The 70,144-nt window shown below is 44.5% G+C and overlaps 2 protein-coding genes across 5 annotated transcripts; both read left to right on the top strand.

The window, feature by feature from the left end:
- The first annotated feature begins 30,458 nt into the window (after positions 1-30,458).
- On the top strand, positions 30,459-37,852 carry LOC110509175 (protein THEM6). 3 transcript variants are annotated; one of them, XM_036965944.2, is made up of 6 exons: positions 30,459-30,570; positions 30,740-30,824; positions 34,169-34,390; positions 35,011-35,199; positions 35,520-35,610; positions 36,951-37,852. In XM_036965944.2, the coding sequence occupies exons 3-6, from the start codon at positions 34,173-34,175 to the stop codon at positions 37,077-37,079; spliced, it is 627 nt and encodes a 208-aa protein (XP_036821839.1). In that variant the 5' UTR covers positions 30,459-30,570; positions 30,740-30,824; positions 34,169-34,172; the 3' UTR covers positions 37,080-37,852. The 3 variants fall into 3 exon arrangements, with proteins under 3 accessions (XP_036821839.1, XP_021445829.1, XP_090082178.1); XM_021590154.3 differs by having other exon boundaries at positions 30,473-30,579; XM_090226052.1 differs by having other exon boundaries at positions 30,473-30,579; positions 34,169-34,421.
- Positions 37,853-43,865: 6,013 nt separating this feature from the next.
- Positions 43,866-67,833, top strand: LOC110509174 (protein THEM6). Of its 2 annotated transcripts, XM_036965943.2 has the most exons (4): positions 43,875-44,346; positions 52,228-52,452; positions 62,071-62,350; positions 62,807-67,833. In XM_036965943.2, the coding sequence occupies exons 2-4, from the start codon at positions 52,232-52,234 to the stop codon at positions 62,933-62,935; spliced, it is 630 nt and encodes a 209-aa protein (XP_036821838.1). In that variant the 5' UTR covers positions 43,875-44,346; positions 52,228-52,231; the 3' UTR covers positions 62,936-67,833. The 2 variants fall into 2 exon arrangements, with proteins under 2 accessions (XP_090082177.1, XP_036821838.1); XM_090226051.1 differs by lacking the exon at positions 52,228-52,452 and having other exon boundaries at positions 43,866-44,346.
- The last annotated feature ends 2,311 nt before the right edge of the window (positions 67,834-70,144 follow it).

The raw sequence follows: 70,144 nt of genomic DNA, 5'->3' as shown, positions 1-70,144 counted from the left end.
CTCTGTGTATGTCTCTCTCTGTCTCTGTCTCTCTCTCTGTCGCTCTCTGTCTCTGTCTCTCTCTCTGTCTCTGTCTCTCTCTCTGTCTTTGTCTCTCTCTCTGTCTCTCTCTGTCTCTCTCTGTCTCTGTCTCTCTCTGTCTCTGTCTCTGTCTCTGTCTCTGTCTCTGTCTCTCTCTCTGTCTCTCTCTCTGTCTCTGTCTCTCTCTCTGTCTCTGTCTCTCGCTCTCTCTCTCTCTGTCTCTGTCTCTCTCTGTGTGAGTTTCAGATATGAGCTGTATTGAGGATGGACTGTTTCAGAACCATGGAGAGAAACACATTTTTACTTCCTAAAACAAGACCAGTCCAGAATCATCTACAGCGAAGAAGACAAGCTGACACATTTATACAGAGTAGACCCAGGATTAACTTAGAGAAGACAAGCTGACACATTTATACAGTGTGTGTGTGTGTGTGTGTGTGTGTGTGTGTGTGTGTGTGTGTGTGTGTGTGTGTGTGTGTGTGTGTGTGTGTGTGTGTGTGTGTGTGTGTGTGTGTGTGTGTGTGTGTGTGTGTGTGTTCATGCGTGTCATATCCTCTCATCATATCCTCTCATCATGTATAATACAGTATAATACAGTACAGCATAATGCAGTACAGTATAGTACAGTATAGTACAGTCAGTACAGTATAGTATAGTACAGTCAGTATAGTACAGTCAGTACAGTCAGTACAGTATAGTACAGTCAGTACAGGCAGTACAGTATAGTACAGTCAGTACAGTCAGAACAGTCAGTACAGTCAGTATAGTATAGTACAGTCAGTATCGTCAGTACAGTCAGTACAGTATAGTACAGTCAGTACAGTCAGTACAGTCAGTACAGTCAGTACAGTATAGTACAGTCAGAACAGTCAGTACAGTCAGTACAGTCAGTACAGTATAGTAAAGTCAGTATAGTCAGTATAGTCAGTACAGTCAGTACAGTCAGTACAGTATAGTACAGTCAGTACAGTCAGTACAGTATAGTACAGTCAGTACAGTCAGTACAGTAAGTACAGTCAGTACAGTATAGTACAGTCAGTACAGTCAGTACAGTCAGTACAGTCAGTACAGTATAGTACAGTCAGTACAGTCATTAGAGTATAGTACAGTCATCACAGTATAGTACAGTCAGTATAGTACAGTCAGTATAGTACAGTCAGTACTGTATAGTACAGGCAGTACAGTCAGTACAGTCAGTATAGTACAGTCAGTACAGTCAGTACAGTACAGTACAGTCAGTACAGTCAGTATAGTACAGTATAGTACAGTCAGTGCAGTACAGTCAGTATAGTACAGCCAGTACAGTCAGGACATTATAGTACAGTCAGTACAGTCAGTACAGTCAGTACAGTATAGTACAGTCAGTACAGTCAGTACAGTCAGTACAGTATAGTACAGTCAGTACAGTCAGTACAGTATAGTACAGTCAGAACAGTCTATACAGTCAGAACAGTCAGAACAGTCAGTACAGTCAGTACAGTATAGTACAGTCAGTACAGTATAGTACAGTCAGAACAGTCAGTACAGTCAGTACAGTCAGTACAGTATAGTACAGTCAGTATAGTCAGTACAGTCAGTACAGTCAGTATAGTATAGTACAGTCAGTACAGTCAGAACAGTCAGTACAGTCAGTACAGTATAATACAGTCAGTACAGTCAGTACAGTCAGTACAGTCAGTACAGTCAGTACAGTATAGTAAAGTCAGTATAGTCAGTACAGTCAGTACAGTCAGTACAGTATAGTACAGTCAGTACAGTCAGTACAGTCAGTATAGTACAGTCAGTATAGTCAGTATAATCAGTACAGTCAGTACAGTCAGTACAGTCAGTACAGTATAGTACAGTCAGTACAGTCAGTACAGTATAGTACAGTCAGTACAGTCAGTACAGTATAGTACAGTCAGTACATTCAGTACAGTATAGTACAGTCAGTACAGTCATTACAGTATAGTACAGTCATCACAGTATAGTACAGTCAGTATAGTACAGTCAGTATAGTACAGTCAGTACTGTATAGTACAGTCAGTACACTCAGTACAGTCAGTATAGTACAGTCAGTACAGTCAGTACAGTCAGTACAGTACAGTACAGTCAGTACAGTCAGTATAGTACAGTATAGTACAGTCAGTGCAGTACAGTCAGTATAGTACAGCCAGTACAGTCAGTACATTATAGTACAGTCAGTACAGTCAGTACAGTCAGTACAATATAGTACAGTCAGTACAGTCAGTACAGTCAGTACAGTATAGTACAGTCAGTACAGTCAGTACAGTATAGTACAGTCAGAACAGTCTATACAGTCAGAACAGTCAGAACAGTCAGTACAGTCAGTACAGTATAGTACAGTCAGTACAGTCAGTACAGTCAGTACAGTCAGTACAGTATAGTAAAGTCAGTATAGTCAGTATAGTCAGTACAGTCAGTACAGTATCGTACAGTCAGAACAGTCAGTACAATATAGTATAGTCAGTATAGTCAGTACAGTCAGTACAGTCAGTACAGTCAGTATAGTCAGTATAGTATAGTACAGTCAGTACAGTCAGAACAGTCAGTACAGTCAGTACAGTCAGTACGGTATAGTACAGTCAGTATAGTCAGTACAGTCAGTACAGTCAGTATAGTATAGTACAGTCAGTACAGTCAGAACAGTCAGTACAGTCAGTACAGTATAGTACAGTCAGTACAGGCAGTACAGTCAGTACAGTATAGTACAGTCAGTACAGTCAGTACAGTATAGTAAAGTCAGTATAGTCAGTATAGTCAGTACAGTCAGTACAGTATAGTACAGTCAGTACAGTCATTACAGTATAGTACAGTCAGTACAGTATTGTACAGTCAGTACAGTCAGTACAGTATAGTACAGTCATCACAGTATAGTACAGTCAGTATAGAACAGTCAGTATAGTACAGTCAGTACAGTATAGTACAGTCAGTATAGTACAGTCAGTACAGTATAGTACAGTCAGTACAGTATAGTACAGTCAGTATAGTACAGTCAGTACAGTATAGTACAGTCAGTGCAGTACAGTCAGTATAGTACAGTCAGTACAGTCAGCACATTATAGTACAGTCAGTACAGTCAGTACAGTCAGTACAGTATAGTACAGCCAGTACAGTCAGTACAGTCAGTATAGTACAGTCAGTACAGTCAGTACAGTATAGTACAGTCAGAACAGTCAGTACAGTCAGTACAGTCAGTACAGTATAGTACAGTCAGTATAGTCAGTACAGTCAGTACAGTCAGTATAGTATAGTACAGTCAGTACAGCATAGTACAGTCAGTACAGTATAGTACAGTCAGTACAGGACAGTATAGTACAGACAGTACAGTCATTACAGTATAGTACAGTCAGTACAGTATAGTACCGTCAGTACAGTCAGTATAGTATAGTACAGTATAGTACAGTCAGTATAGTACAGTCAGTATAGTACAGTCGGTACAGTATAGTACAGTCGGAACAGTATAGTACAGTCAGTATAGTGCAGTCAGTACAGTACAGTACAGTCAGTACTGTATAGAACTGTCAGTACTGTATAGTACAGTCAGTATAGTACAGTCAGTATAGTACAGTCAGTACAGTTAGTACAGTACAGTACAGTCAGTATAGTACAGTATAGTACAGTCACTGCATTACAGTCAGTATAGTACAGTCAGTACAGTCAGTACATTATAGTACAGTCAGTACAGTCAGTACAGTATAGTACAGTCAGTACAGTCTGTACAGTCAGTACAGTACAGTCAGTACAGTCAGTATAGTATAGTACAGTCAGTACAGTCAGTACTGTATAGTACAGTCAGAATAGTCAGTACAGTCAGTACAGTCAGTACAGTATAGTACAGTCAGTATAGTCAGTACAGTCAGTACAGTATAGTACAGTCAGTATAGTACAGTATAGTACAGTCAGTGCAGTACAGTCAGTATAGTACAGTCAGTACAGTCAGTACATTATAGTACAGTCAGTACAGTCAGTACAGTCAGTACAGTATAGTACAGTCAGTACAGTCAGTACAGTCAGTACAGTATAGTACAGTCAGTACAGTCAGTACAGTCAGTATAGTACAGTCAGTACAGTCAGTACAGTATAGTACAGTCAGAACAGTCAGTACAGTCAGTACAGTCAGTACAGTATAGTACAGTCAATATAGTCAGTACAGTCAGTACAGTCAGTATAGTATAGTACAGTCAGTACAGTCAGTACAGTATAGTACAGTCAGTACAGTATAGTACAGTCAGTACAGGACAGTATAGTACAGACAGTACAGTCATTACAGTATTGTACAGTCAGTACAGTATAGTACCGTCAGTACAGTCAGTATAGTATAGTACAGTATAGTACAGTCAGTATAGTAAAGTCAGTATAGTACAGTCATTATAGTATAGTACAGTCAGTACAGTATAGTACAGTCAGTACGGTATAGTACAGTCAGTGCAGTCAGTAGAGCCAGTACAGTATAGTACAGTACAGTATAGTACAGTCAGTACAGTATAGTAAAGTCAGTACAGTATATTACAGTCAGTACAGTCAGTACAGTCAGTATAGTACAGTACAGCCAGTATAGTACAGCCAGTACAGTCAGTATAGTATAGTACAGTATAGTACAGTCAGTATAGTACAGTCAGTACAGTATAGTACAGTCAGTACAGTCAGTATTGTACAGCCAGTATAGTACAGTCAGTACAGCCAGTATAGTACAGTCAGTATAGTACAGTCAGTACAGTATAGTACAGTATAGTACAGTCAGTACAGCCAGTATAGTACAGTCAGTATAGTACAGTCAGTACAGTATAGTACAGTATAGTACAGTCAGTACAGTACAGTATAGTCAGTACAGCCAGTACAGTATAGTACAGTACAGCTAGTAAACATGCTTTCCTCACCATCTTAAATAAGCATGCCACATTCAAAAATGTAGAACCAGGAATAGATATAGCCCTTGGTTCTCTCCAGACCTGACTTCCCTTGACCAGCACAAAAACATCCTGTGGGGTACTGCATTATCATCGAATAGCCCCTGTGATATGCAACTTTTCAGGGAAGTTAGGAACCAATTTACACAGGCAGTTATGAAAGCAAAGGCTAGCTTTTCAAGCAGAAATGTGCTTCCTGTAGCACTAATTCCAAAAAGTTCTGGGACACTAAAGTCCATGGAGAATAAGAGCACCTCCTCCCAGCTGCCCACTGCACTGGGACTAGGAAACACTGTTACCACAGATAAATCTACGATAATTGAGAATTTCAATAAGCATTTTTCTACGGCTGGCCATGCTTTCCACCTGGCTACCCCTACCCCGGCCAACAGCCCTGCATCCCCACAGCAACTTACCCAAACCTCCCCCATTTCTCCTTCACCCAAATCCAGATAGCCAATGTTCTTAAAGAGCTGCAAAATATGAACCACTACAAGTCAGCTGGGCTAGACAATCTGGACCCTCTCTTTCTAAAAATTACCTGCCAAAATTGTTGCCACCCCTATTTATTAGCCTGTTCAACGTCTCTTTCACATCGTCTGAGATCCCCAAAGATTGGAAAGCTGCCACAGTCATCCCTCTCTTCAAAGGGGGAGACACTCTAGACCCAAACTGTTACAGACCTATATCCATCCTACCCTGCCTTTCTAAGGTCTTCGAAAGCCAAGTTAACAAACAGATCACCGACCATTTTGAATCCCACCGTACCTTCTCCGCTATGCAATCTGGTTTCCGAGCTGGTCATGGGTGCACCTCAGCCACGCTCAAGGTCCTAAACTATATCATAACTGTCATCGATAAGAGACATTCCTATGCAGTACTGTGCAGCTGTATTCATTGACCTGGCCAAGGCTTTCGACTCTGTCAATCACCGCATTCTTAGCGGCAGACTCAACAGCCTTGGTATCTCAAATGACTGCCTCGCCTGGTTCACCAACTACTTCTCTGATAGAGTTCAGTGTCAAATCGCAGGGCCTGTTGTCCGGACCTCTGGCAGTCTGTATGGGGGTGCCACAGGGTTCAATCCTCGGGCCGACTCTCTTCTCTGTATACATCAATGATGTCACTCTTGCTGCTGGTGATTCTCTGATCCACCTCTACGCAGACGACACCATTCTGTATACATCTGGCCCTTGGACACTGTGGACACCTTTGGACACTGTGTTAACTAACCTCCAGACAAGCTTCAATGCCATACAACTCTCCTTCCGTGGCCGCAAACTGCTCTTAAATGCAAGTAACACATGACTCCAGTTCTCCAGTTCTCTGCTGCCAATGACTGGAACGAACTGCAAAAATCACTGAAGCTAGAGACCCATATCTCCATCACTAACTTTAAGCACCAGCTGTCAGAGCAGCTCACAGATCATTGCACCTGTACATAGCCCATCTGTAAACAGCCCATCTATCTACCTACCTCATCCCCATACTGTATTTATTTCTTTATTCTGCTCCTTTGCTCCCCAGTATCTCTACTTGCACATTCATCTTCTGCACATCTATCACTCCAGTGTTTAATTGCTAAATTATAATTATTTCGCCACTATGGCCTATTTATTGCCTTACCTCCCTTATCTTACCTCATTTGCACACACTGTAAACAGACTTTTCTATTGTGTTATTGACTATACGTTTGTTTATGTGTATCTCTGTGTTGTTTGTGTCTCACTGCTTTGCTTTATCTTGGTCAGGTCACAGTTGTAAATGAGAACTTGTTCTCAACTGGTTAAATAAAGGAGAAATAAAATAGTACATCCATTACAGATGAAACCAAAACAACATAATAATGGTACAGATGTTTTATATCCTAATCCAAGAATCGAGGCTAAGAGAGTATTACCACCCTCTTCCTCAACACACGCCAACATACCACACACACACACAAACACCAAAATACCACACACACACCACACACACACACCAACATACCACACACACACACACACACACACACACACACACACACCAACATACCACACACACACATACACCAACATACCACACACACACGCACACACACACACACACCAACACACACCAACACACACCACACACGCACACACACGCACACACACCACACACACCGCACTCACATACATACATACACACACACACTCACACACACACACCAACACAAGCACACACACACACACACACCACACATACATACACACACACCGCACTCACGCACATCTTGTGCGTTGTGTACCATCCTCTGGGCTTCACACACTGACAGCTGTCTATTCTGAGCGAATAGAGATTAGATTGATCTGTAGTGCACACACGCCCACACACACCACATGCTCACACACACACCACACACGCGCACATACACACACACACACCGCATGCACACACACACACCACACACGCGCACATACACACACCGCATGCACACACACACACCGCACACACGCACACACTCACACACCGCATGCACACACTCAACCTCTGCATCAGATATCCCCAGAAGCTTCTCATCAGTGTTTCCTTCCACAGTATGTCACACTCTAAGTCTTTCCTTCCTTCACAGTCTCTGTCTCTCCTTCCTTCACTGTCTCGGTCTCTCCTTCCTTCACTGTCTCTCCTTCCTTCCTTCACTGTCTCTCCTTCCTTCCTTCACTGTCTCTGTCTCTCCTTCCTTGACTGTCTCGGTCTCTCCTTCCTTCACTGTCTCTCCTTCCTTCCTTCACTGTCTCTCCTACTCTACTCCACTCCACTACACAATCAATACTCTTCCATTGTAGCTGATGAGTGGCTGGCCTCCTGCTGGTCCCAGAGAACACTAAAACCGATTCTCACCAGGCTCTAGTTTAATGGAAACATGGGAGATCAATAAAGGTTATATGTAGTTTCAGTCGTCCTCATCAGACACTGTGCAGCACAGGGCTATACCAGAGGACATATTGAGAAAACCCATTTACAGCCCACACTGTTCAAATGAAATACAACACCAAACTAGTGGCGACTGAGCTGCCACACATGATGTTTTGAAACATTACTTAATCAAGCGTTGTACAGGGACTGGGAGTACTACCGAGTACTACCGAGTACTACCGAGTACTACCGGGTACTACCGAGTACTACCGGATACTACCGAGTACTACCGAGAGTACTACCGAGTACTACCGGGTACTACCGAGTACTACCGAGTACTACCGGGTACTACCGAGTACTACCGAGTACTACCGAGTACTACCGGATACTACCGAGTACTACCGAGAGTATTACCGAGTACTACCGAGTACTACCGGGTACTACCGAGTACTACCGAAAAAGATTGAGAGTTGGTGGTGTTTCCTCTCCATAGCCTCTAAACACTGAGGGTGTTTCCTCCATAGCCTCTAAACACTGAGGGTGTTTCCTCCATAGCCTCTAAACACTGAGAGTGTTTCCTCCATAGCCTCTAAACACTGAGGGTGTTTCCTCTCTCTATAGCCTCTAAACACTGAGGGTGTTTCCTCATTTTCTATAGCCTCTAAACACTAAGGGTGTTCCTGTCTAGTGGAGAATTAGATCCCTCCTTCTGGAGTATATAGTTTAACGTAGTTTCTGATCATTTCACAGTTTAACCCATTTTGTCCGGCATTGCTGATCACTTTGCTCTGACCACCAGTCGTGACTAGAGGTTTTACAGTAAGCACTGCAGGATACTGTATTTGCCTCTACAATTAAATATTGGAAATATGGGAATGGGTCGTCTCATCATTACACCTAATTCTGCCTGCTGGTTCTGATATCCGTTCATCACGCTGGTTCTGATATCCATTCATCTTGCTGGTTCTGATATCCATTCATCTGGCTGGTTCTGATATCCATTCATCACGCTGGTTCTGATATCCATTCATCTGGCTGGTTCTGATATCCATTCATCTGGCTGGTTCTGATATCCATTAATCTGGCTGGTTCTGATATCCCTTCATCACGCTGGTTCTGATATCCATTCATCATGCTGGTTCTGATATCCATTAATCTGGCTGGTTCTGATATCCCTTCATCACACTGGTTCTGATATCCATTCATCACGCTGGTTCTGATATCCATTCATCATGCTGGTTCTGATATCCGTTCATCTGGCTGGTTCTGATATCCATTTATCTGGCTGGTTCTGATATCCATTCATCACGCTGGTTCTGATATCCATTGATCATGCTGGTTCTGATGTCCATTCATCATGCTGGTTCTGATGTCCATTCATCTGGCTGGTTCTGATATCCATTCATCATGCTGGTTCTGATATACATTCATCATGCTGGTTCTGATATCCATTCATCTGGCTGGTTCTGATATCCATTCATAATGCTGGTTCTGATATCCATTCATCATGCTGGTTCTGATATCCATTCATCATGCTGGTTCTGATATCCATTCATCATGCTGGTTCTGATATCCATTCATCACGCTGGTTCTGATATCCATTCATCATGCTGGTTCTGATATCCATTAATCTGGCTGGTTCTGATATCCCTTCATCTGGCTGGTTCTGATATCCATTCATCACGCTGGTTCTGATATCCATTCATCATGCTGGTTCTGATATCCGTTCATCTGGCTGGTTCTGATATCCATTCATCTGGCTGGTTCTGATATACATTCATCACGCTGGTTCTGATATCCATTGATCATGCTGGTTCTGATGTCCATTCATCATGCTGGTTCTGATGTCCATTCATCTGGCTGGTTCTGATATCCATTCATCATGCTGGTTCTGATATACATTCATCATGCTGGTTCTGATATCCATTCATCTGGCTGGTTCTGATATCCATTCATAATGCTGGTTCTGATATCCATTCATCATGCTGGTTCTGATATCCATTCATCTGGCTGGTTCTGATATCCATTCATCATGCTGGTTCTGATATCCATTCATCTGGCTGGTTCTGATATCCATTCATGTGGCTGGTTCTGATATCCATTCATCATGCTGGTTCTGATATCCATTCATCTGGCTGGTTCTGATATCCATTCATCATGCTGGTTCTGATATCCATTCATCATGCTGGTTCTGATATCCATTAATCTGGCTGGTTCTGATATCCATTCATCTGGCTGGTTCTGATATCCATTCATCTGGCTGGTTCTGATATCCATTCATCTGGCTGGTTCTGATATCCATTCATCATGCTGGTTCTGATATCCATTCATCTGGCTGGTTCTGATATCCATTCATCTGGCTGGTTCTGATATCCATTCATCATGCTGGTTCTGATATCCATTCATCTGGCTGGTTCTGATATCCATTCATCTGGCTGGTTCTGATATCCATTAATCTGGCTGGTTCTGATATCCCTTCATCTGGCTGGTTCTGATATCCATTCATCTGGCTGGTTCTGATATCCCTTCATCTGGCTGGTTCTGATATCCATTCATCTGGCTGGTTCTGATATCCATTCATCTGGCTGGTTCTGATATCCATTAATCTGGCTGGTTCTGATATCCATTCATCTGGCTGGTTCTGATATCCATTCATCTGGCTGGTTCTGATATCCCTTCATCTGGCTGGTTCTGATATCCATTAATCTGGCTGGTTCTGATATCCCTTCATCTGGCTGGTTCTGATATCCATTCATCTGGCTGGTTCTGATATCCATTCATCTGGCTGGTTCTGATATCCATTCATCTGGCTGGTTCTGATATCCATTCATCTGGCTGGTTCTGATATCCCTTCATCACACTGGTTCTGATATCCATTCATCATGCTGGTTCTGATGTCCATTCATCTGGCTGGTTCTGATGTCCATTCATCATGCTGGTTCTGATATCCATTCATCTGGCTGGTTCTGATATCCATTCATCTGGCTGGTTCTGATATCCATTCATCTGGCTGGTTCTGATATCCCTCACAAGCTGCTTAATACTTATTTAGATTAAACGTTTATTTCTTCAAACATGCAACATTGTGTAACATAATCATTACTTAAAAATAAAAAAACATTGAATTACCCACAATCCTTTGAAAACAGAGCCTCTTGGCAAGACAGGAAATGCAAGGAGATTAAAACTAGACTTCCAATGTGTTCAATCCCTTAATTATCTCTGTCTTTGGGTTGTCATCATAAAAGATACTTACATTTTGAGCAGAAAAATTAAGTTGGATATATTCTGATTGTTGGTGTGCTTTTATTTAGAATTCAAGGCACACTTAACCAGCATGGATACCACAGCATTCTGCAGCGATACGCCATCCCATCTGGATTGGGCTTAGTGGGACTATCCTTTATTTTTCAACAGGACAATGACCCAACACACCTCCAGGCTGTGTAAGCGCTATTTGACCAAGAAGGAGAGTGATGGAGTTCTGCATCAGATGACCTGGCCTCCACAATCACCCGACCTCAACCCAGTTGAGATGGATTTGGATTAGTTGGACCGCAGAGTGAAAGAAAAGCAGCCAACAAGTGCTCAGCATATGTGGGAACTCCTTCAAGACTGTTGGAAAAGCATTCCTCATGAAGCTGGTTGAGAGTGCGCAAAGCTTTCATCAAGGCAAACGGTGGCTACTTTGAAGAATCTAAAATCTAAAATATATTTTGATTTGTTTAACTTCTTCTATATATGGGGCGCTCTTTTAATTTTTGGATAAAAAAACGTTCCTGTTTTAAACAAGATATTTTGTCACGAAAAGATGCTCGACTATGCATATAATTGACAGCTTTGGAAAGAAAACACTCTGACGCTTCCAAAACTGCAAAGATATTGTCTGTGAGTGCCACAGAACTAATGCTACAGGCGAAACCAAGATTACATTTCATACAGGAAGTGCCCCAGATTTTGAATGCGCTGTGTTCCAATGTCTCCTTATATGGCTGTGAATTTTTCCATTTGGTTCAGAGGAGAAATCTAACTGCCACGAATGATTTATCATCGAATAGATATGTGAAAAACACCTTGAGTAATGATTCTAAACAACGTTTGCCATGTTTCTGTCGATATTATGGAGTTAATTTGGAAAAAAGTTTGGCGTTGTAATGACTGAATTTTCAGGTTTTTTTCTTAGCCAAACGTGATGAACAAAATGGAGCGATTTCTCCTACACAAATAATCTTTTTGGAAAAACTGAACATTTGCTATCTAACTGAGAATCTCCTCATTGAAAACATCCGAAGTTCTTCAAAGGTAAATTATATTATTTGAATGCTTTTCTTGTTTTTGTGAAAATGTTGCCTGCTGAATGCTAGGCTTAATGCTATGCTAGCTATCAATACTCTTACACAAATGCTTGTGTAGCTATGGTTGAAAATCATATTTTGAAAATCTGAGATGACAGTGTTGTTAACAAAAGGCTAAGCTTGTGAGCCAATATATTTATTTCATTTCATTTGCGATTTTCATGAATAGTTAACGTTGCGTTATGCTAATGAGCTTGAGGCTATGATTACGCTCCCGGATACGGGATTGCTCGACGCTAGAGGTTAACACTTTTTTGGTTACTACATGATTCCATATGTGTTATTTAATAATCTTGATGTTTTCACTATTATTCTACAATGTAGAAAATAATAAAAAGTAAAAGAACACCCTTGAATGAGTAGATGTGTCCCAACCTTTGACTGGTACTGTAAATATTTCCTGAGTTTCTTTTATATCTCCTAGATTTAGGACAGACTCTTCAAAACCTTGTTTCTTATGATTTATGTTTTGACTGTCCCTTTGCCATGTGTTATTCAATGCTTTTCTATGGGCTTTAGAAGTGAAGTCCAAAATCAATATTTTATCAAATAATATTTTTCTATATTTGTTTTTACCTAAAAGGGTCCTAAGAATCTACATCAAATAGCTATATGATCCATAGTATAACCATCTTAAAACAATTCCATATGCCTTAGACTCTAAAGAATTAAAAGAGAAACATATTCATGAAAACATGTCACAGCAAGAGAGGAGTTGACACATTTAGCCAATAAACCCTTTTTTCCCCATAACGTTTTTGAGTGAATTAAGAAGGAATCTCAGATTTAACTTCTAACGATCTAAAAAGCTAAATTCAGTTTTCCATCAAAATAAGAATTATTGTGAGCTAATGTGACTAATATGTCACAAGAGAAAAGACCATTTGCCCTTATGAAAATTTAAAAAGGAATGTTAGACTATTTTCTGGTAATTGTGCTGTTAATATGTGCCTGATGTTAAGACTACTGACTGTTTATAAAGGGCCTGTTTGCGAGATTGACTTGTTATTTTAACAGACATAGGCTAGGTCTACTGACTAAAATCAGGGTTTTTGATTGTAATTCAACTTGCCATGGTTTAGTTAGCTAGATGCAGGTAGCCTATAGCACCTGATAACCTAATTTGACTGTTACCTTCAATCTAATGCAGTTGTTCCCCAGGGGTACGCCCAATGCCGTCGGGGTACGCGCAATGCCGTCGGGGTACGCGCAAAAAAAATAAAATGTAACCATCTAGAGTTCAGCCAAATAACAACACAATGTCAAATACAGGTAGTCAAATAATTAACATCCAATCACATTAACCGTCTATCTCTAATCTTACCTCATTTGCACACACTGTATGTAGATTTTTCTACTGTATTATTGACTGTATGTTTGTTTTACTCCATGTGTAACTCTGTGTTGTTGTTTATTTCGCACTGCTTTGCTTTATCTTGGCCAGGTCGCAGTTGTTAATGAGACCTTGTTCTCAACTAGCCTACCTGGTTAAGTTAAGTAAAGGTGAAAATAAAAACTCTCTCGCGGGAATTCACATTCCGTATGTAGCCAAACGTAGCTGCTGCTGATGTTTGTATCTGTACTGATGGAGAAAAAGCCATGACAGGGAGACATAGCGGAGAGGTAACGCGTGTAGAAGCAGTTGCTCCTGACGCCACTTGGGTACACTGCAGCATCATTATTATTATTATATTATTATTATATTTATCACTATTATATTATTATATTTATCATTATTATATTATTATTATATTATTATATTTATCATTATTATTATATTATATTATTATATTTATCATTATTATATTATTATATTATTTATCATTATTATATTATTATTATATTATTATTATATTATTATTATATTTATCATTATTATATTATTATATTATTATATTTATCATTATTATATTATTATATTATTATATTTATCATTATTATATTATTATATTATTATATTTATCATTATTATATTATTATTATATTATTATTATTATATTATTATTATATTATTATATTTATCATTATTATATTATTATTATATTATTATATTATTATTATATTTATCATTATTATATTATTATTATATTATTATTATTATTATTATATTATTATTATATTTATCACTATTATATTATTCTTATATTTATCATTATTATATTATTATTATATTATTATATTTATCACTATTATATTATTATTATATTTATCATTATTATATTATTCTTATATTTATCATTATTATATTATTATTATATTATTATATTTATCACTATTATATTATTATTATATTTATCATTATTATTTGTGCTCTGGTCCTTTAGAAGCTCTTTGTCACTTCCCACGAGCCGGTTTGTGACAGAAACTCACATTCATTCTTACATTTATTAAACATATCGTATAGTGTGTGTGGCAGGCTTACAATGATGGCAAAACAACATTTGAGAGTGCGCTGCCCCTGGTGTTAGAGGGGGTACAGCTGGAGGTTGAATGTTTGAAGGGGTACGGGACTATAAAACGTTTGTGAACCACTGCTCTAATGCATTCTAACAACAGCTGATCACCTGGAGCCTAATCTGACTGACTGTTACATTCAATGCAATGTATTCTTGGACTAGGTATCCACTTTACCCTTTCTAATAGCTGATCGGCAGTTGTGATAGGACTGTGACCATGATCACAATTGATAACTTCCAATTTAATTAATTAAAAATGTCCATTAATAATTCATTTATAACAAGGCTACGACGACAAAAATAAAACTGAAGTTATAGGCTATTTATTAAATCTGTTTGTCAGCTCCAGGTAGCCTACGCAAGTGGCACAAATTGTCTGCAATGACTCCAGTGATATCGTCATTTCAACATATTTATTGTATAAAATGGTAGGCTACAGTAGCCTACATAGGCATGGAAATGAACAGGCTAATTGATGGCCAACAGATGTTTCATTCTCCAGATGTAATGTCAGTTTCATTGTGAACTTTTCCCCATAACAGAAGCAGGAGAGGGAGTTCCACAACTTCCATTTGGAATGTCCACTCGAGGCCCGAGAACTGAGCATGCGTAAAACCCCTCGCTTGATATTGTTTTCTAGAAGCAACGCTGATATTAGATGGAGTTTAAACCCCTTCCGAACGAATTTATCTAATGCGCCTAAATTCGTTTTCCGGTGCTTTGCCACCGTTATTTCTTGATCAGCTCTTTTTACTTAATCTTTATTTAACTAGGCAAGCCAGTTAAGAACAAATTCTTATTTACAATAACGGACAACGCTGGGCCAATTGTCGCCGCACTATGGGTCTCCCAATCACGGCCGGTTGTGATACAGCCTGGAATTGAACCAGGCTTTGTAATGACGCCTCTAGCACTGAGATGCAGTGCCTTAGGCCCGTGTCTTGATGGCTTGGGAGCTTCCCTGAAGGAATATTGTATTTCGGTTTGCAGCGTTTCACAGCGGTGTTGCTGAGGAGACGCTGATGGAAACGAGACCCAGGACTGGACTGAAGAGATCTAAATATGGAGATAGCGTAAGTTCAGTGATGGAGAAACGAAGCTTTCTGAAGCATTGAGCATTTATAGCCAATTGTGTCGAAAATGGGTTGATTACTCGAGGCGTTGGTCAACACAGTGTACAGCAGCGACACCTGCTGGTCAAAACCATTTGAACAGACAAACTATAGATGACGTGGAACACGCCTTAACGCGTGCGCAGTGTAGCCTTTTTCTGTTCTAAGGAAACCAATACTAAACCAATCAGGTTTTTATATTTTATAATAATGTAGAATAGTCTGTATACATACAAGAAGTACACAAATAGACAATGTGCTAAGGGGTACAACAAATTACAGATTATACAAAGACCTTAAAAGAAACAACCATATTGATTGTTTTAACAGCTTTCTTGATTAGAAGAATGTAGAATGGTCTTAATGTACTGCTGGAATTCTTTATAGAAAACACGGAAGAGTGGTTTTATATTAGTGAATTTACATGTCTGAATATGAAATTTTGCCATTAGCACAATTAGATTTATGAGGTAAAATTGTTTTTCTTTATCTTTATGGATATGAAATTCTGAATAAGGAAACAGAGCAGCACATTCTCCTATAACAAAACAAAAGTCATCAAGAATATGAATAATTATAAAACTGTGAATATCTTTCCATAATTGTTTTACATGTAGACAATGCCAAAATAGATGTGAAACTGTTTCTGGCTGCTCAACACAAAAAGTACAATCAATGTTAATGTCTTTGTTGAGTTTCTTCAGGTCATGATTCGCAGGGTAATACTCATGGATCATTGAGAAAGAGACCTCGTTGATCTCGTTAACAAGCAACTATTTGTGTCTTAATAACCAGACTTTTTTCCAACAGATATTAGTGACCAATGTATTCCAGTAACTTGTGACATAAGGAATGGATACAATATCCCTTTGAAATAAAGCACGTATAGACCTGTTGTTCTGAGGGAGCGAGGAGAAACATATTTTCCCTATTGGAGAGTCAACTGGATTAAGGAGGGTAGGTCAACAAGGTGAGGTCTGGCTACACCTCTAAATAACATGAGAGTTCCAGACGGAATAGCATCAGAGACTATGGAGAACTCTCTAGGAGGGCAAGTCAACAAGGTGAGGTCTGGCTACACCTCTAAATAACATGAGAGTTCCAGACGGAACAGCATCAAAGACTATGGAGAACTCTCTAGGAGGGCAAGTCAACAAGGTGAGGTCTGGCTACACCTCTAAATAACATGAGAGTTCCAGACGGAATAGCATCAGAGACTATGGAGAACTCTCTAGGAGGGCAGGTCAACAAGGTGAGGACCTCTAAATAACATGAGAGTTCCAGACGGAATAGCATCAAAGACTATGGAGAACCCTCTAGGTGTTACAGGGATATTGTGATGAGATTTTTTTTTTTAAGTCCTCATAATTGAGTAACAATCCTTCTGCATTCAAAAGTTGACTCACCAGCAGGATATGATTATTGAACCATTCTTTAAAAATAAAGACTTGTTTCTATACAAAATGTCCTTATTGTAACGAATGAAATACTAAAGCGGGAAAAACATGTTTATATATTAACGACCACGCTATGAATACTTGTCTATGAAACGCAGATAATTTTGCAGGAATCTTATCGATGTTATAGTTACTATAGTTACAAAGTAACGTAAAATTGAAGCCACCAAAACAGGAGAAGATATAATGAGGGATGAAAATCTAAAATTGAAGTTGGATTCTTTAAGAAATGTTTAGCCCAATTTATCTTAAAAGTATTATTCAAAGTAGGAACATCTAAAAAAAATTGAGCCAAACATATTCATATGTGTTCATAACGACAGATTTCGGAATATAATGTGTACGATTTTTCCAGATGAAGTTGGTGGTCAACTGTTTTACCTATTTAGTTGTCAAGATATCGGGACTGGGCTGCATATAGGGACTGGGCTGTATGTAGGGGACTGGGCTGTATGTAGGGACTGGGCTGCATATAGGGACTGGGCTGTATGTAGGGGACTGGGCTGTATGTAGGGACTGGGCTGTATGTAGGGGCTGCATGTAGGGACTGGGCTGTATGTAGGGGACTGGGCTGCATGTAGGGACTGGGCTGTATGTAGGGGCTGCATGTAGGGACTGGGCTGTATGTAGGGACTGAGCTGTATGTAGGGGACTGGGCTGTATGCAGGGACTGGGCTGTATGTAGGGGACTGGGCTGTATGTAGGGGACTGGGCTGTATGTAGGGACTGGGCTGTATGTAGGGACTGGGGTGTATGTAGGGACTGGGCTGTATGTAGGGACTGGGCTGTATGTAGGGACTGGGCTGTATGTAGGGACTGGGCTGTATGTAGAGGACTGGGCTGTATGTAGGGACTGGGCTGTATGTAGGGACTGGGCTGTATGTAGGGACTGGGCCGCATGTAAGGACTGGGCTGTATGTAGGGACTGGGCTGTATGTAGGGACTGGGCTGTATGTAGGGACTGGGCTGTATGTAGGGACTGGGCTGTATGTAGGGACTGGGCTGCATATAGGGACTGGGCTGCATATAGGGACTGGGATGCATGTAGGGACTGGGCTGTATGTAGGGACTGGGCTGTATGTAGGGACTGGGCTGTATGTAGGGACTGGGATGTATGTAGGGACTGGGCTGTATGTAGGGACTGGGCTGTATGTAGGGGACTGGGATGTATGTAGGGACTGGGCTGTATGTAAGGGACTGGGCTGTATGTAGGGACTGGGCTGCATGTGGGGACTGGGCTGTATGTAGGGACTGGGCTGTATGTAGGGACTGGGCTGTATGTAGGGGACTGGGCTGTATGTAGGGACTGGGCTGTATGTAGGGGCTGCATGTAGGGACTGGGCTGTATGTAGGGGACTGGGCTGTATGTAGGGGACTGGGCTGTATGTAGGGACTGGGCTGTATGTAGGGACTGGGCTGTATGTAGGGACTGGGCTGTATGTAGAGGACTGGGCTGTATGTAGGGACTGGGCTGTATGTAGGGACTGGGCCGCATGTAAGGACTGGGCTGTATGTAGGGACTGGGCTGTATGTAGGGACTGGGCTGTATGTAGGGACTGGGCTGTATGTAGGGACTGGGCTGTATGTAGAGGACTGGGTTGTATGTAGGGACTGGGCTGTATGTAGGGACTGGGCTTGCATATAGGGACTGGGCTGCATATAGGGACTGGGATGTATGTAGGGACTGGGCTGTATGTAGGGACTGGGCTGTATGTAGGGACTGGGCTGTATGTAGGGACTGGGCTGTATGTAGGGACTGGGCTGTATGTAGGGGACTGGGATGTATGTAGGGGACTGGGCTGTATGTAGGGGACTGGGCTGTATGTAGGGGACTGGGCTGTATGTAGGGGACTGGGCTGTATGTAGGGACTGGGCTGCATGTAGGGACTGGGCTGTATGTAGGGACTGGGCTGTATGTAGGGACTGGGCTGTATGTAGGGGACTGGGCTGTATGTAGGGACTGGGCTGTATGTAGGGACTGGGCTGTATGTAGGGGACTGGGCTGTATGTAGGGACTGGGCTGTATGTAGGGACTGGGCTGTATGTAGGGACTGGGCTGTATGTAGGGGACTGGGCTGTATGTAGGGGACTGGGCTGTATGTAGGGACTGGGCTGTATGTAGGGACTGGGCTGTATGTAGGGACTGGGCTGTATGTAGGGACTGGGCTGTATGTAGGGGACTGGGCTGTATGTAGGGAACTGGGCTGTATGTAGGGACTGGGCTGTATGTAGGGACTGGGCTGTATGTAGGGACTGGGCTGTATGTAGGGACTGGGCTGTATGTAGGGGACTGGGATGTATGTAAGGGACTGGGCTGTATGTAGGGGACTGGGCTGTATGTAGGGGCTGCATGTAGGGGACTGGGGTGTATGTAGGGACTGGGCTGTATGTAGGGACTGGGCTGCATGTAGGGACTGGGCTGTTTGTAGGGACTCGGCTGCATGTAGGGACTGGGCTGTATGTAGGGGACTGGGCTGTATGTAGGGGACTGGGCTGTATGTAGGGACTGGGCTGTATGTAGGGACTGGGCTGTATGTGGGGACTGGGCTCTATGTAGGGGACTGGGCTGTATGTAGGGGATGCATGTAGGGACTGGGCTGTATGTAGGGGACTGGGCTGTATGTAGGGGCTGGGCTGTATGTAGGGACTGGGCTGTATGTAGGGGACTGGGATGTATGCAGGGGACTGGGCTGTATGTAGGGGACTGGGCTGTATGTAGGGGCTGCATGTAGGGACTGGGCTGTATGTAGGAACTGGGGTGTATGTAGGGACTGGGCTGTATGTAGGGACTGGGCTGCATGTAGGGACTGGGCTGCATGTAGGGACTGGGCTGTATGCAGGGACTGGGCTGCATGCAGGGACTGGGCTGTATGTAGGGACTGGTATGTAGAGACTGGGCTGTATGTAGGGACTGGGCTGTATGTAGTGACTGGGCTGTATGTAGGGACTGGGTTGTATGTAGGGGACTGGGATGTATGTAGGGGACTGGGCTGTATGTAGGGGACTGGGCTGTATGTAGGGGCTGCATGTAGGGACTGGGCTGTATGTAGGGACTGGGGTGTATGTAGGGACTGGGCTGTATTTAGGGACTGGGCTGTATGTAGGGACTGGGCTGTATGTAGGGACTGGGCCGCATGTAGGGACTGGGCTGTATGTAGGGACTGGGCTGTATGTAGGGACTGGGCCGCATCAAGGGGACTGGGATGTATGTAGGGGACTGGGCTGTATGTAGGGGACTGGGCTGCATGTAGGGGACTGGGCTGTATGTAGGGGCTGCATGTAGGGACTGGGCTGTATGTAGGGACTGGGGTGTATGTAGGGACTGGGCTGTATGTAGGGACTGGGCTGTATGTAGGGACTGGGCTGTATGTAGGGACTGGGCCGCATGTAGGGGACTGGGATGTATGTAGGGGACTGGGCTGTATGTAGGGGACTGGGCTGTATGTAGGGGCTGCATGTAGGGACTGGGCTGTATGTAGGGACTGAGGTGTATGTAGGGACTGGGCTGTATGTAGGGACTGGGCTGTATGTAGGGACTGGGCTGTATGTAGGGACTGGGCTGTATATAGGGACTGGGCTGTATGTAGGGGACTGGGATGTATGTAGGGGACTGGGCTGTATGTAGGGGACTGGGCTGTATGTAGGGGCTGCATGTAGGGACTGGGCTGTATGTAGAGACTGGGCTGTATGTAGGGACTGGGCTGTATGTAGGGACTGGGCTGGGCTGTATGTAGGTAGGGACTGGGCTGTATGTAGGGACTGGGCTGTATGTAGGGACTGGGCTGTATGTAGGGGACTGGGCTGTATGTAGGGGCTGCGTGTAGGGACTGGGCTGTATGTAGGTACTGGGCTGCGTGTAGGGACCGGGCTGCATGTAAGGGACTGGGCTGCGTTTAGGGACTGGGCTGCGTTTAGGGACTGGGCTGCGTTTAGGGACTGGGCTGCGTGTAGGGACTGGGCTGCATGTAGGGACTGGGCTGTTGGGGACTGGGCTGTGTGTAGGGACTGGGCTGCATGTAGGGACTGAGCTGTATGTAGGGGACTGGGCTGTTTGTAGGGGACTGGGCTGTGTGTAGGGAATGGGCTGTGTGTAGGGGACTGGGCTGTGTGTAGCGACTGGGCTGTGTGTAGGGACTGTGCTGCGTTTAGGGACTGGGCTGTATGTAGGGACTGGGCTGCGTGTAGGGGACTGGGCTGCGTGTAGGGACTGGGCTGCGTTTAGGGATTGGGCTGCATGTAGGGACTGGGCTGCGTGTAGGGACTTGGCTGCGTGTAGGGACTGGGCTGCGTGTAGGGGACTGGGCTGTATGTAGGGATTGGGCTGCATGTAGGGACTGGGCTGTATGTAGGGACTGGGCTGTATGTAGGGGACTGGGCTGTATGTAGGGGACTGGGCTGTATGTAGGGGCTGCGTGTAGGGACTGGGCTGTATGTAGGTACTGGGCTGCGTGTAGGGACTGGGCTGCATGTAAGGGACTGGGCTGCATTTAGGGACTGGGCTGCGTTTAGGGACTGGGCTGCGTTTAGGGACTGGGCTGCGTGTAGGGACTGGGCTGCATGTAGGGACTGGGCTGTTGGGGACTGGGCTGTGTGTAGGGACTGGGCTGCATGTAGGGACTGAGCTGTATGTAGGGGACTGGGCTGTTAGTAGGGGACTGGGCTGTGTGTAGGGACTGGGCTGTGTGTAGGGGACTGGGCTGTGTGTAGGGACTGGGCTGTGTGTAGGGACTGTGCTGTGTTTAGGGACTGGGCTGTATGTAGGGACTGGGCTGTATGTAGGGACTGGGCTGTATGTAGGGGACTGGGCTGCATGTAGGGACTGGGCTGTATGTAGGGACTGGGCTGTATGTAGGGACTGGGCTGTATGTAGGGACTGGGCTGTATGTAGGGGACTGGGATGTATGCAGGGGACTGGGCTGTATGTAGGGGAATGGGCTGTATGTAGGGGCTGCGTGTAGGGACTGGGCTATATGTAGGTACTGGGCTGCGTGTAGGGACTGGGCTGCATGTAAGGGACTGGGCTGCGTTTAGGGACTTGGCTGCGTTTAGGGAGTGGGCTGCGTTTAGGGACTGGGCTGCGTGTAGGGACTGGGCTGCATGTAGGGACTGGGCTGTTGGGGACTAGGCTGTGTGTAGGGACTGGGCTGCATGTAGGGACAGAGCTGTATGTAGGGGACTGGGCTGTTTGTAGGGGACTGGGCTGTGTGTAGGGACTGGGCTGTGTGTAGGGGACTGGGCTGTGTGTAGGGACTGGGCTGTGTGTAGGGACTGTGCTGCGTTTAGGGACTGGGCTGTATGTAGGGACTGGGCTGCGTGTAGGGGACTGGGCTAGGTGTAGGGACTGGGCTGCGTTTAGGGATTGGGCTGCGTGTAGGGACTGGGCTGCGTGTAGGGACTGGGCAGCGTGTAGGGACTGGGCTGCGTGTAGGGGACTGGGCTGTATGTAGGGATTGGGCTGCATGTAGGGACTGGGCTGTATGTAGGGGACTGGGCTGCGTGTAGGGACTGGGCTGCATGTAGGGACTGGGCTGTAGGGGACTGGGCTGTGTGTAGGGACTGGGCTGCATGTAGGGACTGAGCTGTATGTAGGGGACTGGGCTGTTTGTAGGGGACTGGGCTGTGTGTAGGGACTGGGCTGTGTGTAGGGGACTGGGCTGTGTGTAGGGACTGGGCTGTGTGTAGGGACTGGGCTGTATGTAGGGACTGGGCTGCATGTAGGGACTGGGCTGTATGTAGGGGACTGGGCTGCGTGTAGGGACTGGGCTGCATGTAGGGACTGGGCTGTAGGGGACTGGGCTGTGTGTAGGGACTGGGCTGCATGTAGGGACTGAGCTGTATGTAGGGGACTGGGCTGTTTGTAGGGGACTGGGCTGTGTGTAGGGACTGGGCTGTGTGTAGGGGACTGGGCTGTGTGTAGGGACTGGGCTGTGTGTAGGGACTGTGCTGCGTTTAGGGACTGGGCTGTATGTAGGGACTGGGCTGCGTGTAGGGGACTGGGCTGCGTGTAGGGACTGGGCTGCGTTTAGGGATTGGGCTGCGTGTAGGGACTGGGCTGCGTGTAGGGACTGGGCTGCGTGTAGGGACTGGGCTGCGTGTAGGGGACTGGGCTGTATGTAGGGATTGGGCTGCATGTAGGGACTGGGCTGTATGTAGGGACTGGGCTGTATGTAGGGGACTGGGCTGTATGTAGGGACTGGGCTGTATGTAGGGGACTGGGCTGTGTGTAGGGACTGGGCTGCATGTAAGGGACTGGGCTGCGTTTAGGGACTTGGCTGCGTTTAGGGAGTGGGCTGCGTTTAGGGACTGGGCTGCGTGTAGGGACTGGGCTGCATGTAGGGACTGGGCTGTTGGGGACTGGGCTGTGTGTAGGGACTGGGCTGCATGTAGGGACTGAGTTGTATGTAGGGGACTGGGCTGTTTGTAGGGGACTGGGCTGTGTGTAGGGACTGGGCTGTGTGTAGGGGACTGGGCTGTGTGTAGGGACTGGGCTGTGTGTAGGGACTGTGCTGCGTTTAGGGACTGGGCTGTATGTAGGGACTGGGCTGCGTGTAGGGGACTGGGCTGCGTGTAGGGACTGGGCTGCGTTTAGGGATTGGGCTGCGTGTAGGGACTGGGCTGCGTGTAGGGACTGGGCAGCGTGTAGGGACTGGGCTGCGTGTAGGGGACTGGGCTGTATGTAGGGATTGGGCTGCATGTAGGGACTGGGCTGTATGTAGGGGACTGGGCTGCGTGTAGGGACTGGGCTGCATGTAGGGACTGGGCTGTAGGGGACTGGGCTGTGTGTAGGGACTGGGCTGCATGTAGGGACTGAGCTGTATGTAGGGGACTGGGCTGTTTGTAGGGGACTGGGCTGTGTGTAGGGACTGGGCTGTGTGTAGGGGACTGGGCTGTGTGTAGGGACTGGGCTGTGTGTAGGGACTGTGCTGCGTTTAGGGACTGGGCTGTATGTAGGGACTGGGCTGCGTGTAGGGGACTGGGCTGCGTGTAGGGACTGGGCTGCGTTTAGGGATTGGGCTGCGTGTAGGGACTGGGCTGCGTGTAGGGACTGGGCTGCGTGTAGGGACTGGGCTGCGTGTAGGGGACTGGGCTGTATGTAGGGATTGGGCTGCATGTAGGGACTGGGCTGTATGTAGGGACTGGGCTGTATGTAGGGACTGGGCTGTATGTAGGGGACTGGGATGTATGCAGGGGACTGGGCTGTATGTAGGGGACTGGTATGTAGGGGCTGCATGTAGGGACTGGGCTGTATGTAGGGACTGGGGTGTATGTAGGGACTGGGCTGTATGTAGGGACTGGGCTGCATGTAGGGACTGGGCTGCATGTAGGGACTGGGCTGTATGCAGGGACTGGGCTGCATGCAGGGACTGGGCTGTATGTAGGGACTGGTATGTAGAGACTGGGCTGTATGTAGGGACTGGGCTGTATGTAGTGACTGGGCTGTATGTAGGGACTGGGCTGTATGTAGGGGACTGGGATGTATGTAGGGGACTGGGCTGTATGTAGGGGACTGGGCTGTATGTAGGGGCTGCATGTAGGGACTGGGCTGTATGTAGGGACTGGGGTGTATGTAGGGACTGGGCTGTATTTAGGGACTGGGCTGTATGTAGGGACTGGGCTGTATGTAGGGACTGGGCCGCATGTAGGGACTGGGCTGTATGTAGGGGACTGGGCTGTATGTAGGGGACTGGGCTGTATGTAGGGGCTGCATGTAGGGACTGGGCTGTATGTAGGGACTGAGGTGTATGTAGGGACTGGGCTGTATGTAGGGACTGGGCTGTATGTAGGGACTGGGCTGTATGTAGGGACTGGGCTGTATATAGGGACTGGGCTGTATGTAGGGGACTGGGATGTATGTAGGGGACTGGGCTGTATGTAGGGGCTGCATGTAGGGACTGGGCTGTATGTAGAGACTGGGCTGTATGTAGGGACTGGGCTGTATGTAGGGACTGGGCTGGGCTGTATGTAGGTAGGGACTGGGCTGTATGTAGGGACTGGGCTGTATGTAGGGACTGGGCTGTATGTAGGGGACTGGGATGTATGCAGGGGACTGGGCTGTATGTAGGGGAATGGGCTGTATGTAGGGGCTGTATGTAGGGACTGGGCTGTATGTAGGTACTGGGCTGCGTGTAGGGACTGGGCTGCATGTAAGGGACTGGGCTGCGTTTAGGGACTTGGCTGCGTTTAGGGAGTGGGCTGCGTTTAGGGACTGGGCTGCGTGTAGGGACTGGGCTGCATGTAGGGACTGGGCTGTTGGGGACTGGGCTGTGTGTAGGGACTGGGCTGCATGTAGGGACTGAGCTGTATGTAGGGGACTGGGCTGTTTGTAGGGGACTGGGCTGTGTGTAGGGACTGGGCTGTGTGTAGGGGACTGGGCTGTGTGTAGGGACTGGGCTGTGTGTAGGGACTGTGCTGCGTTTAGGGACTGGGCTGTATGTAGGGACTGGGCTGCGTGTAGGGGACTGGGCTGCGTGTAGGGACTGGGCTGCGTTTAGGGATTGGGCTGCGTGTAGGGACTGGGCTGCGTGTAGGGACTGGGCAGCGTGTAGGGACTGGGCTGCGTGTAGGGGACTGGGCTGTATGTAGGGATTGGGCTGCATGTAGGGACTGGGCTGTATGTAGGGGACTGGGCTGCGTGTAGGGACTGGGCTGCATGTAGGGACTGGGCTGTAGGGGACTGGGCTGTGTGTAGGGACTGGGCTGCATGTAGGGACTGAGCTGTATGTAGGGGACTGGGCTGTTTGTAGGGGACTGGGCTGTGTGTAGGGACTGGGCTGTGTGTAGGGGACTGGGCTGTGTGTAGGGACTGGGCTGTGTGTAGGGACTGTGCTGCGTTTAGGGACTGGGCTGTATGTAGGGACTGGGCTGCGTGTAGGGGACTGGGCTGCGTGTAGGGACTGGGCTGCGTTTAGGGATTGGGCTGCGTGTAGGGACTGGGCTGCGTGTAGGGACTGGGCTGCGTGTAGGGACTGGGCTGCGTGTAGGGGACTGGGCTGTATGTAGGGATTGGGCTGCATGTAGGGACTGGGCTGTATGTAGGGACTGGGCTGTATGTAGGGGACTGGGCTGTATGTAGGGACTGGGCTGTATGTAGGGGACTGGGCTGTGTGTAGGGACTGGGCTGTGTGTAGGGACTGGGCTGTATGTAGGGACTGGGCTGCATGTAGGGACTGGGCTGTATGTAGGGACTGGGCTGTATGTAGGGGACTGGGCTGTATGTAGGGACTGGGTTGTATGTAGGGGCTGCATGTAGGGACTGTGCTATATGTTGGGACTGGGCTGCATGTAGGGACTGGGCTGTATGTAGGGACTGGGCTGTATGTATGGACTGGGCTGTATGTAGGGACTGGGCTGCATGTAGGGACTGGGCTGTATGTAGGGACTGGGCTGTATGTAGGGGCTGCATGTAGGGACTGTGCTATATGTTGGGACTGGGCTGCATGTAGGGACTGGGCTGTATGTAGGGACTGGGCTGTATGTAGGGACTGGGCTGTATGTAGGGACTGGGCTGCATGTTGGGACTGGGCTGCATGTAGGGACTGGGCTGCATGCAGGGACTGGGCTGTATGTATGGACTGGGCTGTATGTAGGGACTGGGCTGTATGTAGGGACTGGGCTGCATGCAGGGACTGGGCTGTATGTAGGGACTGGGCTGTATGTAGGGGACTGGGCTGTATGTAGGGGACTGGGCTGTATGTAGGGACTGGCCTGTATGTAGGGACTGGGCTGTATGTAGGGGACTGGGCTGTATGGAGGGACTGGGCTGTATGTAGGGGACCGTGCTGTATGTAGGGGACTGGGCTGTATGTAGGGACTGGGCTGCATATAGGGACTGGGCTGCATATAGGGACTGGGCTGTATGTAGGGGACTGGAGATACCTTCATCTTTAGAAAGCAATACTCGACTTTTCAAGGATAAATCCCTCTGCAACCAATGGTTCATCTTCTTTTAGTTTTTTTCAATAATAGTTGTGAAATGTAATGAGCATCTTTCCTGTTGAGCCTTAGACATGGTAATCCCAATGCATGGTACCTTTTCCTTGACTGGAAAATTGCATATAGAGGGTATCACACAGTCTTAACAGCAAACAATTCACACTTATTAACTCTTGATACTCCCCATCCCGGATCCGGGAGCGTAATCATCGACTGACGCTAATTAGCATAACGCAACAGACATAAATAATACTAGAAAATATTCCTTTTCATGAAATCACAAGTGAAATATATTGAGACACAGCTTAGCCTTTTGTTAATCACCCTGTCATCTCAGATTTTTAAAATATGCTTTACAGCCAAAGCTAGACAAGCATTTGTGTAAGTTTATCGATAGCCTAGCATAGCATTATGTCCAGCTAGCAGCAGGTAACTTGGTCACGAAAATCAGAAAAGCAATCAAATTCAATCGTTTACCTTTGATGAGCTTCGAATGTTTTCACTCACGAGACTGCCAGTTAGATAGCCAATGTTCATTTTTTCCCAAAATATTATTTTTGTATGCGAAATAGTTCTTCACGTTTGGCTGAGAAATCGACCGGAAATTACGGTCACGAAAATGCCGTAAAATATTCCAAATTAGCTCCATAATATCGACAGAAACATGGCAAACGTTGTTTATAATCAATCCTCAAGGTGTTTTTCAAATATTTATTCGATAATATATCCACCGGGACAATTGGTTTTTCAGTAGGACCGATTGGAAAAATGGCTACCTCTGTATTTTACGCAAGAATCACTCAGAGCCGTCAGGTGACCACTTACACAATGTAGCCGCTTACGGGTATTCTTCAACATAAATGCGTAAAACTACGTCACAATGCTGTAGACACCTTGGGGAATACGTAGAAAAAGTAATCTGGTTGATAGCCCATTCACTGCCCAATAGGGACGCATTGGAACGCAGAGCTTTCAAAACACGAGGCACTTCCGGATTGGATTTTTCTCAGGCTTTCGCCTGCAATATCAGTTCTGTTATACTCACAGACAATATTTTTACAGTTTTGGAAACTTTAGAGTGTTTTCTATCCTAAGCTGTTAATTATATGCATATTCTAGCATCTTATCCTAACAAAATATCCTGTTTACTTTGGGTACGTTATTTTTCCAAAAATGAAAATACTGCAACCTAGTCACAACAGGTTTAAGGTTTAGGCAAAGACCAGATGCTTTGGAAAATATAAATCAAATCAAATTTTATTTGTCACATACACATGGTTAGCAGATGTTAATGCGAGTGTAGCGAAGTGCTTGTGCTTCTAGTTCCGACAATGCAGTAATAACCAACAAGTAATCTAACTAACAATTCCAAAACTACTGTCTTGTACACAGTGTAAGGGGATAAAGAATATGTACATAAGGATATATGAATGAGTGATGGTACAGAGCAGCATAGGCAAGATACAGTAGATGGTATCGAGTACAGTATGTACAAATGAGATGAGTATGTAAACAAAGTGGCATAGTTTAAAGTGGCTAGTGATACATGTATTACATAAGGATACAGTTGATGATATAGAGTACAGTATATACGTATGCATATGAGATGAATAATGTAGGGTAAGTAACATTATATAAGGTAGCATTGTTTAAAGTGGCTAGTGATATATTTACATCATTTCCCATCAATTCCCATTATTAAAGTGGCTGGAGTTGAGTCAGTGTCAGTGTGTTGGCAGCAGCCACTCAGTGTTAGTGGTGGCTGTTTAACAGTCTGATGGCCTTATATTTATCACATCGACTGCTCTAGGAATCTGGTCAGTATCTTTAATAAAGAGGGTGGTGTCATCTGCTAGCTGACTGATGATAATATCTCTGTCAGCAACAGAGATCCCTTTTATATCGACCAATCAGTTGGTTGTTCAACAAACAAACGAAGCTTCTGACGTCATTGAACACGTGCTTCAGATAAAGTGATACAACTGTCGGATTACTGCTTCCACTTGCAGTAGTTGATCCATCTGGAGAGACTACAGAAAGATAGGGAGGGTGTTGATCCATCTGGAGAGACTACAGAAAGATAGGGAGGGTGTTGATCCATCTGGAGAGACTACAGAGAGATAGGGAGGGTGTTGATCCATCTGGAGAGACTACAGAAAGATAGGGAGGGTGTTGATCCATCTGATTTGTTTAAGAGATGTCTGGATACTGTGTATCAGGATGTTGTGTCCATTTACACAGATGGTTCAAAGGATCCAAGGACAGGATGTACTGGGGCAGCATTTGTAGTGCAGGAATGTTGGGTGGCAGTCAGGAAATGTATTACAGCTCATGTGCAGTGTTACGGAGTCTCCTGTCCTTTATATCACGTAGCAGACAATACCTGCTTTATGAGGTGCTACAAACCCATGGCAGGAGTAAACAAATGGGTATACAGATCATGTTTACATGGGTCCCAGCTCATGTGGGAGTGGCAGGGAACGAGGCAGTTGATGTACTGGCTAAACAAGCACTAAGTAGTGGGGATGTTGATGTGGTAGTTTCAATGAGGAAGGCAGAGGCAAAAAGCTTGATATGGACAGTGAGGGTGCAGAGATGGCAGGAGCAGTGGATTAGAGATACTAAGGGCAGGCATTTATTTCAAGTACAGAGGAAAGTTGGGGAGGGGAGAACGGCAGGAAGGGACAGAAGAAAGGAGGCTATATTTACAAGATGAAGGGTGGGACACAGCCAGTTGATTAAGGCTGGGACACAGCCAGTTGATTAAGGGTGGGACACAGCCAGTTGATTAAGAGTGGGACACAGCCAGTTGATTAAGGCTGGGACACAGCCAGTTGATTAAGGGTGGGACACAGCCAGTTGATTAAGGGTGGGACACAGCCAGTTGATTAAGGCTGGGACACAGCCAGTTGATTAAGGGTGGGACACAGCCAGTTGATTAAGGCTGGGACACATCCAGTTGATTAAGGCTGGGACACAGCCAGTTGATTAAGGGTGGGACACAGCCAGTTGATTAAGGCTGGGACACAGCCAGTTGATTAAGGCTGGGACACAGCCAGTAGAATAAGACATGTGAAATGAAAGCATCCAACAGGAAAATGTGAGTATTGCCAGAAAACAGAGACAGTGGAGCGTGTATTGATACAGTGTGGACATTATTGTAGAGAAAGAGAGAGGATGAGATCTAGTATGAGGGAGAAGGGGGATACAGGAAATTAGTTTAAAGAGTATATTGAGTAGAACGTCATTAGATATAGTCGCAAATATTGTATATTTTTTAAGAGCAACGGGGCTGACAGGTAGGATTTAGTTTCTCCGTGTCTCTGGCCCACACTCCAGTACAGTAGGTGGCGGTAATGCACCATAATATTGGATGCGAACCGCCGATAAACCCCACCGAAGAAGACGGAATACTGCTTAGTGATTTCAACGCATACGTCGGAGCTCCGGTATCAAATGTAACATAACTATTTAAACATTTAGAATAGGTTTTACTTGACTTGGGAAGTTGTGAATTCCACACGTGACTGATTTTTTTTGTCGAGGGAGAGTGACAGCTACACAGATTTGTTTGATAAATATCTCCTCTTCAAATCTATTTCTGTAATTGTTTCTCAGCGGAACTGCAGCCCGGAGTTTCAGGATAAGACGGTGAACGTGCAGTGTTGATTTCGGACAACAACTTTCTGATCAAAACAGTCAGGTAAGTTTGTTACTACTAAACTTCAACGTTGGTCTGCGCTGTCCACTGTGAGTTCATGTCATTTCTAAGTTTGCTTAAAAATGTGTTAATATCTCATTCACATTTGGAAGACTATAACATCTCTACTGTGCCACTTTTATATGGAGGGGAGGCTAATCTACATTTTCCCCTTTAAATACAAACTGAGTGTACAAAACATTACATGCTCTTTCTATGACCAGGTGAATCCAGGTAAAAGCTATGATCCCTTATTGATGTCACTTAAATCCACTTCAAATCAGTGTACATTTGGTGAGGAGACGGGTTAAAGAGGGATTTTTAAGCTTTGAAACATGGATTGTGTATGTGGCATTAAGGGTGAATGGCCAAGACAATAGTCTGAATGACTAAAACCAGGTAGAAAGTGTGTAGAAATGATAATTAAACTTTTTTAAATTGTATTTAACCTCTGAACTCTTTCTTTCCATTAGTATTTTCAACAGTTATTAGCAGCACTATTTAGTGAATGTGGTAGATTTTTGATCTCAAACCAGTGAATTTAACATTCAAGTATATGGGCAAAACTGAATTATTGACAATGGAAAAGTTGTTCCCTTGTCATGTAATTGGTACATTTACTATCTATCTAGTTTTCCAGATTGCATTTTGACCCCCCCCCCCCCCCCCCCTCCCCTCCCAAAAATTGGATCACGACAGACAACCTGGTTCAATTTGGGTCCGAGGCAAAACCAGTTGAGAACCACTGTATTAGGCTAGCCCAATACTGGACTACAGGAGCTTATCGTTACTCCGTATAGTCCAAGGACCTTAGCTAGCTGCATGTTCTGTTTAAAGGCCAATTTGGCTCTGGAAGCCGAAACGGACAAATACTTCATCCTGAACGTGAATCGATTCTCAATTGCGGTTCGGTTCTAGAAGCAAAAATCCCTTTACTTTCTTATCACATCAAAATAATTTCACAACTGAAAAATACACTCTTACCGGTTGGTGCCAACAGTATTTTTCTGTGACAACACGTTGGTGGCATCATTCTCCTGTCTAGGAGACGCAGATGGCTAACTGGCATCGGTAGTCCACTCTGTCTTCCATTAACACGCTCTTATATGGACATATGACTGTGTTGGGACATTAACCATAACCATATATCAATTTAACACTAAACCTAACCATATATCAATTTAACACTAAACCTAACCATATATCAATTTAACCTTATTTATATATACAGTGGGGCAAAAAAGTATTTAGTCAGCCACCAATTGTGCAAGTTCTCCCACTTAAAGATATGAGAGGCCTGTAATTTTCATCATAGGTACACTTCAACTATGACAGACAAAATGAGAGAGAGAGAATCCAGAAAATCACATTGTAGGATTTTGAATGAATTTATTTGCAAATTATGGTGGAAAATAAGTATTTTAAAAATGTACATACAAAAAACGACTTCAGGTGAGTCTCAAGTTGGATATGATTTACCTTGAATATTGCAACCCATTTGTGTAGACTATTATCCAGACAACCTGCTGAGTTTAACAATAGAGACTGAATTTATCCACCAGGCGACCACTTTTTCCTAATTGTTAGACTATTTGATGTGGAATCTTTATAAAGGTTTATAAATGGAAGCTAAATACCGTATATAGATAATATACTGCATAATCAAACACTCCCTAGTCAGCTAGTGTTTTGAGGGTGAACTAACGGTATTATTTGGCGTTAATAGATTGGTTTTACGCACGACAACTTTCTAACCAAGCTGGGAGATAATTTGAGGACGACTCATGTCACTCAGGTTCAGCTAGATTATATATTCAAAACAATCTATTGGTAGCTGATCAGTGTGTTGCATAAAAAGTATTTTCCAATCTGCAATGTTTGAATTACTGAACAAGTAATTACATTCTTGGCAGCAGTCTAAAAATGGTAGCATTGTGACACCGTGTATAACCTCGTTGTGTTAGGCTTAACATGAGGAAATGATGGGGGGGGGGGGAAGAAATTGCGTTACGCCAGTGACAACCGGGTGCAACTTTGCTAAACTGTAATATTTTGTATTTAAACAATTATTTGTTGCTTATATGAAAATTCAAAATGTTTCCAAAACCGTATGTGCGTTGAGACAGCGCTTGGGCATTAAGCCGAGCATTGGGATTGTAGTTCACGAGGGTCAAGCGGTGGAAAAATACCAACTGATCATACTTGAGTAAAAGGAAAGATAGAAAATGACTCGTAAACAGTCAAATACTACTGAAGTAAAAGTCTAAAAGTATTTGGTTTTAAATATACTTCCGTATCAAAAGTAAAAGTATAAATCATTTCAAATGTTCGTATTTTTATTTTTACCGATCGCCAGGGGCTCCAACACTCACACTGTTTAGTGAGTTCACCAGATCATATCAAATAAAGGTTAGATAATACAATCTGAGGCAGTAGGGATGACCAGGGATGTTCTCTTGATTAGTGTGTGAATTAGACCATTTTCCTGTCCTGCTTAGCATTCAAAACATTACTTTTGTGTTTGAGGGAAAATGTATGGAGGTAAAAAGTACATTATTTTCGTTAGGAATGTAGTGAAGTAAAAGTTGTCAAAAAATATAAATAGTAAAGTACAGATAAATACATAAACTACTTCAGTAAAAATACTTGAAAGTACTACTTAAGTACTTTACACCACTACGAGTGAGCCAGCTGTGATCAGTACCATCAGCTGGGAACTCGAGGTGGGCCGGCTGGAAGCTGGGTATACCCCACTTGGGTTCTTGAGAGCTAATCTAAAGTAGGAGAAATTGTTTGCTGAATGTATTTGCTGTCAGTAAGAGGCTGAACTGTGATTCTTTAGCTGAAGCTGTATCGGCTCATTTTCTAGACCTCTGCAGGGTATGTGGCCAGTATCCCGGACAACTTGTGGGGCGATAGATGTACATACTGTTCCAGCTAACCCTGTCCATGAATCATTCACACCTACCAGGTTTCTACAAACCACCTTTCAAGCTGAACCTGTTCTTATTTATTTCAAATCCCCATATAGCTAATGTGCCCTTGTAATGAAGGCAGCCAGACCTGTCTGTGTAGTTGTCTACACCCTGGTGACCCTGCTGAAACTATTCGCCTGCCTGTATTGCTGTCTGTCTGTCTCTATTGCTGTCTCTATTGCTGTCTCTATTGGTGTATTTCTGACTGTCTGTATTGCTGTCTGTCTGTTTGTCTCTATTGCTGTCTCTATTGCTGTCTCTATTGCTGTCTGTATTGCTGTCTGTATTGCTGTCTGTATTGCTGTCTGTATTGCTGTCTGTCTGTCTGGTCTGTATTGCTGTCGTGTAACACTACCTCTCCCCTTTCTCCAGGGAGATGTTACTGTGGGTGTTAGGGGTGTTGCTGCTGCTGTTCTCCTGTCTGGATGTGTGGTACTTCGTGCGTGCGGCGGTCACGGTGGTCAGGGCCTGGTTCCAGAAGCCGGTGTGGGACGTCCTGGGGGAACAGAGTGTGTCGGGACGCGTCCTGCTTCACGATATCGACCTGGGACACATGAACAATGCCAGATACCTCCGGGAGTGTGACTTCGCCAGGTTAGATGGGTCCCAGGAAGCTGAGTTCTCTGTTAGTTTTAACATATTCCTTTACCCCAGTAGCTCCTAACCCCTAGAGGAGTCCTTTACCTCAGTAGCTCCTAACCCCTAGAGGATTCCTTTACCTCAGTAGCTCCTAACCCCTAGAGGATTCCTTTACCCCAGTAGCTCCTAACCCCTAGAGGATTCCTTTACCCCAGTAGCTCCTAACCCCTAGAGGATTCCTTTACCTCAGTAGCTCCTAACCCCTAGAGGATTCCTTTACCTCAGTAGCTCCTAACCCCTAGAGGATTCCTTTACCCCAGTAGCTCCTAACCCCTAGAGGATTCCTTTACCCCAGTAGCTCCTAACCCCTAGAGGATTCCTTTACCTCAGTAGCTCCTAACCCCTAGAGGATTCCTTTACCTCAGTAGCTCCTAACCCCTAGAGGATTCCTTTACCCCAGTAGCTCCTAACCCCTAGAGGATTCCTTTACCTCAGTAGCTCCTAACCCCTAGAGGATTCCTTTACCTCAGTAGCTCCTAACCCCAAGACGATTGTGTGTGTGTAACGTCCTGTACTTCCCCAGTACACCCACACAGGGTGTATGATGATGATGGTTAAATGTTGTCCTCTCTCAGGTTCTCCCTGTACAGTCGTAACGGGGTGTTTAAAGCCTGCAGAGCCCTGAGGGCCACCATGGTGGTGGGGGCCACCACTATCCGCCTGCGCCGGGCCCTGTGCCTGGGGGAAGCATTTGAGCTGCGCACCAGAATCATGGTCTGGGATGAGAAGGCCTTTTACCTAGAGCAGCGTTTCGTCTCCTGCAGGTGTGTGTCTGCTAGTATAATGCATGGGGACAACTGTGTATGGCATGGGGACAACTGTGTATGGCGTGGGGACAACTGTGTATGGCGTGGGGACAACTGTGTATGGCGTGGGGACAACTGTGTATGGCGTGGGGACAACTGTGTATGGCGTGGGGACAACTGTGTATGGCGTGGGGACAACTGTGTATGGCGTGGGGACAACTGTGTATGGCGTGGGGACAACTGTGTATGGCGTGGGGACAACTGTGTTGTTTACAACCTGTTTTGGCTTCATGTGTTACATCCCATATTAATCAGTCTATCATTCTTTCCTCTTCCAGGGACGGTCTGGTGGCAGCTGTCATGTTGTGTAAACAGAACGTCATGCGCAGCAGTCCTGACAAGATCCTACAGTTCCTCTGCAAGAGAAAAGTAAGAGGAGGTGGAAGGGAAGGAGGGGTGTGGGGGAGATGGTGGATGGGAGGACGAGCGACTGATGTAGAAGTTGAGAATTTTAAAGGAGGGTTGATATAAGTTTTAGTCCTCATAAGGAAATAAGGGCTTGGAGGCGTGGCTCTCTCCTGTGTGTGTATGTTTGAACGTGGGAAGAGTTGGGACATCTGCCAAAACACTACAGTTACAGGCACTCAGCCTTCTAGACATCTAACCAGGAAGTAGCCTAGACTATCTACCAAGCTAGCCAACTTTTTTCTTCAGCCGGTCTGACTTTGGATAGCCTCTCTGGGGCTAGTTAGGAACGTCAATATATTCCACAATGTAAATGGGACAATATTTTCATGTTGCACACCTTTTCTCATTAAATGCTTTCAATATTTGTATATGAATTTCTACAATTCATAGTATCAGGTTTTTAAGTCATTGAATTTTAACATATTGTCCCATGTGTAATTTACTGATGGGTATATCCAGCATACCACAGTCAGTGTGCGTTCCATTCCCAGGTGTTGGGCATTATGATCGGGTTGCCTTCAGCTCCAAATGGATGATAACTTGGGTACAGCTTTGAGCATGTGGGCAGGAATGAAATAAACTCAACCCAGGGTTACACTTATACATAGTCTACCCTTCATCTGTCTGGCAAATCTCCACTTTGGACGAGACCTGACTTTATGACCAAAATGATCCTATTTCCACTTCCTAGTGTATTTTGACACTAAAATACATGGGATATCACTCAGTCCTCTTCTCTCACTCAGTCCTCTTCTCTCACTCAGTCCTCTTCTCTCCGTGTGTTCAGGTGGAGTGTCCCGACTCAGTCCTCTTCTCTCACTCAGTCCTCTTCTCTCCGTGTGTTCAGGTGGAGTGTCCCGACTCAGTCCCCTTCTCTCTGTGTTCAGGTGGAGTGTCCCGACTCAGTCCTCTTCTCTCTGTGTTCAGGTGGAGTGTTCCGACTCAGTCCCCTTCTCTCTGTGTTCAGGTGGAGTGTCCCGACTCAGTCCTCTTCTCTCTGTGTTCAGGTGGAGTGTCCCGACTCAGTCCTCTTCTCTCTGTGTGTTCAGGTGGAGTGTCCCGACTCAGTCCTCTTCTCTCTCTGTGTTCAGGTGGAGTGTCCCGACTCAGTCCTCTTCTCTCTCTGTGTTCAGGTGGAGTGTCCCGACTCAGTCCTCTTCTCTCTCTGTGTTCAGGTGGAGTGTCCCGACTCAGTCCTCTTCTCTCTGTGTGTTCAGGTGGAGTGTCCCGACTCAGTCCTCTCCTCTCTGTGTGTTCAGGTGGAGTGTCCCGACTCAGTCCTCTTCTCTCTGTGTGTTCAGGTGGAGTGTCCCGACTACCCTGAGGATCTGCAGCACTGGATCAGCTTCATCTCAGCCAGCAGCCAGGCCCTGAGAGCCCAGAGTGGACTAGAGGACAAGACTGGAGCGCAGGAAGACAAAGACAAGTGATTGAGTGCTGTGCTGTTGTCGACGATACGGGAGCATGAAGGCTCTCTCTGACAGATCTGGGGTGTATTCATTAGTGTCGACTGTAGGAAAACGTTTCTCATTTGAAAATAAGAGTTACTATTAGATTAATGTAGGTAGGTTTGTTCCGTTTGGTTCCTAGTGAATACACCCAAGCTTCAGACTGCTGGACGCTCTATCTCTTCCACTCTGACCTCCTGCTGACTAAGGCTGCGTTTACACAGGCAGCCAAATTCTGATATTTTTTGCCACTAATTTGACCAATCATATATTTTCACATCAGAAATGTTTCGGAGCTGATCAGATTTGGGCTGCCTGTGTAAACACAGCCCATGAGACTTCACTTCACTGGTGCCTTCTCTCTTCTAGGCCCAGTCCCAAATGGACCATACGCCATATGTACTTGTGGAGATCTGAGAGAATTTGATTGGTATAAGCGATACGGTGAAACTTCTACCGAGCCTATCAAAGTGGAAGTTGGATCCATTTCCATATCGATTGCATCTGACCAATCATCTCACATCTGTACTAGGGCGTAGGGTCCGTTGTGGGACTGGACCTAGAGTCAAATAGGACAGACCTGTCTATCGACCCTCTGCTGTATCCTGGATACTCCTTGTGGAGGGTGGCATGCACAACGGTCTGTTACTACTGACCATTCCATATAGGAATTGGAACATAGGAATCTATAGGAAAGAGGTCAAATGAATTCATCTATATTTTCTATGTTGTAAAATAAAAATCAATTGATTTGAGTTTGTTTGTTTGTTTGTTATAGGCTTACTTAATAAAGATCTCCTGATAAAATGGTAACTAAGGTTGATTGTGAAATATTGGGAATAGAAACCTGGTTAAAATGTATTATAGTTTAAGATCTAATCGGGAGAATTTAAAGATTCTCTTGATGCAGACAGTGGGGTCTTTTCTCAACTCCTCGTGTCCTCTCGCCTCCTGCGGGACCTCTGATTTTCTCATCCAATGGGTTTTGAGGATGAGGAAAGAGGACGCAATTGAGAGAAGGCCAGACTCTCCTCGACCACTCATCGGTTTCCGGGTCACGGAGGAGAGAGGGAGGATGGACTTTCCCACAAATGAGAAAAGGTCAGGGTTTTTGTTGTGATTAAAAATCAGCGAAGCATGTGACATGATTTGCTTCGTGGAGTTCCTGCCTGGTTCAGCTGGAATGTGTACTACCCTGTCAGAGCGTTTGTATCCAGGCCATTGCAGTCAATGTTTTCTCATGTAGACAGTGTTGGCAGACAGGAGCTGAGCTGTAGGATGTCTGGGGAAGATCACTTTGATGTTGATTGTGTAGCAGAAGAGAATTACATAGGAATAGGTGTAAGGAAAGTGTAGTAATTGTGGAGGAGAACATGAGGGGAGATCCTTGGAATGCCAAAATCAGGGCAGTGGTGTAGCGGAAGACGGTGCTTGACTTGGGCAGGAGTTCATCGGAGCTGAGTACCGGCACATCACATGTTCGATTGCTTGAGCTGCTGTTCCTGTTATAGAATGGATGTAGCTGCTGTTCCTGTTATAGAATAGATGTAGCTGCTGTTCCTGTTATAGAATGGATGTAGCTGCTGTTCCTGTTATAGAATAGATGTAGGTCCTGCTGTTCCTGTTATAGAATGGATGTAGCTGCTGTTCCTGTTATAGAATGGATGTAGCTGCTGTTCCTGTTATAGAATAGATGTAGCTGCTGTTCCTGTTATAGAATAGATGTAGCTGCTGTTCCTGTTATAGAATAGATGTAGCTGCTGTTCCTGTTATAGAATAGATGTAGCTGCTGTTCCTGTTATAGAATAGATGTAGCTGCTGTTCCTGATATAGAATAGATGTAGCTGCTGTTCCTGTTATAGAATAGATGTAGCTGCTGTTCCTGTTATAGAATAGATGTAGCTGCTGTTCCTGTTATAGAATGGATGTAGCTGCTGTTCCTGTTATAGAATGGATGTAGCTGCTGTTCCTGTTATAGAATAGATGTAGGTCCTGCTGTTCCTGTTATAGAATGGATGTAGCTGCTGTTCCTGTTATAGAATGGATGTAGCTGCTGTTCCTGTTATAGAATGGATGTAGCTGCTGTTCCTGTTATAGAATAGATGTAGCTGCTGTTCCTGTTATAGAATAGATGTAGCTGCTGTTCCTGTTATAGAATAGATGTAGCTGCTGTTCCTGTTATAGAATAGATGTAGCTGCTGTTCCTGTTATAGAATAGATGTAGCTGCTGTTCCTGTTATAGAATAGATGTAGCTGCTGTTCCTGTTATAGAATAGATGTAGCTGCTGTTCCTGTTATAGAATAGATGTAGCTGCTGTTCCTGTTATAGAATGGATGTAGCTGCTGTTCCTGTTATAGAATGGATGTAGCTGCTGTTCCTGTTATAGAATAGATGTAGGTCCTGCTGTTCCTGTTATAGAATGGATGTAGCTGCTGTTCCTGTTATAGAATGGATGTAGCTGCTGTTCCTGTTATAGAATAGATGTAGCTGCTGTTCCTGTTATAGAATAGATGTAGCTGCTGTTCCTGTTATAGAATGGATGTAGCTGCTGTTCCTGTTATAGAATAGATGTAGCTGCTGTTCCTGTTAAAGAATAGATGTAGCTGCTGTTCCTGTTATAGAATGGATGTAGCTGCTGTTCCTGTTATAGAATGGATGTAGCTGCTGTTCCTGTTATAGAATAGATGTAGCTGCTGTTCCTGCTATAGAATAGATGTAGCTGCTGTTCCTGTTATAGAATAGATGTAGCTGCTGTTCCTGTTATAGAATAGATGTAGCTGCTGTTCCTGTTATAGAATGGATGTAGCTGCTGTTCCTGTTATAGAATAGATGTAGCTGCTGTTCCTGTTATAGAATGGATGTAGCTGCTGTTCCTGTTATAGAATAGATGTAGCTGCTGTTCCTGTTATAGAATAGATGTAGCTGCTGTTCCTGTTATAGAATGGATGTAGCTGCTGTTCCTGTTATAGAATAGATGTAGCTGCTGTTCCTGTTATAGAATGGATGTAGCTGCTGTTCCTGTTAAAGAATAGATGTAGCTGCTGTTCCTGTTATAGAATGGATGTAGCTGCTGTTCCTGTTATAGAATGGATGTAGCTGCTGTTCCTGTTATAGAATAGATGTAGCTGCTGTTCCTGTTATAGAATAGATGTAGCTGCTGTTCCTGTTAAAGAATAGATGTAGCTGCTGTTCCTGTTATAGAATGGATGTAGCTGCTGTTCCTGTTATAGAATGGATGTAGCTGCTGTTCCTGTTATAGAATAGATGTAGCTGCTGTTCCTGTTATAGAATAGATGTAGCTGCTGTTCCTGTTATAGAATGGATGTAGCTGCTGTTCCTGTTATAGAATGGATGTAGCTGCTGTTCCTGTTATAGAATGGATGTAGCTGCTGTTCCTCTGTTATAGAATGGATGTAGCTGCTGTTCCTGTTATAGAATGGATGTAGCTGCTGTTCCTGTTATAGAATGGATGTAGCTGCTGTTCCTGTTATAGAATGGATGTAGCTGCTGTTCCTGTTATAGAATGGATGTAGCTGCTGTTCCTGTTATAGAATGGATGTAGCTGCTGTTCCTGTTATAGAATGGATGTAGCTGCTGTTCCTGTTATAGAATGGATGTAGCTGCTGTTCCTGTTATAGAATGGATGTAGCTGCTGTTCCTGTTATAGAATGGATGTAGCTGCTGTTCCTCTGTTATAGAATAGATGTAGCTGCTGTTCCTGTTATAGAATAGATGTAGTTGCTGTTCCTGTTATAGAATGGATGTAGCTGCTGTTCCTGTTATAGAATGGATGTAGCTGCTGTTCCTGTTATAGAATAGATGTAGCTGCTGTTCCTGTTATAGAATGGATGTAGCTGCTGTTCCTGTTATAGAATAGATGTAGCTGCTGTTCCTGTTATAGAATAGATGTAGTTGCTGTTCCTGTTATAGAATAGATGTAGCTGCTGTTCCTGTTATAGAATAGATGTAGCTGCTGTTCCTGTTATAGAATAGATGTAGCTGCTGTTCCTGTTATAGAATAGATGTAGCTGCTGTTCCTGTTATAGAATAGATGTAGTTGCTGTTCCTGTTATAGAATGGATGTAGCTGCTGTTTCTGTTATAGAATAGATGTAGGTCCTGCACCTACATGTTAACACTGCCGGCACTGAAAATGAGTACGGGAACTCTTTCAGTCCAAGTCAAGCACTTGGAGGAGCTAAACAGCAATATGCACCAAGGCCTGCGTGTCACCAGCCGGATCCAGACAGGCTTCAAGTGAAGAACGTGGACTTTATTGCTTTAAAAGCAATGCTCAAATTGGAGGAAAAAAGTCAGCTGAGCTGTTTCTGGGATTAAAAGACTACATGCATTACTGACTCGTGCAGTCCCACCCTCACAGGCCCCAGAGCCTGAACAAGGGATTTGAAGTTTAGAATGACTAAAGGAGTGGCAATATATTTTATTAAATTATTTTGTGTAGATTAATGTTCATTTTCTCACACCAGTAGTATAATTCACTTTTCTTTAGTGTTTATTTTTTTCACCCCCGTCCAGTTGGTGGCGAGAATATACATTTTGCGTGTAGTTCGCAAACAAACCCGAAGAAGACATTGTTTGAACCAATCGAATTGTGGCAGGGTGACCGGCTGAAAGTAAGCACACCGTATATTACCGTTCTCCTAGCAGCAGGATATTATGCTGACAGCACGATAGAGGCTTTTTTTTTTTTTATTCCTCTTCGAAATAAGAGTCCCTGTGGAAAACACAAGCTACATTTGAGAATATCGATATATTTTTTCACTCCAGTGCAGTACAACGTTTAATCACAACATTGCAACCACCTCTTAAAAAGACAATGGGAAATTTGATATATTTTATTATCGTATTATTTAACCCAGAATTATTATTTTTTTTTCAAGTTTACATAAATACTCATATGTTGAAAGCTATTGGGTCAGCTATATTTAAAGAAATACACTGTTAATAAAATACAAATATGTGTTATTAGATTTACTCAATACAGTCTGCAAAACTTAAATGGGTCTCTTGTGCTGACAGAGTACTGGTGAGCCTTTACTCCACCCACTCCTTTCACTGCACCGCAGGACGCGGTATAAGGGATACTTATTATAGGGGGCGGCAGGTAGCCTAGTGGTTAGAGTGTAGGGGCGGGAGGTAGCCTAGTGGTTAGAGTGTAGGGGCGGCAGGTAGCCTAGTGGTTAGAGTGTAGGGACGGCAGGTAGCCTAGTGGTTAGAGTGTAGGTACGGCAGGTAGCCTAGTGGTTAGAGTGTAGGTACGGCAGGTAGCCTAGTGGTTTGAGTGTAGGGACGGCAGGTAGCCTAGTGGTTAGAGTGTAGGGGCGGCAGGGTAGCCTAGTGGTTAGAGTGTAGGGGCGGCAGGTAGCCTAGTGGTTAGAATGTAGGGGAGGTAGCCTAGTGGTTAGAGTGTAGGGGCGGCAGGTAGCCTAGTGGTTAGAGTGTAGGGGCGGCAGGGTAGCCTAGTGGTTAAAGTGTAGGGGCGGCAGGTAGCCTAGTGGTTAGAGTGTAGGGGCGGCAGGTAGCCTAGTGGTTAGAGTGTAGGGGCGGCAGGGTAGCCTAGTGGTTAGAGTGTAGGGGCGGCAGGCAGCCTAGTGGTTAGAGTGTAGGGGCGGCAGGTAGCCTAGTGGTTAGAGTGTAGGTACGGCAGGTAGCCTAGTGGTTAGAGTGTAGGTACGGCAGGTAGCCTAGTGGTTTGAGTGTAGGGACGGCAGGTAGCCTAGTGGTTAGAGTGTAGGGGCGGCAGGGTAGCCTAGTGGTTAGAGTGTAGGGGCGGCAGGTAGCCTAGTGGTTAGAATGTAGGGGAGGTAGCCTAGTGGTTAGAGTGTAGGGGCGGCAGGTAGCCTAGTGGTTAGAGTGTAGGGGCGGCAGGGTAGCCTAGTGGTTAAAGTGTAGCGGCGGCAGGTAGCCTAGTGGTTAGAGTGTAGGGGCGGCAGGTAGCCTAGTGGTTAGAGTGTAGGGGCGGCAGGGTAGCCTAGTGGTTAGAGTGTAGGGGCGGCAGGCAGCCTAGTGGTTAGAGTGTAGGGGCGGCAGGCAGCCTAGTGGTTAGAGCGTTGGACTAGTAACCAAAAGGTTGCAAGTTCATATCCCCGAGCTGACAAGGTTAAATGAAGGTGAAGTTAAAGGTAAAATAAAATAAAATTGGCTTCTAGAGAGAGAACCTTTCTCCCTGCCTCAGCTAAATTGGTCTGAGAAATACTCAGTAGGGTCTCTACTAACCAAATATGTATAGTTTTGAAGGGGGCTGTGCTGCACTATGGTAGAAACCAAAAGCATACAGAAAGTCTGGTAAGACTGAAATATGCAATGTAATTCATATGATTTTGGCCTACATATCACTAGAACAACACAATTTGCCAAGTGACGACTGAAGGTGATTCCTCATGAATTTAGAACAAAACAGGACCATGATGATTATTTATTTTTATGAAATGTAGGCCTGTACACTTTGAATGACTAACAACAATAACAAAGAAACTAACTATTGATAACTGTCTACTTGAACTGCAAATGAACGTGCCTGTAAAAAAAAGCTGTTTAGTATTTGTAGTTAATCATATCAGTAATGTGGGTTCAATATATACGAGCTGTAGCTCCGCCCACCGGTGAAGTGGAGCAGAGCATGCTGGGTGATCTCCAGCCCAGAGATCAGTGAGAGAAAGCTCCAGCCATCCTTGTCTTTTCACCAGTTAGCTTTCATTGTGTTAGACAAGGCCAGTGGGCATCCTTATGTTTTCACCAGTTAGCTTTCATTGTGTTAGCCAAGGCCAGTGGGCATCCTCATGTTTTCACCAGTTAGCGTTCATTGTGTTAGTTGTAACTTTTTTTATACCAATAATGAAAATGTTGACACCGTTGTGTTGAGAATAGTGGGCTGTAGAGAAGTGGTCTACTGTCTCAGCTAAAGTGGGGTGGGAGATAATCAGTAAGGTTTCTCTTATGTGTATTTTTAGAGGGGAACGGTGTCGTACATAACCATAAGCAGTACTTATAGCTGCACTGAATGCATTATGGTGCCATAGGCTATCCAAATCACTGTAGGGGAGGACTTGTTGGCCTGTATATTATTTGAATTAGTTATACACGTTGCAATGTTTTGAAATGCGGGCTTTTATTTTTAACATTTCCTCATTACCATACCACCCGGAAGTCATCGTTTGTGCTGCTGGCAGAATACCGGCTCGTCATTTACGGCTTCTTCCACTTCGCAGCACATCTCCAGATAAACGCTGTAAGTTTACCGGCTATTCAATTATGAAAATTAAAAACATACCTTGTACATGTTAACATCTGTCTAGAAATATATACAATACAACTTCAATGATAAAATAAGGGTCAATACAATCCCGACACCACATTTGAGCTAGCTAATTTAGCTAGCAGATTACCTGAGGTAGCGCGCTAACGTTTGTTGGTCTGTACTTGAACGTTATTGAACAAGCTAACGCTAGTCAGCTAGTAATTCAATTACATTTTGCTCAGTGTTTGATTTCATGTTGAATGTGTAGTTTACGCTGCTGATGATTTACAGTGGTTGCCAAAAGAAAGCCATGTTTCCCCAAATAATATATATATTTTAAACAACCATATATATAATAATTTCGGGAATCTCTTGTGTTTCATAAATGTCCAATCAATTCGCAAGAGGCTGAATGTGTCTCACCGGAGAATGCGAACGAAACAACGCCCCTCTGTCTCAGTATGTGTAGTGTATCTATCTGATGCTGTCTGGTCAGAAAGAGTATGACATTGAAGACACCCGTAGCATTAAATGCAAGGGAAGCCAGTGAGCATTTGGCCTCCCTTGATAAAAACATATAAAATAATAGCCAATCAGCGTTCTTTTCTCTCGTCCTGCAAGTGTATCGTCAGACGTCATGATACCTCATTAGAAGTGTCCACTTCATTTGAGGGCTGAGGGGATAGGGTGTGTCTTATAAGTGTTTGGGCTACAGCCAGGGATTTGTACAGTTTTACTTAATTCTCTGTACTGGCCAATGATGATAACGGCGATTCAGATCCAACCATTAATTCATACATTGTGCCCCTGGTCTGGGAGGATGGAAGTTCAATATGTAGCTGGAGGTAGTATGCGAGCAAGCATTTTAGACAGGTAGCTTAGGACAACAAAACTGAAAGGTTGTACTGTATGACAGAGTCATAGACCGTTTAGACAACATGAAAGATGAGGATGGCATCTGTGTTTCTGCAAGTAGGGTGAGTCAACATGTATTTTTCTTCTACACACAGACGCGCAAAAATCAGTACCATGGACAGCCACATCATATTTAGCTTACTTTGATTGGACTAAATAGTTTTGGTATCTTTTAGTTGTCACTGTATTAGACTAAGAGGAGGTGATTAGATGCTGAAATGGTGTGGGTTTGTCATGCAATAGAATCCAACTGATGCGTTCTGCTTACAACAAAATTTGTTTCATCGTTTGTTTTGGTATGTTGCATTGAAAGTAGCTAATAGGGCTTTGATTTGATCACAATTCCCACAATGGAGGGGAATGTTGATAGTGTTAACTAAGGGGGAAAGCGAGAAAGTTGAGTGAAGTTCAATCTCGTGCTTCTCTGCGTGGGCTGGTGCTTGTCTGTGCAGCAGTACCAGGGAGCTGCGCACTCGCCACTTAGGGGGAACATTGATCACAACACATACGTTGTAATATGGCATTATCTTCTGGATTGGCTTCCCCGGTGATTTAACCCACGCTAATGTTGATTTTGCAAATAACCTAGCTAGCTAGCGAGTAGCCATAATCCCAATAGACATTACCTTCTCTCTCTAGTCACATCACATTTTAATTGTCACATGCTTCGTAAACAAGTGTAGACTAACATTAAAATGCTTACTTTACGGGCCTTTCAAACAAGGCAGAATACAATAAAAAAATATACTAATACCGGTACCTAGTCAATGATAGCTTGGCTATATACATGGAGTACCAGTATCTAGTCAATGATAGCTTGGCTATATACAGGGAGTACCAGTATCTAGTCAATGATAGTTTGGCTATATACAGAGTACCAGTATCTAGTCAATGATAGCGTGGCTATATACAGAGAGTACCAGTACCTAGTCAATGATAGCTTGGCTATATACAGAGTACCAGTATCTAGTCAATGATAGCTTGGCTATATACAGAGAGTACCAGTATCTAGTCAATGATAGCTTGGCTATATACATGGAGTACCAGTATCTAGTCAATGATAGCTTGGCTATATACAGGGAGTACCAGTACCTAGTCAATGATAGCTTGGCTATATACATGGAGTACCAGTACCTAGTCAATGATAGCTTGGCTATATACAGGGAGTACCAGTACCTAGTCAATGATAGCTTGGCTATATACATGGAGTACCAGTACCTAGTCAATGATAGCTTGGCTATATACAGAGTACCAGTACCTAGTCAATGATAGCGTGGCTATATACAGGGAGTACCAGTACCTAGTCAATGATAGCTTGGCTATATACATGGAGTACCAGTACCTAGTCAATGATAGCTCTGCTATATACAGGGAGTACCAGTACCTAGTCAATGATAGCTTGGCTATATACAGGGAGTACCAGTACCTAGTCAATGATAGCTTGGCTATATACAGGGAGTACCAGTACCTAGTCAATGATAGCTTGGCTATATACATGGAGTACCAGTACCTAGTCAATGATAGCTTGGCTATATACATGGAGTACCAGTATCTAGTCAATGATAGCTTGGCTATATACATGGAGTACCAGTATCTAGTCAATGATAGCTTGGCTATATACAGAGTACCAGTATCTAGTCAATGATAGCGTGGCTATATACATGGAGTACCAGTATCTAGTGAATGATAGCTTGGCTATATACAGAGAGTACCAGTATCTAGTCAATGATACCTTGGCTATATACAGAGAGTACCAGTATCTAGTCAATGATAGCTTGGCTATATACAGGGAGTACCAGTATCTAGTCAATGATAGCTTGGCTATATACAGGGAGTACCAGTATCTAGTCAATGATAGCTTGGCTATATACAGAGTACCAGTATCTAGTCAATGATAGCTTGGCTATATACATGGAGTACCAGTATCTAGTCAATGATAGCTTGGCTATATACAGAGTACCAGTATCTAGTCAATGATAGCGTGGCTATATACATGGAGTACCAGTATCTAGTGAATGATAGCTTGGCTATATACAGAGAGTACCAGTATCTAGTCAATGATACCTTGGCTATATACAGAGAGTACCAGTATCTAGTCAATGATAGCTTGGCTATATACAGGGAGTACCAGTATCTAGTCAATGATAGCTTGGCTATATACAGGGAGTACCAGTATCTAGTCAATGATAGCTTGGCTATATACAGAGTACCAGTATCTAGTCAATGATATCTTGGCTATATACATGGAGTACCAGTACCTAGTCAATGATAGCTTGGCTATATACAGGAAGTACCAGTATCTAGTCAATGATAGCTTGGCTATATACATGGAGTACCAGTATCTAGTCAATGATAGCTTGGCTATATACAGAGTACCAGTACCTAGTCAATGATAGCTTGGCTAGATATACAGGCTGCACTGTATATGTAAATAATGTGCTGTGTACATGCCTACCCCTTGACACATTCCCCCTCTTTTCCCACGTTGATTTAAACCCCCTGCATTAAAGTAGGTTTCATACATTGTAAAATACAGTGCCTTCAGAAAGTATTCAGACCCCTTGACCTTTTTCACATTTTGTTACGTTACAGCCTTATTCTAAAATGGATTAAAAACAAAAACAAATCCTCAGTCAACTACACACAATACCCCATAATGACAAAGTGAAAACAGGTTTTTAGAAATGTTTGCAAATGTATTAAAAACAAACAACAGATACCTTGTTTACGTAAGTATTCAGACCCTTTGCTATGAAACTCCTTTTTCCATTGATCATCCTTGAGATCTTTCTACAACTTAATTGCAGTCCACCTGTGGTACATTCAATTGCTTGGAGATGATTTGGAAAGGCACACACCTGTCTATATAAGGTCCCACAGTTGACAGTGCATGTCAGAGCAAAGAGCAGAGCTCCCTTGGAGTTTGCCAAATGGCACCTAAAGACTCTCAGACCATAAGAAACAAGATTCTCCGGTCTGATGAAACCAAGATTGAACTCTTTGGCCTGAATGCCAAGTGTCACGTCTGGAGGAAATCTTGCACTATCCCTACGGTGAAGCATGGTGGTGGCAGCATCATGCTGTGGGGATGTTTTTCAGCTGCAGGGACTGGAAAGATGACCGGAGCAAAGTACAGAGAGTTCCTTGATGAAAACCTGCTCCAGAGCCTCAGGACCTCAGACTGGGGCAAAGGTTCACCTTCCAACAGGACAACGACCCTAAGCACAAAGCCAAGACAACGCGGGAGTGGCTTCGTGACAAGTCACTGAATGTCATTGAGTGACCCAGTCAGAGCTCGGACTTGAACCCGATCGAACATCTCTGGAGAGACCTGGAAATAGCTGTGCAGCGACTAACCCAATCCAACCTGGCAGAGCTTGAGAGGATCTGCAGTGAAGAATGGGAGAAACTCCCCAAATACAGGTGTACCAAGCTTGTAGCGTCAAACCCAAGAAGACTCGAGGCTGTAATCGCTGCCAAAGGTGCTTCAACAAAGTACTAAGTAAAGGGTCTGAATACTTATGAAAATGTGATATTTCCGTTTTTTAAATTTTTAATAAATTAGCAAATATGTCTAAACCTGTTTTAGCTTTGTCATTATCGGATATTGTTTGTAGATTGAGGGGGAAATAACTAATCGATTTTAGAATAAGGCTGTAACGTAACAAAATGAGGGAAAAATCGGAAATACTTTCAGAATGCACTGTTTTCAACAGTGCAAATACAACATTTCACTGTATTCAACAGTGCAAATACAACATTTCACTGTATTCAACAGTGCAAATACAACATTTCACTGTATTCAACAGTACAAATACAACATTTTACTGTTTTCAACAGTGCAAATACAACATTTCACTGTATTCAACAGTGCAAATACAACATTTCGCTGTATTCAACAGTGCAAATACAACATTTCGCTGTATTCAACAGTGCAAATACAACATTTCGCTGTATTCAACAGTGCAAATACAACATTTCGCTGTATTCAACAGTGCAAATACAACATTTCACTGTATTCAACAGTACAAATACAACATTTCACTGTATTCAACAGTGCAAATACAACATTTCGCTGTATTCAACAGTGCAAATACAACATTTCGCTGTATTCAACAGTGCAAATACAACATTTTGCTGTATTCAACAGTGCAAATACAACATTTCACTGTATTCAACGCCGATACCGATTATTGTGGAGGACCCAAAAAAGCCGAAACCGATTATTCGGATGATTTAAAAAAATCTATTTGTAATAATGACAATTACAACAATACTGAATGAACACTTATTTTAACTTAATACATCAATAAAAATAATTTTAGCCTCAAATAAATAATGAAACATGTTCAATTTGGTTTAAATAATGCAAAAACAAAGTGTTGGAGAAGAAAGTAAAAGTGCAATATGTGCCATGTAAGAAAGCTAACGTTTCAGTTCCTTGCTCAGAACATGAGAACATATGAAAGTTGGTGGTTCCTTTTAACATGAGTCTTCAATATTCCCAGGTAAGAAGTTTTAAGTTGTAGTTATTATAGGACTATTTCTCTCTATACCATTTGTAGTTCATTAACCTTTGACTATTGGATGTTCTTATAGTCACTTTAGTATTGCCAGTGTAACAGTATAGCTTCCCTCGCTCCTCCCTGGGCTCGAACCAGGAACACAACGACAACAGCCACCATCGAAGCAGCGTTACCCATGCAGAGCAAGGGGAACAACTACTAGATGGCTCAGAGCGAGTGAAGTTTGAAACGCTATTAGCCTTAGCCAGCCATTTCACTTCGGTCACCAGCCTCATCTCGGGAGTTGATAGGTTTGAAGTTATAAACAGCGCAATGCTTGACGGACAACGACGAGCTGCTGGCAAAACACACGAAAGTGCTGTTTGAATGAATGTTTACGCGCCTGCTTCTGCCTACCACCGCTCAGTCAGATACATAGATACTTGTATGCTCAGTCAGATTACACGCAAAGCAGGATACGCTAGATAATATCTAGTAATATCATCAAGCATGTGTAGTTAACTAGTGATTATGATTGATTGTTTTTTATAAGATAAGTTTAATGCTAGCTAGCTAGCTACCTTGGCTTACTGCATTTGCGTAACTCCTTGTGGAGCAGGTCGTTATTGCGTTGGACTAGATAACTGTACGGTTGCAAGATTGGATCCCCCGAGCTGACAAGGTGAACATCTGTCGTTCTGCCCCTGAACGAGGCAGGTAACCCACCGTTCCTAGGCTGTCATTGAAAATAAGAATGTGTTCTTGACTGATTTGCCTAGTTAAATAAAGGTATAAAAAAAATATTTAAAAAGTGACTAGGCAACAGGATGTATGATAGAAAGTGGAAGTACACTATATATACAGCAGTATGTGGACACCCCTTCATCCACTATATATACAGCAGTATGAGGACACCCCTTCATCCACTATATATACAGCAGTATGAGGACACCCCTTCATCTACTATATATATATATACAGCAGTATGAGGACACTCCTTCATCCACTATATATACAGCAGTATGAGGACACCCCTTCATCCACTATATATACAGCAGTATGAGGACACCCCTTCATACACTATATATACAGCAGTATGAGGACACCCCTTCATACACTATATATACAGCAGTATGTGGACACCTCTTCATCCACTATATATACAGCAGTATGTGGACACCCCTTCATCCACTATATATACAGGACACCCCTTCATCCACTATATATACAGCAGTATGAGACCCCTTTCCAACAAGTCAGTTTGTCAAATTTCTGCCCTGCTAGAGCTGCCCCGGTCAACTGAGATTGTGAAGTGAAAATGTCTCGGAGCAACAATGGCTCAGCCGCAAAGTGGTAGGCCACACAAGCTCACAGAACGGAACTTCTTGAGGATCTGACGGCCCATGCCAAATCTTTACAGCCTCCCGAGGCTAGCTCCTTAGACTGATTTTTACCTTGTCGGCTCGGGGATTCGATCTTGCAACCTTTCGGTGACTAGTCCAACACTCTAACCACTAGGCTACCTGCCTCCCCATATGGAGTATATGTAGGCTGATCAACCAGCTGGCTGCTTTCAAAAAGAAGTGCAGAAAAAAATCCTACTAAAAAATATATTGTTCATTTCATGAAGTCCCATTAGAACAAGGCCATTGAAACCAGAGGCCCTGTCTTTCCTGGCCTAAAGTGAAACCTGACATGTGAGATACTTCAGAGCTGGTCTCGTGTAACACCTGTCTGTCTCTCCCCTCTCTTTCTATTTAACCATTTCAAATGGAAGATCACTAAAGTTCATATTTAGTTTAGATCAACACAATGTTTAGCACATCTGGGGTTTCTGTACAATTTCCAGTGTTCTGTTTGTGACACTTTAAGGTGCTGATGGTCACTAGAATGTTATCCTTGTTTTACCCCAATGCTTACAGAACATTTGGTACTGTCTGATTAGGATATAGAGGGCTTGGCTGGTGTTTACAGAACATTTGGTATTGTCTGATTAGGATATAGAGGGCCTGGCAGGTGTTTACAGAACATTTGGTACTGTCTGATTAGGATATAGAGGGCCTGGCTGGTGTTTACAGAACATTTGGTACTGTCTGATTAGGATATAGAGGGCCTGGCTGGTGTTTACAGAACATTTGGTACTGTCTGAATAGGATATAGAGGGCCTGGCTGGTGTTTACAGAACATTTGGTACTGTCTGATTAGGATATAGAGGGCCTGGCTGGTGTTTACAGAACATTTGGTACTGTCTGATTAGGATATAGAGGGCCTGGCTGGTGTTTACAGAACATTTGGTACTGTCTGAATAGGATATAAAGGGCCTGTCTCAAAAAAGCCAGTTAGAAACTTGTCATAAACCATTTTTTTTGTTGACTTTATCTGACTTCTCTTCTGTTCACCTGGAAATTCAAACCCTTTGTCGCTCTCCTCGATCCCTCTCTCTCTCCTCCAGAGAGATGTTGCTGTGTGCTCTGGTGGGTCTGCTGCTGCTGTTCTCCTGTCTGGATGTGTGGTACTTCCTGCGGGGGGTGGTGGTGGTGGTGCAGGCCTGGTTCCAACCCCCGGTCTGGGATGTCCTGGCAGAGCAGAGTGTTGCTGGGAGGGTCCTACCTCATGACCTGGACTATATGGGTCACATGAATAACGCCAGATACCTCCGGGAGTGTGACTTCGCCAGGTTAGACGAACACACTCACATAGGCCTGCTACTTTACTACTTTACTTTAAAAACATATTTAAGTGTTTTGTATGTTTTATAGAGAGAGAGTGGTGAAAGGCACATTACCAGTCAAAAGTTTGGACACACCTACTCAGTCAAGGGTTTTTCTATATTTTTACTATTTTCTACATTGTAGAATAATATTGAAGACATCAAAACTATGAAATAACACACATGGAATCATGTAGTAACCAAAAAAGTGTTAAACAAATTAAAATATGTTTTATTCTTCCAGTAGCCACCCTTTGTCTGGATGACAGCTTTGCACACTCTTAGCCTTCTCTCAACCAGCTTCATGAGGAATGCTTTTTCAACAGTCTTGAAGGAGTTCCCACATATGCTGAGCACTTGTTGGCTGCTTTTCCTTAACTCTGCGGTCCAACTCAGCCAAGTCATCTGATGCAGCCCTCCATCACTCTCCTTCTTGGTCAAATTGCCATTAAACAGCCTGGAGGTGTGTTGGGTCATTGTCCTGTTGAAAAACAAATGATAGTCCAACTAAGCGCAATCCAGATGGGATGGTGTATCGCTGCAGAATGCTGTGGTAGCCATGCTGATTAAGTGTGCCTTAATATTCTAAATAAATCACTGACCGTGTCACCAGCAAAGCACCATCACACCACCACCTCCATGTTTCATTGTGGGAACCACACATGTGGAGATCATTCGTTCAACTACTCTGCCTCTCAAAGACACGGTGGTTGGAACCAGAAATCTCAAATTTGGAGTCCTCATAAGGACAGATTTCCACCGGTCTAATGTCCTTCGCCCAAGTCTCCTCTTCGTATTGGTGTCCTTTAGTATCTGGACCCTCTCTTTCTATAATAATCCTCTGCCATTGTTGCAATCCCTATTACTAGTCTGTTCAACCTGTTTCGTATCGTCTAAGATTCCTAAAGATTGGAAAGCTGCCGCGGTCATCCCCCTCTTCAAAGGGGGTGACACTCTAGACCCAAACTGTTACAGACCTATATCCATCCTGCCCTGTCTTTCTAAATTCTTCGAAAGCCAAGTTAATAAACATATCACTGACCATTTCGAATCCCACAGTACCTTCTCCACTGCAATCTGGTTTCCGAGCTGGTCATGGGTGCACCTCAGTTACGCTCAAGGTACTAAACAATATCATAACCGCCATCGATAAAAGACAGTACTGTGCAGCCGGCTTCATTGATCTGGCCAAGGCTTTCGACTCTGTCAATCATCGCTTTCTTATCGGCAGACTCAACAGTCTTGGTTTCTCAAATAACTGCCTCGCCTGGTTCACCAACTACTTCTCAGATAGAGCTCAGTGTGTCAAATCGGAGGGCCTGTTGTCCGGACCTCTGGCAGTCTCTATGGGGGTACCACAGGGTTCAATTCTCGGGCCGACTATTTTCTCTGTATATATCTATGATGTTGCTCTTGCTGCAGATGATTCCTTGAGCCACCTCTACGCAGACGACACCATTCTGTATACATCTGGTTATTCTAGCATCACTATTCTGGACGGTTCTGACTTAGAATATGTGGACAACTACAAATACCTAGGTGTCTGGCTAGACTATAAATTATCCTTCCAGACTAATATTATGCATCTCCAATACAAAATTAAATCTAGAATCGGTTTCCTATTTCGCAACAACGCATCCTTCACTCACGCCGCCAAACATACCCTCGTAAAACTGACCATCCTACCGATCCTCGACTTCGGCAATTTCATTTACAAAATAGCCTCCCAACACTCTACTCAGCAAACTGGATGTTGTCTATCACAGCGCCATCCGTTTTGTCACCAAAGCCCCATATACCACCCACCACTGCGACCTGTATGCTCTCGTCGGCTGGCCCTTGCTACATATTCATATTTCATAGTTTTGATGGCTCCACTATTATTCTACAATGTAGAAAATAGTAAAAATAAAGAAACTCTTGAATGAGTAGATGTGTCCAAACTTTTGACTGGTACTGTATAAATGCAGTGCATCCAGAAAGTATTCAGACCACTTTTTCCACATTTTGTTAACAGCCTTTTTCTATAATGGATCAAATTCATTGTTTTCCTCATTAATCTACACACAATACCCCATAATGACAAAGCAAAAACAGGTTTTTAGACATTTTTGCAAATGTATTATAAATAAAAATCTAAAATATCACATTGACATAAGTATTCAGACCCTTTACTCAGTACTTTGTTGAAACACCTTTGGCAGCGATTACAGCCTCAAGTCTTATTGGGAATGACGCTACAAGCTTGGCACACCTGTATTTGGGGAGTTTCTCCAATTCTTCTCTGCAAATCCTCTCAAGCTCTGTCAGGTTGGATCGGGAGCGTCGCTGCACAGCTATTTTCAGGTCTCTCCAGAGATGTTCGATCGGGTTCAAGTCCGAGCTCTGGCTGCGACACTGAAGGACATTCAGAGACTTGTCCCGAAGCCACTCCTGCATTGTCTTGGCTGTGTGCTTAGGGTCATTGTCCTTTGCCCCAGTCTGAGGTCCTGAGCGCTCTGGAGCAGGTTTTCATCAAGGAGATATCTGTACTTTGCTCCGTTCATCTTTCCCTCGATCATCCCAATAACATGATGCTGCCACCACCATGCTTCACTGTAGGGATGGTGCCAGGTTTCCTCCAGATGTGACGCTTGGGATTCAGGCCAAAGAGTTCAAACTTGGTTTCATCAGTCCATAGAATCTTGTTTCTCATGGTCTGAGAGTCCTTTAGGTGACTCTTGGTAAACTCCAAGCGGCCTGTCATGTGCCTTTTACTGAGGAGTGAATTCAGGCTGGCCACTCTACCATAAAGGCCTGATTGGTGGAGTGCTGCAGAGATGGTTGTCCTTCTGGAAGGTTCTCCCATCTCCACAGGGGATCTCTGGAGCTCAGTTTGGCTGGGCGGCCAGCTCTAGAAAGTCTTGGTGGTTCCAAACTTCCATTTAAGAATGATGGCCACTGTGTTCTTGGGGACCTTCAATGCTTCTGAATTGTTTTGGTACCCTTCCCCAGATCTGTGCCTTGACTCAATCCTGTCTCGGAGCGCTATGGACAATTCCTTCGACCTCATGGCTTGGATTTTGCTCTGACATGCACTGTCAACTGTGGGACCTTATATAGACAGGTGTGTGCCTTTCCAAATCATCTCCAATCAATTGAATTTACCAAAGGTGGACTCCAATCAACTTGTAGAAACATCTCATGGATGATCAATGGAAACAGGATGCACCTGAGCTCAATTTCGAATCTCATAGCAAAGGGTCTGAATACTTATGTAAATAAGGTATTTCTGTGTTTTATTTTTAATAACATCTATCCATTACAGTTAATATTGGTGAGGTAGGACACAGATATTTTGGGGTTTCAAGGTATTTTAGATATTTTGGGATTGAAATGGCACGACACATATCTATACGTTTCAAAACATCCGTAGGATATTATAAACAGTATAGGTAAGTTTGAAATCTGGTACACTTGAAAATGAGGGATATACTCTGGAAGTAGTAAAGCTGCTCTTTGCTGAAACACACTGACAGTTGTGACGTAAAGTTAAATAACTGTTTATACCATATTTGTTGACAAACTTTAATTAAATAACTGTTGTTTTACAACAACAAAACGTATCCATGTATGTTTAAGACGTGGTCTTAGTGAATACATAACGTTACTTGCACTGCACACCGATTGACTATATATTACAATTAGCTTTTTATCATTACCGAAAACAATGTTCTCGTTACCGAAACGGACCTAAAAAAAGGACGTGGTAATGCGAAATGTGTGTTTCTTTAATGAGGCTCAATCAATCAAATACACTGCTCAAAACAACAAAGGGAACACTAAAATAACACATCCTTGATCTGAATGAATGAAATATTCTTATTAAATACTTTTTTCTTTACATAGTTGAATGTGCTGACAACAAAATCACACAAAAATTATCAATGGAAATCAAATTTATCAACCCATGAGGGTCTGGATTTGGAGTCACACTCAAAAGTGGAAAACCACACTACAGGCTGATCCAACTTTGATGTAATGTCCTTAAAGCAAGTCAAAATGAGGCTCAGTAGTGTGTGTGGCCTCCACGTGCCTGTATGACCTCCCTACAACGCCTGGGCATGCTCCTGATGAGGTGGCGGATGGTCTCCTGAGGGATCTCCTCCCAGACGTGGACTAAAGCATCCGCCAACTCCTGGACAGTCTGTGGTGCAACAGACGGAGCTATTGGTGGATGGAGCGAGACATGATGTCCCAGATGTGCTCAATTGAATTTAGGTCTGGGGAACGGGCGGGCCAGTACATAGCATCAATGCCTTCCTCTTGCAGGAACTGCTGACACACTCCAGCCACATGAGGTCTAACATTGTCTTGCATTAGGATGAACCCAGGGCCAACCGCACCAGCATATGGTCTCACAAGGGGTCTGAGGATCTCATCTCGGTACCTAATGCCAGTAAGGCTACCTCTGGCGAGCACATGGAGGGCTGTGCGGCCCCCCAAAGAAATGCCACCCCACACCATGACTGACCCACCACCAAACCGGTCATGCTGGAGGATGTTGCAGGCAGCAGAACGTTCTCCACGGCGTCTCCAGACTCTGTCACGTCTGTCACATGAGCTCAGTGTGAACCTGCTTTCATCTGTGAAGAGCACAGGGCAGAATTTGCCAATCTTGGTGTTCTCTGGCAAATGCAAAACGTCCTGCATGGTGTTGGGCTGTAAGCACACCCCACACCTGTGGATGTCGGGCCCTCATACCACCCTCATGGAGTCTGTTTCTGACCGTTTGAGCAGACACATGCACATTTGTGGCCTGCTGGAGGTCATTTTGCAGGGCTCTGGCAGTGCTCCTCCTTGCACAAAGGCGGAGGTAGCTGCTGGGTTGTTGCCCTCCTACGGCCTCCTCCACGTCTCCTGATGTACTGGCCTGTCTCCTGGTAGCACCTCCATGCTCTGGACACTACGCTGACAGACACAGCAAACCTTCTTGTCACAGCTCGCATTGATGTGCCATCCTGGATGAGCTGCACTACCTGAGCCACTTGTGTGGGTTGTAGACTCCGTCTCATGCTACCACTAGAGTGAAAGCACCGCCAGCATTCAAAAGTGACCAAAACATCAGCCAGGAAGCATAGGAACTGAGAAGTGGTCTGTGGTCACCACCTGCAGAACCACTCCTTTATTGGGGGTGTCTTGCTAATTGCCTATAATTTCCACCTGTTGTCTATTCCATTTGCACAACAGCATGTGAAATGTATTGTCAATCAGTGTTGCTTCCTAAGTGGACAGTTTGATTTCACAGAAGTGTGATTGACTTTGAGTTACATTGTGTTGTTTAAGTGTTCCCTTTATTTTTTTAAGCAGTGTAAAAGGAGACAGCCAATATGAATCTGCAAATAATTGACCACATCACTGAAACCCATTCATGCCTCCATGTTGGTAAGGTAATGGCTCTCTGACTTTTTCCCAATTTAGCTTTTTAGCCGTTTCGGTAATGAGAAGGCCAAGTGAGTTAAAGGGGGTGTTTAGAGAATGAGCTCCTCATTCGGAAGGTTAACTTGACCTGAGGACTACTCTAGACCAGGTTTCCCAGAGTGACCCTGGGCAGGTGAGTCCTGAGAATACATCTATATTCACACACTTTCTTCTTTGGGTTAATGGAGGACAATTTGGGTCACGGGAGGACGGACAATGTCTCATTTGGGTCACGGGAGGACGGTCAATGTCTCATTTGGGTCACGGGGGGACGGTCAATGTCTCATTTGGGTCACGGGAGGACGGTCAATGTCTCATTTGGGTCACGGGAGGACGGTCAATGTCTCATTTCATGGGTGGACGGTCAATGTCTCATTTCATGGGTGGACGGACAATGTCTCATTTCATGGGTGGACGGTCAATGTCTCATTTCATGGGTGGACGGTCAATGTCTCATTTGGGTCACGGGGGGGGGAGCGGTCAATGTCTCATTTGGGTCACGGGGGGGGGGCGGTCAATGTCTCATTTGGGTCACGGGAGGACGGTCAATGTCTCATTTCATGGGTGGACGGTCAATGTCTCATTTGGGTCACGGGGGGGGGGGGGGGGGGCGGTCAATGTCTCATTTGGGTCATGGGGGGGGGGCGGTCAATGTCTCATTTGGGTCACTGGGGGGGGGGGGCGGTCAATGTCTCATTTGGGTCATGGGGGGGGGGCGGTCAATGTCTCATTTGGGTCACTGGGGGGGGGGGGGGCGGTCAATGTCTCATTTGGGTCACGGGGGGGGGCGGTCAATGTCTCATTTGGGTCACGGGGGGGGGCGGTCAATGTCTCATTTGGATCACGGGAGGACGGTCAATGTCTCATTTGGGTCACGGGGGGGGGGGGCGGTCAATGTCTCATTTGGGTCACGGGGGGGGGGGTGGTCAATGTCTCATTTGGGTCACGGGAGGACGGTCAATGTCTCATTTCACGGGAGGACGGTCAATGTCTCATTTCACGGGAGGACGGTCAATGTCTCGGGTCTGGAGCTGAAATAGTTTAAGAACCCCTGATGTAGATGATGCATCCTGGGTGTGCTTTTATGTAATAAACTTATTTTAATGTCAACTTCACCTAGTATACCATTTTTATGATTTATGGACAAACTAAAGCAACATATTTTGTATTCAAATAAGTTAGGTTTTTGTAAAGTCAAATTGAATAAAATAACTCGAACTTGAATCTGGATATATTACGGAAATGAGAATTTGTGGTGAAAATTGTAAAAAACAAAAACATGATCTGGCAAATTTATTTAAATGAAGACACTTCCCCTACACCTAAGACCTCTTAGTTCTCAGAATGACACCTAAGACCTCTTAGTTCTCAGAATGACACCTAAGACATCTTAGTTCTCAGAATGACACCTAAGACATCCTAGTTCTCAGAATGACACCTAACAGCTCTTAGTTCTCAGAATGACACCTAACACCTCTTAGTTCACAGAATGACACCTAAGACCTCTTAGTTCTCAGAATGACACCTAACACCTCTTAGTTCTCAGAATGACACCTAACACCTCTTAGTTCTCAGAATGACACCTAACACCTCTTAGTTCTCAGAATGACACCTAAGACATCCTAGTTCTCAGAATGACACCTAAGACATCCTAGTTCTCAGAATGACACCTAAGACATCCTAGTTCTCAGAATGACACCTAAGACATCCTAGTTCTCAGAATGACACCTAAGACATCCTAGTTCTCAGAATGACACCTAAGACATCCTAGTTCTCAGAATGACACCTAACACCTCTTAGTTCTCAGAATGACACCTAAGACCTCTTAGTTCTCAGAATGACACCTAAGACATCTTAGTTCTCAGAATGACACCTAAGACCTCTTAGTTCTCAGAATGACACCTAAGACCTCTTAGTTCTCAGAATGACACCTACGACATCTTAGTTCTCAGAATGACACCTAAGACCTCTTAGTTCTCAGAATGACACCTACGACATCTTAGTTCTCAGAATGACACCTAAGACATCCTAGTTCTCAGAATGACACCTAAGACATCTTAGTTCTCAGAATGACACCTAAGACATCCTAGTTCTCAGAATGACACCTAACAGCTCTTAGTTCTCAGAATGACACCTAACACCTCTTAGTTCACAGAATGACACCTAAGACCTCTTAGTTCTCAGAATGACACCTAACACCTCTTAGTTCTCAGAATGACACCTAACACCTCTTAGTTCTCAGAATGACACCTAACACCTCTTAGTTCTCAGAATGACACCTAAGACATCCTAGTTCTCAGAATGACACCTAAGACATCCTAGTTCTCAGAATGACACCTAAGACATCCTAGTTCTCAGAATGACACCTAAGACATCCTAGTTCTCAGAATGACACCTAAGACATCCTAGTTCTCAGAATGACACCTAAGACATCCTAGTTCTCAGAATGACACCTAAGACATCCTAGTTCTCAGAATGACACCTAAGACATCCTAGTTCTCAGAATGACACCTAACACCTCTTAGTTCTCAGAATGACACCTAAGACCTCTTAGTTCTCAGAATGACACCTAAGACATCTTAGTTCTCAGAATGACACCTAAGACCTCTTAGTTCTCAGAATGACACCTAAGACCTCTTAGTTCTCAGAATGACACCTACGACATCTTAGTTCTCAGAATGACACCTAAGACCTCTTAGTTCTCAGAATGACACCTACGACATCTTAGTTCTCAGAATGACACCTAAGACATCCTAGTTCTCAGAATGACACCTAAGACATCTTAGTTCTCAGAATGACACCTAAGACATCCTAGTTCTCAGAATGACACCTAACAGCTCTTAGTTCTCAGAATGACACCTAACACCTCTTAGTTCACAGAATGACACCTAAGACCTCTTAGTTCTCAGAATGACACCTAACACCTCTTAGTTCTCAGAATGACACCTAACACCTCTTAGTTCTCAGAATGACACCTAACACCTCTTAGTTCTCAGAATGACACCTAAGACATCCTAGTTCTCAGAATGACACCTAAGACATCCTAGTTCTCAGAATGACACCTAAGACATCCTAGTTCTCAGAATGACACCTAAGACATCCTAGTTCTCAGAATGACACCTAAGACATCCTAGTTCTCAGAATGACACCTAAGACATCCTAGTTCTCAGAATGACACCTAAGACATCCTAGTTCTCAGAATGACACCTAAGACATCCTAGTTCTCAGAATGACACCTAAGACATCCTAGTTCTCAGAATGACACCTAACACCTCTTAGTTCTCAGAATGACACCTAAGACCTCTTAGTTCTCAGAATGACACCTAAGACATCTTAGTTCTCAGAATGACACCTAAGACCTCTTAGTTCTCAGAATGACACCTAAGACCTCTTAGTTCTCAGAATGACACCTAACACCTCTTAGTTCTCAGAATGACACCTAAGACCTCTTAGTTCTCAGAATGACACCTAAGACATCCTAGTTCTCAGAATGACACCTAAGACATCTTAGTTCTCAGAATGACACCTAAGACCTCTTAGTTCTCAGAATGACACCTAACACCTCTTAGTTCTCAGAATGACACCTAACACCTCTTAGTTCTCAGAATGACACCTAAGACATCTTAGTTCTCAGAATGACACCTAAGACTTCTTAGTTCTCAGAATGACACCTAAGACATCCTAGTTCTCAGAATGACACCTAAGACATCCTAGTTCTCAGAATGACACCTAAGACATCTTAGTTCTCAGAATGACACCTAAGACCTCTTAGTTCTCAGAATGACACCTAACACCTCTTAGTTCTCAGAATGACACCTAACACCTCTTAGTTCTCAGAATGACACCTAAGACATCTTAGTTCTCAGAATGACACCTAAGACTTCTTAGTTCTCAGAATGACACCTAAGACTTCTTAGTTCTCAGAATGACACCTAAGACTTCTTAGTTCTCAGAATGACACCTAAGACTTCTTAGTTCTCAGAATGACAGTTGATTTTTTGCAGATGCATCATGGTTCTGTAACTCAAATTTGCTACAGACATTTTGAAACTGGTTTTGTGAGAATCACTCAGACAGACGTAAGGCATTTGGTAATGTCTGTACTGGTTCCTTATCCTCCTCCAGGTTCCACCATTACATGCGGAACGGGATCTTTAAGGCCCTACGGACCCTGAAGGCCACCATGGTGGTGGGGGCCTCCACTATTCGCTACCGACGCTCGCTGGCCTTCGGGGAAGCATTTGACTTGCGCACTCGCATCGTGGCATGGGACGACAAGTCATTCTACGTGGAGCAGCGGTTTGTCTCCCAGGGCGACGGGTTCATCTCCGCGGTGATGCTATGCAGACAGAATGTTCTCCGTAGCAACCCTGAGAGCATCCTACAGCTGCTCTGCAAGAGGAAGGTAGGAGAGGAAGGGATGAGAGGGTGTGGAGGGGAGGGATGAGAGGAAGGGAGGGATGAGAGGGAGGAGAGGGGGCCTTTGATGCATGGGATATCACTCGGTCCTCTTCTCTGTGTGTTCAGGTGGAGTGTCCCGACTCAGTCCTCTTCTCTCTGTGTGTTCAGGTGGAGTGTCCCGACTCATTCCTCTTCTCTCTGTGTGTTCAGGTGAAGTGTCCCGACTCATGCCTCTTCTCTCTGTGTGTTCAGGTGGAGTGTCCCGACTCAGTCCTCTCCTCTCTGTGTGTTCAGGTGGAGTGTCCCGACTCAGTCCTCTTCTCTCTGTGTGTTCAGGTGGAGTGTCCCGACTCAGTCCCCTTCTCTCTGTGTTCAGGTGGAGTGTCCCGACTCAGTCCTCTTCTCTCTGTGTGTTCAGGTGGAGTGTCCCGACTCAGTCCTCTTCTCTCTGTGTGTTCAGGTAGAGTGTCCCGACTACCCTGAGGATCTGCAGCACTGGATCAGCTTCATCTCAGCCAGCAGCCAGGCCCTGAGAGCCCAGAGTGGACTAGAGGACAAGACTGGAGCGCAGGAAGACAAAGACAAGTGATACACACATTCCTTGAGGAGCCCTAACATTACACATTGTTGTAGCCCGGCCCCAAGCACACCTGATTCAACAAATCTGCTTATAATTAAGCTGTTGATTAGTTGAATCAGGTGAGGGCCTAGAACTGACATGACTGACAGCTCCCTCAGAATACAGGAACTAAACTGACATGACTGACACCTCCCTCAGAATACAGGAACTAAACTGACATGACTGACAGCTCCCTCAGAATACAGGAACTAAACTGACATGACTGACACCTCCCTCAGAATACAGGAACTAAACTGACATGACTGACACCTCCCTCAGAATACAGGAACTAAACTGACATGACTGACAGCTCCCTCAGAATACAGGAACTAAACTGACATGACTGACACCTCCCTCAGAATACAGGAACTAAACTGACATGACTGACACCTCCCTCAGAATACAGGAACTAAACTGACATGACTGACAGCTCCCTCAGAATACAGGAACTAAACTGACATGACTGACAGCTCCCTCAGAATACAGGAACTAAACTGACATGACTGACACCTCCCTCAGAATACAGGACCTAAACTGACATGACTGACAGCTCCCTCAGAATACAGGAACTAAACTGACATGACTGACACCTCCCACAGAATACAGGAACTAAACTGACATGACTGACACCTCCCTCAGAATACAGGAACTAAACTGACATGACTGACAGCTCCCTCAGAATACAGGAACTAAACTGACATGACTGACACCTCCCACAGAATACAGGAACTAAACTGACATGACTGACACCTCCCTCAGAATACAGGAACTAAACTGACATGACTGACACCTCCCTCAGAATACAGGAACTAAACTGACATGACTGACAGCTCCCTCAGAATACAGGAACTAAACTGACATGACTGACAGCTCCCTCAGAATACAGGAACTAAACTGACATGACTGACACCTCCCTCAGAATACAGGAACTAAACTGACATGACTGACACCTCCCTCAGAATACAGGAACTAAACTGACATGACTGACACCTCCCTCAGAATACAGGAACTAAACTGACATGACTGACACCTCCCTCAGAATACAGGAACTAAACTGACATGACTGACACCTCCCACAGAATACAGGAACTAAACTGACATGACTGACAGCTCCCTCAGAATACTGGAACTAAACTGACATGACTGACACCTCCCACAGAATACAGGAACTAAACTGACATGACTGACAGCTCCCTCAGAATACAGGAACTAAACTGACATGACTGACACCTCCCACAGAATACAGGAACTAAACTGACATGACTGACAGCTCCCTCAGAATACAGGAACTAAACTGACATGACTGACAGCTCCCTCAGAATACAGGAACTAAACTGACATGACTGACACCTCCCACAGAATACAGGAACTAAACGGACATGACTGACACCTCCCTCCGAATACAGGAACTTATTCATTATGATTTTAAAATACAAAACTGATCCTAGATCAGTACAGCTACTACAGACCAAGTGGCTTTAACCTTGTACTGCAGTGGGCTAAATCAGGGTCACAGAGTGATTCTGGGTAGTCTTAAACAGATCTACATTGAAACAAAAGAAAACATCTCACACACATGGTTATGGGCTTAAACAAAGACACCTGTACCATGTCAGATATGGAGCTGAAATGTATAACATGTTTAGTTTGCATCCCAATATTACACTTTATATACGTCACAGAAGACTGAAATATAACAAAACTGCTTGACATAGAAACACCGGATTTCTACATTAAAAAAATATATATATGTTTCTTAATTATGAAAAACATTTCACCCATGAGGCCACTAGAGAGCACTTTGGTCATTGGCCTGCAGGATAGAGGACCATCGTGTTGTTAAGGGATTCATCCTAACCTAAGATGCAAAACCTTTTCCCATTGACATGAAACTCTTACCATAATAGTTTTAGTTACGTGTGCATGTATCTCGAGATAGTCTCTTTCAATTATTCATTTCGACATCTGTGGGATTCACCAGAATTACCTAAGTAGCTCGAAGGACCAATCATAAATGTCTGTCGGAGACTGACGGGTCGAGTGGCGAATGACGGAGCCCCTCCCATCATACTAAAGAGCCAGTCACCTGCCCTCTGATCATTCTCACCTCTCTTCCACACAGAGGAGTTCTACTCAGCTCTCCTCAGCACCACTAGATCTGTTTTCCTGTTCACAGGTTTAACGGTTACACAGCCGAGCGATGGGTTATTCGTCTTTTGTGTTGGGTGACCTTGGGCAAGGCACTTAACCCTAATTGCTCCCTGTAAGTCGCTCTGGATAAGAGTTTTTGCTAAATTACTAAAATGCAGAATGAACGTTTTCGCTTCACTGCTTTTTCTTCATTCGTCTCCTGTTGTAGCTAGCGTAAAACAGCTAGCGTAAAACAGCTAGCTAAGGAGACTTGGCTAGCTTAGCTGCAAGGCCAGCTCCCCTACCGACTAGCTCTTCTACCTGGAAGTTTGAACTCTCGTTTAGTTCAACCCACTACCGATGTTGACCAGACCGACCATCCTAGCGTCACTGCTTATCGATCGAGAAGCACACTGTTGTTCATCACAAGACCAACATAACGTTGGCTAGCCGTTGGCTAGCCATGCTACTAGCCCTTGTGACGAACGCTAGCTGCGCTCACATTGTTAAAGGGATTGGCTTCTCCGGCCAGCACTGTGCTAACTCACTAGCCTACCACACTCGCTAGCCTACCACACTCGCTAGCCTACCTCGCTAGCCTACCACACTCGCTAGCCTACCACACTCGCTAGCCTACCACGCTAGCCTACCACGCTAGCCTACCACGCTAGCCTACCATCGTTTTACTTTGTTCTCGAATTAGCCTTTTTTTGGAGCCATGGAACATGCTAACTCGGCCCAAGATTTACCGAACAAGGCCTGTGCCCATGCTGGGCTACCATATATTTTATACGGGATGACTTTATTCCGCATAAAAGTAACGTTGTAGCCCCTTGGTGGCAAGGCAAGCTGTGGATAGCGGAGATCATTCACCCGCTGTACAACAAGCCTGGGCAACTCCTGTTACGCAGAGATCAGCTGACCAAAGCGAACTGAGAGACGCCACGGAAGCCATGGCCCTCTGGCCCTTGAGAGGTTAAATGTGGACTATTGAGTCTATCCAGAGTGCTAGGGCTCATTCTACACGCTCACTGTATGGAAACAAGTGGTGTTTTTTTTTTAAATGGTGACCTAAAAACAGATCATTCCTTACCAATGTTCTGTATCTGAGGTTTTACGCTTCCTGCAGGACCTTTTGGACAGAAGCAAGGCTTTCTCTACTGTTAAGGTCTATTTAGTTGCTTTCTCTGCCTGTCATATAACCTTTGACGATAACACGGTGAGAAAATACCTATTTCATGTCACTTACGTCCAGTTCCCAAGCCGTTAGTCCCGTCATGGGGTTTGTCTATTGTGCTCGAGGTTATTTCACAGCAGACTTTAAGCTGTTGCAGAGCATGGAGATCCATTATCTCTCCTCTTTACTGGTCCCCTTAAGTCTGTAGAGCCAGTGAGCTACATCCCCTGTCAGTTCTCCATTCCTGTCTGTAGAGCCAGTGAGCTACATCCCCTGTCAGTTCTCCATTCCTGTCTGTAGAGCCAGTGAGCTACATCCCCTGTCAGTTCTCCATTCCTGTCTGTAGAGCCAGTGAGCTACATCCCCTGTCAGTTCTCCATTCCTGTCTGTAGAGCCAGTGAGCTACATCCCCTGTCAGTTCTCCATTCCTGTCTGTAGAGCCAGTGAGCTACATCCCCTGTCAGTTCTCCATTCCTGTCTGTAGTTTGCCTTGGGCTTTTCCAAGGTCACCTTGTTGCTCAACCCCACCTTTATAATCAAGGTTGGCTGCAATTACAAATGTCTGTCCATGGAGCTTGTGGTTTTCCACATGCTGACTGTCCATGGAGCTTGTGGTTTTCCACATGCCATCTGGCCTTGTAGCTTGTGGTTTTCCACATGCTGACTGGCCCTTCTATGGAAGAGGATAGGCTACCCCATTTCTGTCCAGTACTCGCGCTGTGCGTATAATTGGATTGGACGACAGCTTTGCACAAGCGCAACCAACTCTTTGTCCTGGGTGCCCCCCCTGCAAGGGCTCAACGGTTGTCTCATTGGATGGGGAAGCTTTTATATTGGCCTTCAATAGTAAGGAGTTTCAGCCTCCGGAGGGCCAGAGGGCTCACTACCTCTTGGACACTGCTGAAGGGCATCTCCTAACAGGAGATCTGCCATGTGGCTTGTTGGGCATCCCCTCATATATTTATGAGGTTCTACCAACCAGACGTCACTCCGCTTTCATTGGCACACACTGTCCTCGGTGGTGGGGCATCTGAGGGATGGTATTGAAGACTGCCTGGCTTCAGAGAGCATCTGAGGGATGATATTGAAGACTGCTTAGGTTCAGAGAGCATCTGAGGGATGGTAATTGAAGACTGCCTGGCTTCAGAGAGCATCTGAGGGTTGCTAATTGAGACTGTCCCTGACAGATGTGTATGATTGGTTCCCCCGAGCTATTTAGGAGATTCTGGTGAATTCCACGGTGAGACGTCTCACTTGTAATATCAGAGAACCGTGGTTACGCAGGTAACCTTACGTTAGGGAACTCTATCTTGTGTATAAATTATTATTATTATTATCTATTATGCACCAAAGCTTCTCCATTCTGTGTTTTTATTACAATTTAGTGTTTCTATAATTTATTGATGATGATGTTCATTGTCTATTTATTTTTTACATTATTTATGTTGCTGTCTGTAGATTTTAAATATTGAATTGGATGCAGAGTATATCATGATTGGAATTGAATGTCAATTATTTTGAATGCAATTTTGAATAAAACACATATGCGACCTCCTGGTTACTTTTAGTCCTGACTGCATTGATTTACGGTGTTCAACACTAGACGACAGTCCGACGCAAACCAGCATCCCTGTGGGAAGCATTGGAGTGAACATGGGCCAGCATCCCTGTGGGAAGCATTGGAGTGAACATGGGCCAGCATCCCTGTGGAAGGCTTTCGGTCAATATGAGGAGGGAGAAACCCTGTGTATTCTGGACCAGGATCAGGTATCAGTCAATATGAGGAGGGAGAAACCCTGTGTATTCTGGACCAGGATCAGGTATCAGTCAGTATGTGGAGGGAGAAACCAGGATCAGGGATCAGTCAATATGGGAGGGAGAAACCCTGTGTGGTAACATTGGGTTACCATGGTAACATGTCAGAGTGATCCTCACCCCATTACCACCAGACAGGAAGTTACCTTGGTAACATGCCAGAGTGGTCATACCTTCCTGTCTGGTGGTAATGGGGTTACCTTGGTAACATGTCAGTGGTCATACCTTCCTGTCTGGTGGTAATGGGGTTACCTTGGTAACATGTCAGTGGTCGTACCTTCCTGTCTGGTGGTAATGGGGTTACCTTGGTAACATGTCAGTGGTCATACCTTCCCGTCTGGTGGTAATGGGGTTACCATGGTAACATGTCAGTGGTCATAATGGGGCGGCAGGGTAGCCTAATGGTTAGAGCGTTGGACTAGTAACCAGAAGGTTGCAAGTTCAAACCCCCGAGCTGACATGGTACAAATCTGTTCTGCCCCTGAACAGGCAGTTAACCCACTAGGCTGTCATTGAAAATAAGAATTTGTTCTTAACTGACTTGCCTAGGTAAAAGGTACAAAGGTACAAAGGTACAAAGGTAAAAGGTACAAATACAAATAAATACCTTCCTGTCTGGTGGTAATGGGTACAATGGTAACATGTCAGTGTGGTGTCCCATATAGAACAGGAGTTCCCTGATCCTGGTCCAGAACACACAGGGTTTCTCCCTCCCCATATTGACTGGTCCTGGTCCAGAATACACAGGATTTCTCCCTCATTGACTGGTTCAGAATACACAGGGTTTCTCCCTCCCATATTGACTGATCCTGGTCCTGGTCCAGAATAAACAGGGTTTCTCCCTCCCATCCTGGTTCAGAATACACAGGGTTTCTCCCTCCCCATATTGACTGATACCTGATCCTGGTCCAGAATACACAGGGTTTCTCCCTCATATTGAGTGATCCTGGTTCAGAATACACAGGGTTTCTCCCTCCCATATTGACTGATCCTGGTTCAGAATACACAGGGTTTCTCCCTCCCATATTGACTGATCCTGGTTCAGAATACACAGGGTTTCTCCCTCCCATATTGACTGATACCTGATCCTGGTCCAGAATACACAGGGTTTCTCCCTCCCCATATTGACTGATACCTGATCCTGGTCCAGAATACACAGGGTTTCTCCCTCATATTGACTGATCCTGGTCCAGAATACACAGGGTTTCTCCCTCCCATATTGACTGATACCTGATCCTGGTCCAGAATACACAGGGTTTCTCCCTCATATTGGGAGAATACACAGGGTTTCTCCCTCCTCATATTGACTAATCCTGGTCCAGAATACACAGGGTTTCTCCCTCATATTGACTGATCCTGGTTCAGAATACACAGGGTTTCTCCCTCATATTGACTGATCCTGGTCCAGAATACACAGGGTTTCTCCCTCCCCATATTGACTGATCCTGGTTCAGAATACCCAGGGTTTCTCCCTCCCATATTGACTGATACCTGATCCTGGTCCAGAATACCCAGGGTTTCTCCCTCCCATATTGACTGATACCTGATCCTGGTCCAGAATACACAGGGTTTCTCCCTCCCCATATTGACTGATACCTGATCCTGGTCCAGAATACACAGGGTTTCTCCCTCCTCATATTGACTGATCCTGGTCCAGAATACACAGGGTTTCTCCCTCATATTGACTGATCCTGGTTCAGAATACACAGGGTTTCTCCCTCCCCATATTGACTGATCCTGGTCCAGAATACCCAGGGTTTCTCCCTCCCCATATTGACTGATACCTGATCCTGGTCCAGAATACACAGGGTTTCTCCCTCCCCATATTGACTGATCCTGGTCCAGAATACACAGGGTTTCTCCCTCCTCATATTGACTGATACCTGATCCTGGTCCAGAATACACAGGGTTTCTCCCTCCCCATATTGACTGATCCTGGTACAGAATACACAGGGTTTCTCCCTCCCCATATTGACTGATACCTGATCCTGGTCCAGAATACACAGGGTTTCTCCCTCCTCATATTGACTGATACCTGATCCTGGTCCAGAATACAC

The sequence above is a fragment of the Oncorhynchus mykiss genome, chromosome 28 (genome assembly GCF_057628025.1).
Source record: "Oncorhynchus mykiss isolate SJ-2025 chromosome 28, ASM5762802v1, whole genome shotgun sequence".
NCBI classification, from domain to species: domain Eukaryota; kingdom Metazoa; phylum Chordata; class Actinopteri; order Salmoniformes; family Salmonidae; genus Oncorhynchus; species Oncorhynchus mykiss.
This window is presented reverse-complemented; position numbering and strand designations above follow the sequence as displayed.

Bases quoted from the DNA above. Each gene is read 5' to 3' on its own strand.
- LOC110509175 (XM_036965944.2), top strand. From the start codon at position 34,173: ATGTTACTGTGGGTGTTAGGGGTGTTGCTGCTGCTGTTCTCCTGTCTG. The intron at 34,391-35,010 runs GTTAGATGGGTC...GTCCTCTCTCAG, and splicing joins CGGGAGTGTGACTTCGCCAG to GTTCTCCCTGTACAGTCGTA. The intron at 35,611-36,950 runs GTAAGAGGAGGT...CTGTGTGTTCAG, and splicing joins AGTTCCTCTGCAAGAGAAAA to GTGGAGTGTCCCGACTACCC.
- LOC110509174 (XM_036965943.2), top strand. From the start codon at position 52,232: ATGTTGCTGTGTGCTCTGGTGGGTCTGCTGCTGCTGTTCTCCTGTCTG. The intron at 52,453-62,070 runs GTTAGACGAACA...ATCCTCCTCCAG, and splicing joins CGGGAGTGTGACTTCGCCAG to GTTCCACCATTACATGCGGA. The intron at 62,351-62,806 runs GTAGGAGAGGAA...CTGTGTGTTCAG, and splicing joins AGCTGCTCTGCAAGAGGAAG to GTAGAGTGTCCCGACTACCC.